The following is a 60,316-nucleotide window of genomic DNA, read 5'->3' as shown; positions in this document are numbered from 1 at the left end:
ACAAATTTTATGATAAAATGTCTGCCTTCTAAATTCCACACCACACCAACAGAAAGATATGCTAAAAAAAATTCACACCAGGCCAGTCGACTCAAAAATTACTTGTTATAATGAAGTTCAAACGGCAAGGAATTATAGTCTCACTTTTTTTTTCCATCTTATTGTTAAACTTATTGTTATAGCCTCATAAATATAACATTTTTATACTTATAGAAGCCTCATAAATTTAACATTTTTTAATAATGATCTTTAAAAAAAGATTAAAAAAAATTAATATAATGATCAAATTCAAATGTAAAAATAATTGATACATTCAAGTGCTTAATTAGATATAATATGAATTTTGAAACGGTTGTCAAAATGCTTTTGCTGTTCAAATATCAAATTATTTTGCTGTTCAGAATCAAACTGAACATTAACAATCTTATTATTAAAAATATTGGTTTTCATCAATGTATTATACAACAAAAATAAGACTTTACAATTTCCATTTCGAAAAATTTTCTAATGTTAGATACAAGATAGATAGCCATCAGTGACTGGACTTTTTACACAGAGTAGTAATGATTCATTTAATATAACCAGATGGAGTGATCTCTCTCGCATACTCTATAATGTGAGATGCTTATTTCTGACAAGGCGTTATTCCAGATGACGCTTTGCATAGCACTGGCGTACAATAGATACGAAATGTTAATCTTTGGGATGAATCCCTTTTACTGAATCTATCGTGTCACCCTTGGCTAGTTTTTTGGTGATTAATCTCTTGGGTGCGCTAAAAGTATCCGAAAATCGAATTTGTTTTTAGAAGCGTTTATCCCAGCCTATTGAACCTATTTCTAACTGTGACAGTATTACTGAATCAAAACAAGGACTTTTTTCCCTCATAGTATTTCCACTCAATATTCTAATAGGGATTGAGGTTATTCTATTCTATAGAATATGTCTATACATACCTTCATAAAACATTACTGTTGAGTCAGTCAAGCCTTAAGTCATTATTTTTTACTTTTCCTAAAAGGGTCTAAGCCATTAAATAACACTCCTCCTCTCTCAAACAAATATTAGAAAAGCGGGAGTAAACCCTCCCGATCATAGATGTGACTTTGACCCTCAAATCCCATGACTAAATACCCCTGTTAAGTTTTAATAATTTTTTTTTTTTTTTTTTTTTTTTTTTTTCATTTAAGGAACCGGGAAAGTTCGATTTTTATGAAATGATTCCTCTCTGCCTTAGTTTTAAAAGCCATAAAATTCAGCTGTAAACTAAATATGTCCTTTTACCATCTTTTATTTTACCACTACAATAATTCTACATCATCAAGGAGAATGTCACCCTCGCCTTCTCCCTGCTCAGAAAAATTAGTGCATTTTAAAAATTTTTTTTTAATTATTTGCAATGGAAAGCTTTAGGAAACTATTCGATGACAGCAGGATTGTAAGAATGATAAAATACTTTATGCCTTCATTTTTGGAATTCTAACTTGAAATAACTGAAATTAATAATAAGAATAATTTTCCAGAATATTTTCCTACAATTCATTATTACTAGGATAATTTTTTTTTTTAATTTGAGGAAAAAAATATCTAACTTTATTCCTTGGCAATCATGACACCCCTCCCCCCCCCCACCAGATTGGAATCCTTGTCTCCCCTCTTTTGCTACACTTCTGCTCGTAATATGATTTTGTGTAAATTTTAAACCCAAAGCCTTTAATCTTTCATTTAATTTTTTTAGTCTGTCTCCATGGAATACGAAATTTTTTTAATTATGTTTCAGGATGAAGATATCTTGGAACTACTTTTGATATTTTCATCAATTTCTGTTTCAAATAATATATTTGGAAAAAGATATTCAAAAACAAATAAGTTCTCCATAATTCATCATATTCATTTTTTCTATTAAATCACATTTCGCGAATTTTATAGAATAAAAGTTCAATATGTCATTCCTAAATTCAAAGAATGCATTTAGAAAGTTACATAAATTCAATCTTCGTCCCTTTTATTCCATCTACAAATTTGATAGTTTGATACTTCAAAATAGATTATAATGTCTTACGTTTTCATTAAGAGGTCCAGAATAATTTTTTTAAAAATACCAATATTTTTAATGTAATTGTTTTTTCATTATAGGTTTTGAGCTAAAAAAAAAAAAAAAGAAGCTCTACGGTGCTTTTTGAGAATGGTAATTAGGTAAAAGTTCCTTAACTTATTCAATAAGTAAAGAACATTTCATAAAGTAGGAATATTAATTTCATACAGAAAATATATAAAATTTTCATTTGTAAAAGATTAATAATATCTTTCTGCACCATTGCTCTACATTCAGTTATACTAAATGTCCATATAATTAAATCATAAGGATGATGATTTAAATAGTCAATATCTTTAAGAAATTTGGAGATTTCTATTGAAACATAATTTTTATTTTCATTATATGAAATTAGAATAAATGATTACTTTAAACAGGTGAGGATAATATGCTGTTTTGAGCCTATGATAAGTATATTGTAGTAACACCTAATTGAACAAATATTTTGGTACTTATTAATCAACGGTGGGAATTGGCGACTCGTTAAGGACATTTTTTTTTTTAAATAATTTTGCCATGTATCTGATGATTCTCATAAAACAAAAATTATATATATTAAATGACAATCTTTTTTGTTGTTGTTTTTGAAATGAAAACTACAATATTTGGGCTTACAAAGTAGATTAAAGTGTTTTATTGTTAGTCTAATCATAAAGTATCTCATATGGCAACTAATAGTTAATTTGAAACTTACATGGTAGAACTACGAGATTTAGATATTTTGTACATCAAGTTGAATTAAAAAAAAATGAATAAATCAGTATTTAATTAATGGTGAAAGAGCCAAATCTCGCCAAATGTAGCACTAAAACCAAATTGGCATTGCAACCCTATGAGCGCAACTCTAACTCACGAGATGAAAACAAGCATCTGTTTACACTGTTTAAACAAAGTTTACAGAAAGAAAATCGTACTTCGCCGTTAATAAGTACTATGCATTGTTTTTTTTTTTTTTGCGAGTTCGCAAATTGTACAGAATCGGTATCCTTCGTCGTATCCTTCGTATCGGTATCGTCGGTATCCTTTGCCAAAGTCTATGGCAAAGGATACCGACGTGCTCTGATTGGTTTAAGCCTTGGCATCTTTTTGGCAATGTTTTGCCAAAAAGATGCCAAACCGAAATATATTTTTATAGAAATAAATGAAATATGTGAATTTATCCCCCCCACCCCCTATTTTTTACTGTTTACATGTAATATTAATCTGGGACATATATATAGCAGAAAAGATCAAATCCTGAAACCTAAATTCAGGAAATATAAAAATTACAATTTATTAAAAATATTTATGTGTGTGTTTCTTCTTAATATTATTTTGATATAACTAAGAGAATTAGCTACGAAATAACATAATCCGTTAAACACATCCGCTTACACATTTATACGTTTTGGGCCTAAAGTAATCATCTCCCCATATGTAGTTGATGGGAAAGCAACAAACGTTTAGCAACAAGTTTCAATGGCTGCATAAATTATCTAATAAAAGCACGAAAATCATAAAAAAATAAGAATTATTTAATTGCTGCATCATATGTTGAGGAATTACTTTCATATAGTTATTATACTTCTGTGCATAAACAACATTAGTTATTTGTATTACTAGTATTATTAGTAATATTTGTTATTATTATTATTAATTAGTATTAGTAGTATTATTAGTAATATTTAGAGAAAACAATTATATTAATAAAAATTAGAACGTGTTGATATTCACTCGTATCTTCCATAAAACTAACGAAAGGTACAAAGTTTGAGCCAAATAAGCGAAAACTACACTATTATGAGTGCAAAGCATTGCCAAAAAAGATGCCAAGGCTTAAACCAATCAGAGCACGTCGGTATCCTTTGCCATAGACTTAGTCTGTACAATTTGCGAACTCGCTTTTATTTTTTTTATCTAATTACCACAAAAGTACTCATTTATTGCATGTGAACATCACTACCTATAAAATTCATATAATTCACATGGTCAAATTTATGTGAGCATTCAGCTTCCTTTGAAAATTTAAACAGGAAAGGATGGAGAAAAATAGAATAGTAGAACTGGATTCTATTCTTGGATTTTTTTAAACCCATAAACATATCTAAGATTTAGAATTCAGTCTTTAAAAGTACCAACTCAGAATCTTAATGTAATTATCACATTCATATGACAACAACAACAAAATTCAACAAAGAAACCTTACATTTCTGGAATATTTGTTAGAATATGTTCTTACACAATATACATTATAAAAACAAACTATTACTGCTTCACAAAAATTTAGAAATACCAGAATCTAAATTTATACAGCATTTCAGGAAATAATGCAATAATGCATAGTTAAAAACTTTATTTATGGTATATGAGCATCAACTTCTGATTTCAACTCAACAAAATGCTGACATACAGTGGCTCCCAAAAGTGTTCGTACACCAACAAGAATCAATTAAAAACCTCATTATTTACCATTATATATTCTTATTTTTACATGAAAATTTTTGCATAGCATATTTTTACAGTTCTTAATAAAGCAGTGAAGAATAAATTTTAATTACGATGCAAATTATTTTTTTAAAAATGACAATAAATAAAATTGCACAAAAATAGGACACAAAAGTGATCATACACTTTAAAAAAACATCACTAAATATGAAATTTTCAGTATTTAGTAGGATATCCTTTATTCTTTATAACAGCTTGTACGGGTTGAGGTTCGAACTCGCAACGTTAGGGTTCATAGCCGAGTAACAAAGCCACTAGAAAAAAGTGTACACTCTTCTCTGAAAGTTGTTATCTGGTTTATAATGTTACCACCACAATAGTCCCCCACCAGTGAGTCGGTAGAAATATCGCGCCAGTTATGGCGAGCGACGAACGTGATTATCGCGCCAAGTGTTATGGCGGGCGAAGGCGAGCGTGTGTGAGTGGTTGCTGCCGGTAGATGGAGCCACGACAGCTGAATGAAGGATGCGGTTGTTCAGAACCAGGGTCACCAATGTGCGGGTTGAGGTTCGAACTCGCAATGTTAGGGTTCATAGCCGAGTAACAAAGCCACTAGACAAAAGCGTACACTCTTCTCCGGAAGTTGTTATCTGGCTTATAATGTTACCACCACAAGCTTTTAAACGTTTGGGCATAGATTTAACTAAACGGTCGGTTACTTCTGCACCGATCTTGTTCCATTCTTCGATCATTACTGCTTTCAGTTGAATTTTCGATTTAATGTCGTAACTTCTTATTCGCACCTCTAATTCTTTCCAAATATGTTCTATAGGGTTTAAATCTGGTGATTGAGCTGGTGTTTTAAAGGTTTGAGGGCAATGATAGAGGCAAAAGAGACGAACATTCATGGCCGTGTGCTTAGGGTTGTTGTCTTGGTAATACACAAAGTTGTTTAAAATGCCCAATTTTTGTGCTGACACTTTTAAATTATTATTGAGAATATTCATATAAACTCTATGATCCATTATACCATCAATGAATACTAAATTTCCTACTCCAGCCTCTGACATACACCCCCAAACTATGACACCTCCACCGCCATGTTTTTCTGTTCCAACTAAATTCTTGAGATTAAGTTCTTCAGGTTTTTTTTTTTTTTTTTCCTCCATACAATGATTTTCCCATCCGACCCAAAGATGTTAAACTTACTTTCATCTGCAAATAAGAGACGATTCCAACAGCTCTCTGGCTGGTTTATCATAGATGTGGCAAATTTAAGCCTAGCAACTGAAGCAAAGAATTTTCTTCGTGCAGAGCGGCCATGTATACCAGCATTCCGAAGAATTCTACGAATAGTTTCACAGGAAATAGAAGTTCCATTTGATTCATTATATTGTGAAATAAACTTTATTGCACTCAGACTTGGATTTTTTAGAAATGCTGACAGAATTTGAGGGCGACAATTACGAGGCTAGTTTGCAATCCTTTTTCCCTCTCTGTAACGTTTTATTATGCTTTGCACCATTGAATGAGGTAGATTAGTTATAGTTGCAATGCCTCTAATTGATTTTCCAGCTTTAAAATGAAATATAATTAATTTTCGTACGTCTAAACTCGTTTCTTTACGAATGCGCGTCATATCTAAGAATAAAGTAAATAGAATAAATAATTGTGATATTAAATACTGAAATCAAACGATTTTAGTGTATTTTTCAATTAGAAGAAAAATAAGCCGCAAAAGATATTTTTATGATGAATTTAAATAAATAATGTTTGGATGTACGAAGACTTTTGTGTTCTAATTTTGTGACATTTTTTATTTATTTATTTTTTAGAACAATACTACTTGATTTTTTTAATAAAAATATTTGTTCAGTTTTATTAAAGACTATTTAAAGATGCTAATTAAAAAAAACAAGTAATAAAATGCTTTATTAAGAAGTATAGAACACAATTTCTGCAAATTTCTTTAGTGTACGAACACTTTTGGGAGCCACTGTATACACAGATAATCCAAGACTGTGCACTTCACACCACAATAAAAAAAATTCTTTTCGTTACATCACTTTTAAGGCTTTCAAAGAATTTAAAAAATACTGTTTTAAAACCTGGGCAAAATTTTAAAAAATAAACGATACAGATTGAAAATAAATGAAATTTTCAAAAAACGTTCCAAAAAAATTATTTTCATGCGGGAATGAAACATTTGTGAATAAAATAAAAATATGAAAAATAATATCGAAACTTTATACAAACAAAGCAGAAATGTTTCATTAGAAATATACATGGATGCATTGTTTCTTAAAACAATAAATTACTAGCATCAAAATTAGGTAACAAATTATTTTTGTACAGCAATAAAAATAAGTTTTTGTAATACAGTTAAAACGCAGCTTTTCCGAATTCTGACTCAAAGGTATAAAATACAGCAGACGAAATCAGAAAGTAAACATAGAACATTCCGCGTTTTAAAGCTGCACTATTCTGCTCCCTGATTGGTAGCACGCGATGTGATGTAATGATGGAGGAAGTAGTGGGCGTTTGAAATCAATTCATATAATTATATTGATATTATTCTCTTTCGGATTTTTTAAACCAAGAAAGATATCTTATGATTTAGGATTCATGTCGAATAAAAGCTTTGAAATTACTAAAAAAATTTTTTTAACTACTGAAATTTAGAATTTTTTAGTTTTATTCTTCAAGTTAGAACGGAGAAACATTTCTGCAATTAAATAAATTCAAATTAAAGAAATCAACAAATCATAGAAGTAATTATTTTTTTTCATTTCCTTTATTAAGTTTCATTATTAAAAATCATGATATAAAAATGTAATTAAAATTTCGTCCATAATTTTTTCATTCTTTTTATGTACTTTTTGAAAACGCACGACTGAAATCTTGTATCCTAAAATAGAAGATAAATAAAAGTGTTGTTCTTTCTTTTGTTTATTTCATCGAAATACGCAGCGAGCACGCACCCCCACTTACGTTGATCATTGTGCGCAGTCGCAGTGCTTAATGTAACTATGGCTGCTCAATGTGTCACGGTGTGATGGCATTTAAATGTATCTATCGCAACTTAGTTGTAGAGTGTTTGATGGATTACTTATGTGAATAAAAACGTTATTACAAACGTCCACTTAGTGAAACAATGGCAGCCGTCGCTACAACGAATGGAGAAACCGACGAAAAAGCCTTGTGGCCAGAATTTTGTGAGAAAAATGCCCGTGTCGCTGCTGTGGATTTCGCTCAAAGTTACCGTTTGTTTATCAATGACCATCCTAATTTAGGTAAAGTAGTGAGTAATCAAGAAATCAGTAAAAAGTTTATTGACTTTTTCTTAGAGTACTTTGAATTAGAAGTGAAAAAAAAGGTGGGAGAAAGCTCCATCTCCTCCAATGGTCACAGTGCTCAAGACATCGCTAGTGGTGGTGGTTCCGATGTAAACAGAACTAGACCTAAAAATCAAGAAACTTCCCAAGAAAATATTCGTAATTCAGCGACGGCGACAAATCATGAAGATTATAGTGATCTGTCGGACCCTGAAGGCGAATCTCCCAAGTCTCATCCCAGAGCTTTCTTTAGACGTTTGTCATTTAAAGGTTTGAAACGCGGCAAGGGTCTATTTCATAAACAGCATTCGGACGAAGTCGAACTGTCTTACCATGACAGGCGTGCCCGTGGTGACAAACACGAGAAAACGAAGTTAACAAAAATTATTGTGGAATGTATAAGGGAGGGAATGGTTAGCTATTTGACAGGTGATTATCTAGATGGTCGACAAAAGTGGGAAAAATGTAGACTTGTATTAGTTAAAACTACAGGAGGTTACATGTTAGAATTCTATTCACCACCAAAGGTAAGTTTGTGACATAAATGTATCTTATCATTCAAGACTTTAAGATTTTTTTAATCTTATATCATTAAATATGTTTATCTTCTTTTTGTATAGTAAATACCGCATTGAAAATGTTATTCATAATTCGATTTTCATTGAATAAATATGCAGCAGTATATTTGTATATGGCAGCATATTTGTCAGCAGTATATTTATTAGAAATTATTATGTATTTATATTTTATTACAATATTTGAATGCTGTTTTAATTTTTATCAAGGGAAATGTTTATTGCATGTCAGTGTTTGTATCTAATATTGTGTTATTTCAAAGTGAATAGTAATGTTTTATTACAGTGGAGGACCATTTGGGTCATGAGTCCTTCCACACCTTAGATAGTATTTTGTAGTCTGAAAGAAATGATGCCATAATGTTGATCGCATTGGAATTATTGTTCGGGCTACAAATGTTTGATAAAAAAAAAAAAAAACTGATCAAAACTGGTTAATTAAATGAATCAAATTAACTGGTTTATGTTTATAAGCTATTCTTTTTTGCACTTTACATATCTAATTTTATTTTTAAAAAAACTTTTGATGAGTAGTCAATTTGCTACTTGGAACTCTCGTTTAAAGTCGCTGTTATGAACATTTGTTATAATACATTTTTATACAGTTGAATCAAGATGTGTACCTGTTAAAGTATTGTATATTACCAAAGTACAAATAAACACAGACATTCTATCAAAAAACAATAATCCTAGCAGCGATTTTCAATAATAGAGTTTGGAATTTTGTGTTGACACAACTTGTCATACTGGATGTTAATAGATGATACAAGATATATTGTAACTGTGTCAATGAAAAAAACTAATATACAGTGGCTCCCAAAATTGATTATACACTATATTCTTTCTTCTTTAATTTTATTCTTTTTGATCTTAACATTCTTATTTATGGCTAATATTTATAAAAACGACAAAATATACATTAACAAAAGTATTAGGCTAAAAAACAAATTAATAATATTTAATCATTAATATTTTTATTGCAGTAATTTTTATATCTAAGTTACAAATTCCAAAGTCACAAAATTGAGTATACACCTTATAAAATATGAGACTTGACTACCATTATTTATTTTCAAATGAATAAGTAAAATAGTTTTGTTACTTTAATTGGCAATCATTGATTTCCAAGCACAAACAAACGTTTTTGGTTATCATAATGAGCTCCAGAAATGAAACAAATGTTGAAATTCGGAAGCTTATTCGATTGTCTGAAGATGGTAAATCTCTACAAGAAATTGCAAGGGAAATTCAATGCAGTTACGGGTGCGTTAAAAAAATTATTGAGAAGTATAAAATGTATGGATAAATTGCTAATAAACCTGGAAGAGAAAGAAAATAAATCCTCGGTGCCATGACCAAGAGAAGAATTATTTCGAGAGGTAACAAACAATCCTAAGGTGAGTGCTACAAAAATTGCTACATCTACTTCAAGAATAATTGGAAAGTGTGTTTCTGCAGAAACAATTCGAAGAGTAATCCGAAAAGCAAATTATAATGGTCGCATAGCCAAAACAAAACCGAACAAGACGATGACCCGAAACATTCAGCTAAAATAGTTAAGTTATGGTTGTTATATAATTGTAAAATGCAATTTCACTCCCCTCCTCAATCTCCAGATCTCAATGTGATTGAAAATGTGTGGGCACAATTAGGAAAATCAGTTCAAAAACATGATATTAAGGGCCAGGAACACTTAAAAAGAGTATTACAAGAAGAATGGTCGAAAATATCCAGCAAAACAACTCAAACTCTTGTCAACTCAATGCCACACCATTTACAAGTTGTTCTAAATGCAAAAGGATATGAAACAAAATATTAATTTATCTTTGTCTTTTTGTTGAAAGATTTTGTTAGATGTATACTCAATTTTGCGACTTTGAAATTTGTAACTTTGACATAAAAATTACTGTAATAAAAATATTATTGATTCCTCCATTTTGTGTTTAAGTCTAATACTTTTGTTAATGTATATTTTGTCGTTCTTATAAATGTTAGCCATAAATAGAAATGTTAAGATCAAAAAGAATAAAACTAAAGAAGAAAGAGTATAGTATATACTAATTTTGGGAGCCACTGTAGATAAATAGATAAGATGGAGGTTTGTTCTCTGGCATATTCTACACTAATACAGAGTGTTATAATAGATCTTGAAAATAAATATTGCTTTTTCACATTTATTTTATGTTGATTAAAAACTTATTGACTTTTAAATGGCTGATTTATAGCTATTTAGTGTTATACTAAATTATCAGTCAAGTAAGAGTGAGAGCAGTAGATAGAAAAAGGTTTGTTTCCTTTGTAAAGTTACATAGCCTATTTTTATTAATAATAAAGGAGAATGTGTAATTATCTTTTGGCATTATACAGGCCAGACTATTTGATTTAGAGCTGCCAAATTCGATATAAACTTTAAAAGATGTATGTACTTAGTATTTTTTTAATATTATTTTAACTAATCAAAAATTGAGGGCAGTATTTTTTCATAATGGCCTTCAAAAATATTATTGCATAAAAATAATCTTTTGCCAATTTGAAATTTAAAAAAAATGTGTAATGGTAACTATCTTAATTATCAGAGTTTTCTAATGTATGGTTGAGAGTAGTTTAATGAATTGAAAATTCTTCACTTTTATACATTATAATTGTTGGTGAGAAAATATCACTGCAGATACAGTTATTTGGAAATGCTGTATTCTTCTTAATATTTTATTGCATGAATTTTAGTTATATTTTAATAGCAGGTAAAAAAACATAAATAAAGAAGGCAATTTTAATATATTTTGTTTATTTTAACATTGGATTAGTAAATATCTTCAGATCTCCCCTACTTTGAAATCGTATTTGTATGGCATAGCATTGGGTTCTAGAAGCTAGTTGCTGATTAGTCTTCAAGGTTTTTTTTTTTTTTTTTTAATAAGATGTTTGACATTATAGATTTTGATTATCTTGAGAACATTGTCATTTGTGTCTAATTTGTTGAATAATCTTATTGAAAATTTTTGTAAAATGTGTGTATGCTCGAAGTTGGAATTTTTTCTGATTTTTTTTTTACAAAGTATGGCATGAGTGAAGAACTATGTTTAATCATCTAAAATAATTACGTAGGAGAAAATTGCATTGAAAAACGATTTAAGAGATGTTCATTTAAATGCTATCTTGAGCTATTTTGTTATTGGTACGAAATTTTTCTCTTTAATGCACTTGTATTCAGGATTGAATTAAAAAAATTAATTATGGTGAAATCTACTGTATCTGGCATTACCAAATATTGGAAATGGCTATTTGTTCATGAGTCAAATGATATATGCTGGTCCTAAATTCTAAAGTTCGTAGGTCATATTTTTTACTGAAGTTTAATTTTTGTGTTTAAAATATAAGTCAATCAGATAATCAGTTTGCAGCCATATTTCTTGCTTCACTGCTAGTTGTAAAAGCTATATAGAGGTCATTCGCATTTTTTTAAGGGAATTTCATTTACGAAAATTATAAATTAATTTTCAAATTACATTTATTGCATGAATATTGAGAAATATTTTTTATGCAATGAGAGAAATAGATTTAAATGCGTACTTGCCTGTGCAGTTTGTGCATAAAAACTATATATTTGTCATAATGTAAGAATATTCAATATTCTTATCTAGTGGAGCTGAATGTTGCAAGTTATATTTTGTAATATTTAGTTTATGACTTGGCAGAATGCAATGATAAAAAGGTTTTGAATGATATAAAGGTTAAAATGCTCAACTTAGATATTTTTAAGAATAAAAAAGGTTTTTCCCTTTTTGTTTAATATTTAGGACCAGTCGTGGGAGGGGTTCTTAATCTTAGTGTTCATTACTAGCAAGAAAGCTATATATCAAATATTTAATTGGATAAAGGAGAACAATATGATGATTCAATATTATGGATTCGTATTGAGGGAAGTGTTATTCTGATGGCATAGTAGCACAGCATGTTTACAACCCATTTGTAGAATTTTTTTTAAAGGAGGTTGATATTATATCTATTCTATGAATAAAATTAAACTTTTTTTTTTTTTTTTTTGCTTATGATATATTATTGAACTTTTGAATATAGATGTCTAAGAACATTTAATTATTTTTTAATTACTTTAAATTTGAGTTGAGATTAGTATGATTATAGATATTAAGTAAGTCAAATTCAAGTTAAAACTTGATTGAACCTTGAATGAAGAAAAGAACATGTATGATTTTCTCGCTTGGAATTTTTCAGTGATACAATACTACCTGTTTCATTTGTTATCTGAACATGATTAATATTAATGGATTATCATTAATTTGTATCATGATTTTTAATTCTAATATTAATCCTGCAAATTAAAATCTGTATTATACAATTCTGTAATTATCATATATTTGTTAAGTTTTGATCTGCATTTTATTTGTTAAATTTATTTTAATAACAGCTATGTTTTTATTTTCAGTCAGTTAAACCTCGAAGTGGCCTTTTTTGTTTCCTTATTACAGAAGCTCGAGAAACTACTGCTTTAGAGATGCCTGATCATGAAAATACATTTGTTTTAAAGGTAACTTTATTTTTAAATTACTGCATTATTAATTAAATTTATTTTTTAATAATTTAAAGGTCTACTTTAGTAATTTACAATTCCAACAATATAAGTGTGAAAAAGGATAAAGATAATGGTTGTAGAAAAATAAAACAGTTATAAATTTTAATATTTGGTATAGTTATAAATTTCATTTGCTTTTGAGATTAGAAGGATATATGTTGCCATTAAATGTCATTCTTCTTTGTGATATCTCTTATTCATGTACAAGTTATCAAATATACCAATCTTGTATCTTAAAGTTCACGAGAAATGTTTTACAAATAATTAAGCTCCAAGCTTTGGTATTTTATGCTAACTTCTTATGTACTTAGCTATTTAATTAAATTATTTGCAAGACATTTATTACTTCTTAAAAAAGGAATTAAACTAAACATTAAATATTAAACATACTTGTAACTGAATATTTTATATTCCACAATATTCTTATTATTATATATTGCTATTATACTTATATATTCCTCTCTTTAATAGTAATAAATATAAAACTATCCGGTTTTTGTCGGTTACAAATAAATTGTGATAGCACTTACAAATTTTTTAAAAAAATATTGTAATGTAAAAATTTTTTATATCCAACTAAAACATACAATTCAAGATAAATAAATCGTTGATTTTCTTAAGATAGTGAAGATTTGAAGAGATTGAGCCTTAATATATTTTATAAAAAAGAACCAAGGAAATATGTAATTGTAATTTTTCCTTGTATTTTTATATTTGATACATTGCATAAATACTAAATGTTTTAATATTTGCATGAACTGAAGATTATTGGTACATTTTTTTTTTTTTTTATATGGAATTTGCATGCTTGAGTAGCATCTGCAAATCTTTATTACCAATTTTCTTTTTCAACCGCCACTCCCAGATAAATGATTTAAATTCTTCTTATATTATTTGTTAAAATATTATTATTGATATTTCCTCTTAAAAATTTCCTGTCAATTATTTTAATTAACCTTTTTAATAAGTTTATCTTTCTACTTGTTTAAATTAAATATGTTGAGAATTTTTGGCAAATTTTATTTAACTCAAAAGCAATAAGCAGTTTCAAACAATTGTTTTTTCATTCATAGTAATAAGTATAGAACTGTTGGTAACTTGCCTCAAGATTTGCAGCTTTATTACATTTTGCACTTAAACTTTTTTTGTATAATTTCTCTGTTTATAATCAATAATATTATAAATTATTTTTTTAGACTGTGACTTTTATAATATTATCTCAAATTGCTGATAAAAGTATTCTGCTTTTTAAGATCAATTTTAAACTGCTGTTGTATGCATATCTTTTTTAGATATTCTCTTTGTAAATGCAGCAAATATTATATAATGTTATCTTTTTGTAATCCAAATTAAGGTTATTAAGCATATTAATCCGAATTAAGGATATTTTAACAATAGATTAAAAAAAATGGCTGTGTTCAATTATATTTTTAAGTTTCGTATGCTTATTAAAATGATTACCTGCTGTTCTTTGACTTTTTAAAGTTTTTTTAAAAAATATTTCAGAGTACCAAATCAAGCTATCACGCAGGTTCTGTGCTAATTACCAAAATCTGTTTATTTTTTTACCCAAATATTTAAGCATTCTTGAAGGCCAATGTATTTTGTATGCTGTAAAAGAATACAATTGCTTGAAATCATCACAAATTTAAATTGGTTTTCCACTAAGGAAGAGAATTAACAACTTTTATCACTTTGTAACACAATAATTAAAATATTAATGATCTTCTTTAGAATTTGTAAATATTTTTTAATATATAAATTTATATTTTAGACCGAAAATCATATGGAATATGTTATTGAAGCCCATGATTCCAATGACATGAAATCTTGGCTTACAACTATAAAATACTGCATGAGGCATCTAGGAGATCTGAATACAGATGGCTCGTAAGTAGCTAAGCTTCTTTTTTTTTTTTAATGCATTTGGTCTTTGCATATATTTTTTTTATTTATATTTTTCTTATTTGTTCATTTTTTTCCCCCTTTACAGTCGACCAAGATTACCAACAGCTCAATCTGATAGTTTAAGTAGGTTAAGAGACAGAGCTGCATCTAAAAGTAAGTAATTTATTTTCATATTGAGCCTATATTATCTGCAAGGTTAAATGATGATTTGTTAATGGTCAACAATCTTTTCAACTAAATTTCATTTATGGAAAGCAACTAAACCTGCTTAATTAGTCTATCTTAAAAAAATATACAATGTAGATGAGAGCACTATGTTCTCTCTTGAGTTATATATATATTTATTGTTTTGAAACTGCTTACATAATTTTTAAAGTTCATATTTTAAATTGAAATTCAGGTTTTGTTGTAGTAATCAGGAAAACTGAATTCGTGGATTTTTTTTTGTTAGATGTAGAATAATAAGGAGTAAAAAATAAATTAATACATTTAAAAAATAAAAATTAAAAAAAATTTAAAAAATGGCAGAAGGGGGTATTCATTTTTTGCTGAGTTTATATAATAATATTAATCTATTGAAGTACTTTTTTTATATTTTTGTGAGCATTTTATGAATAACAATATATATATATATATATATATATATATTTGCTAAATCTTGAATTTTTTACCATTTTATTATAATATTATTTTTATTTTTCTGCGAATAAAGATTTGAAACGTATCAAAATCCAGTTTTATTCTGTGTATAGTATTTTAAAATTTTATTGTTCTGTTCTTTTTAGCAAGAGTTCAATTACATATGAGTAATCCGGGAGTAATTAATTGATTGCATTGTTATGAATTCTACTAAATATTGTCTGTACTTGAAACTTTATTTCTGATATTATTTGCATTTGGCATTAGTTTTTTTTTCTATATTCTTTCCTTTTTTTTTATATACCATTGTACAGTTTGAAATTCTACTTTTCTTTTTATTACCTTCATGGAGCCTAATACGTTTCTACCTGCATGTATCAAATCAGTTTTGTTAATTCAAGTTCTCAGCTTATTGCTTAAATTTATAATTTCTTGAACAAGAAAAATATTCTTGGGGGAAAAATATTTCTACATAATCTGTATGCTCTTGAGCCAAGCTGCTTCATCAATTTAACAATGCTGTAAGTTTAGATCAAACTAACAATCAAAATTAAATATAATTTTGAAACAAAAATTGTTGTAGACTTTTGGTAGTGGTTTGAAACACTTATCGCTTCAAATCTTATCTGATGTAAAACAATTTTCTGATTTTACTTGCCTTTATTTTTATTTCTTTATAATGAAATTAATATGAAAACTAATTGGAAATAGTTAGAAGACAAAAAGTGAAGAATTTATTTAAATTTGATGAGGTTAGTTATTGAGGTTAATTTAAGGCTTTTCACTTTCTAATAACAATCTTATTTTATAACAAAATAAATATTTTTATTGAATTGAAATAAAAACCAATCCAATCTAGATAAATATAAGTTGAAATTCTTAAGCTGTTCTTTAATCTGATTATGCATTTGTTTTCAGATCCTTTCATTTTTGGGATTTTTCTAATTTATACAAAAATGCATAATCTTATTTTTTCACCTTCATTTGAAAATTTTTAATGCTATGCATTGAATTATTCAAAATGAATTCAAGAAATGTACATTAACTATCTTTTATTTATTGTTTTACAGAGAACGAGGAAGGAACGTCTGATGCTAGTCCGGATCCTCCACCTGATTTGCCACCACGTGGTGTAGCTGCATCTGGTTCAACACCTGTGCCACCTGCTTCTGCCAGTGAATCTACTGTTCTTAATGAACAAGGTATTCTATTATTAAAAAATTGTGAATATTTACTGTTTAATTTAAAAATTATCAATTAATATTTGATTCCATGGTATTTTTAAAAAAATATAAAGCAGTGCATCACAGCAGAGTAGATGAACGTGGAATTCAAGTTGACTAAATTGTCTTTCTTGTAGGTTCGCAAATATTGTTTTAAATTTACATAATCGGAATGTTACTAACGTTTTCTGTGATTTCAAATATCTTCATGGATCCCCCCCTCCAGAGGCCACATGAAAGATCTGAAATTGGATTAAAAATTTCATTCCTTTGCATAATTTTCAGGTTTTAGTGCAAAAACATAATAAAAATATCATCTTCTGAAAATAAAAAGTAATTGTTCAAGCAAATTTGTTTTCTTGTTGTACCCAATTCAAATAAACTGCAAGTTGTTTTTAAGAGCCAGTATAGAATTACAAATTTAATTTGAAATATCAATATAATTTTAATTTATATGTTCCTACAAATTATGAACAAATATGTTAAATTTTAATTAAAATTGAAGTAGCAATTAACTTTCTTTGTTTTCCAAATATTTGGAAATGAATCATATTTGATAATCATCTATAGATGAAATCTCTTCATGGAATTTTTTTTATTGAAGTCCATGTCTTTAAATCACTGTTGGTTTTTTCTGGCTTGTTGCTTAACTGTTGTCTGAATATTAACTTTCTGGATTGGCTAAGATTAGGGTATTGCATTTTGAAGTTATTTTTTTAAAGAAGTTTTTAATTGATTGTTTTAAAGAGTTTTTTAAAAAACTGTCAATTTTACTCTGGTACCCCCCCCTTCCACTCACATACATACACACAATTTATATATATATATATATAATATACTATAGCTTTTGAATTAATTCATTTTTATCTACAAAGAACTTTTATATGCATCAATGATGAAGATTAAAACCTGGGTTTTTAAATTGCATTCATATTCTAATCTATCTATAACTGATTCTTATCTCTGTCTTTTAGATGTTTTTGTATTTTATTTTCGGAACAATTTAATGAATATTTTGATTATTACATGTTTCAAATTAGACTCATTTAATTCTTATGAATGATAATGGAAATAAATGAGGTGAAATAATAAAATAACTTTCTTGAATTCTGAATTAAAAAGCAAAATGAAATTTCAGAATTATTTGATTTTGTAATGACTTGATTCCCCTATTTCCCAACTTTACAGATTCTGGACCAGACATATACAGCACCTTAAGAGAATATCCCTGGTTCCATGGTATGCTGTCCAGAAGCGATGCTGCACAGTTAGTTTTAAGGGATGGTCCTCTCTGGCATGGTGTTTTCCTTGTTCGCCAAAGTGAAACAAGAAAAGGAGAATATGTGTTAACTTTTAATTTTCAAGGCCGTGCAAAGGTGAATTGTGTTGCTATATTTATGATAGAAAATTTTTTGTTCCTTAGATAGTATTACAAAATAAAATTGAGCAGTGGTAATAAATATAAATTTTGATTATTATGATCTCAAAATTTGTTTTTGAACTCAAATAAAATTTCTATCTGTAATTATATCCTTATGTGCTATTATGTCCTTGCCAGAGAATTTTGGAAAATAAGAAATGTTTGAAAATATTTTAATATTATAATATTTGTTCTCATTTTTATAAATTTTACTATGCAATGAGGAAAAAGAAAAAAATTCTATATGGCTCAGAAATATGTTGAAAGTAAACATGAGTGAAACAAAAAAATTAGAGCAAATTTAAAGATTTGCCTTCTTGGAATTCTCTTAAGGCCCGTAGGGCAGTTTCAACTGGGATATTTAAGATTTTGGCTGAATGCTTTTCAGTAAACTTAACTGGAAAAAAAAAAGCTGCTAAGAATATTCAGGAAAATATATGAAATGAATATAATCATAACATAGGAAATTTTGATTTCTAACATATCGTTTACCCAATAGGAAATTAAAACCTCTTCCTTGGAAATTTTTCTGATATTAATAGGAAAAAGAAAATTGCATTTATATGGATGGATCAAAAATAGGAGGTAGTGTTGAGAATGAATACAAATTGGTTCAACGTGTGAATAATTTAATAGAATTTTGGGCGGAAAAATGACAAATATAGACCATGCTATTGAATTTATCAAAGAAAAAAATTGGGAAGAGTTAATATCGTGTTAGACCCCAGATCAGTATTGATGATATTAGACTTGATGAGAAAAGTTAGATTACCAATGAAATAAAGGAAAAAATTAAAATAGTGGATTTATATGTACTTGCATTGGATAAAGATTTACAGGGTCATTATGATTATGAATAAGCAGACTTTCATGCTTAACTGTCTTTTACAAGATTGTATAGATCTAGATTATAATAAATATGAACTACAAATAAGAGAAGTGAAAACACAAATTATCTAAATGCAGCAACAGAGATAAAAGGTAAGATTAAGTGGAAGAACAAAACAATTTTTCCAGAAAGGGGACAAAAATGTATCGCGAGAAACTTTATGACTTCATGTATATTGGCTATGGTGGTTTCAATAAACACTGAAAAGACAAAAGACTTTTTGGAAAAGACAACTATGCGCTATTGTAGTCAAAGTGTAGGTACAGTTAAGCATACAAGTCATGAATGCTTTCTAGGAAAAATGAAAGAAAAAAATGGCTTGTACGATGATAACTAAAATGCGTTCATCTGCTAATTCAAAATTTCTAGGTTGAAGACTCAAGAACATTATCACTAAGTTATTGTCCATGGAACCAACTCAATCTTTTATGTTTGATTTCTAAATTAATTAATTTATATTTTATATAATTTTAAATGTAAAAAAAAATGTTAAAATGTTGGTGAAGATATCAGTGAAGGAGAAAGTCTGAATGATTCTTGGTGTGGTGCATGTGATGGTTGATATCATAGGCTCAAGGTTATAATCTCGTAGGGGTTTCTGAGCCGAAAGATTTGATGATGATATCTCGTTTATCTAAGCATGGTCTGCCTGCCTGTGAAGGCATATAGCCTGCAGTTTGAATGGGGTTCAAAATCCTTTTATTAAGCATGAATAATGTCGATCATGTTGATATTGAAAAAGCAGTCAATGATAATGTCAACATCAGTATGGAGTTATATTTGTATAGAAAAATGAACATTTGAAATTGTGGTGGTGTGCTTTCAAAATTTCATGGGAGGAAGATACAAAAATACTAATCCTTGTCATGTTTTTTCCCCCCTTGTATTTAAAAATTCTAAATATTTTGAATATTGTAGTTAAGATTGTAATTATAATAATTGTAATTCCAAAATTAAATTGCTGAAATCCAATGAATCTTTTGGATTTAGTTATGCAGTTAGTTATCAGTTTGGATTATGCAGTTTTATTTTTTTCTTTCAACTTGTGTATATATATCTATTTCAACAGTATTTGTATGTACTGAATAAATACAAAATAACTGTGCTATTATAAATTGTAATTGAATATTTTTCAACAGCATCTACGCATGACAATCAACCCTGAAGGCCAGTGTCGTGTACAACATCTATGGTTTCAAACAATATTTGACATGCTGGAACATTTTCTTCAGCATCCCATACCTCTTGAATCTGGTGGTGCATCCGATGTGACCTTGACAGAATATGTAGTGAATTTAGACAGTACTCAATCTGCTGCTGCAAGATCACGTGCTTCTCCATCAGGTGGAGAAGGTGGTCGGAGTGGTCGTGTCCCAAGTATACCTGAATTGAGAGATATTGTTACTGTACCGGGATCGGTACGTGTAAGGAGTCAGTCACTTGAGAATGTGCATGCTCATGCGGGTCATCACCCACCTCAACAACCTCCCAGAGCTGTTGAGAATACATATTCCTTTGTCTGATGTATGGTTTGTGTTTATATATTTGGAGTAAGTTATTATCTGCAGTTCCGAATTTATAGAGCTATCAAAACTGCCAAAATATATTGAAACTGATCAAATGCTTTTTGTTTTCCTTCTGTATAAATTGTAATTGAATTAATATTGCATTAGTTTTTAAATATGCAATATTTTGAATATTCTAGTGATTTTTATTTATGAATTATTTTAAATTAGTGTATTGTACATATATATATATATATAAAGAAGTGTTTGGCTTTGCCGCTTTCTCTTGTTAACTGTGTTTTTATGTTGAAGATGTGCATGAGGTATATTGTTTTAAAAGTGGTTGTTTTTTTTGAAAATATTTCTTTTAACTTATAAAACAGGACAATCAAGAAAATTGTACCATTTTTAAAAATCTAAAATCCCAGCTAATTCACCTGTATTTTTATTTCAAATATTTTATTTGTTACTTATTAAATACTTTATTAGTTGTGCAGCTTTCAAAAACTGAAATTGTGAATATGTGTTAGTAAATGGCATTATTTACAATATTTAAGCAGCTGGCTGTAAATTTATATCTTAGTCAAGATAAATAATTTTTCTAGAAAATAGTGACAATTATAAAAACAAGAATAAAGGAAGTTGGTATTAAATATTCAAAGCTTGTTCTGCTTAAACAAGAGATACTATTGTTTTATAATCTAAATATGTAAATAAATATGTGCCAAACAAGTGCATGCATACATACATTCATTTCAGAAATGATACATTCTTTGGGGGGGGGGGAATAGAAACAAATTAATTCTAATGATGAAACTAATATCTTTGAATATATATTATACATTTAGAAAGCTTTTTGCATAAAAAATATTGCATTTTATTTTCATATAGTTTATGTATTTAAATAAATGTCATTTGAATGGTGAATTACTTGACTTTATATGTTAATGATAAATTTCATTTTTGCAGTTGCTAGGAAAAAAAGCTTGGTGAATTTCATTACTTATAAAATAATCAAGCTTTTTTTCTGAGGTGAAGGGGTAAAATATTATTAATTTTATTGATATTTGTAAATTTAAAATCTATATATAAATTTTATGAAAAATTCATAATACTATCTTTAAGCTGCAAATCTATCTAGATGTTTTTAATTATGTAAATAAAGTTGTTGAGTTTTTATATATGGAGTATTTTAACTTCAGTGATTTTTGTTCCTGTTAGTTTTTTACTGTGATTTTTCATTGTATTCTTCTGTTAGAAATATTTGAAAATTTTCATTGGAAATTAGTTTTATTTGTAGATTTATTTGCTTTAATGTTAAATAATGAGAAATAATTTTTGTATTTTTAAAACATATTTATGTTGCAATTGTTCACTAGTTTGAAAAAAATTTATTTAAATATTGCATAATTCATAATATTTTATGATAAATAAAATTAGTTATCTCAGAAATTGATAATTTCTTTCAGCAGTTGAATTTCAAAAATAAATCAAAATTTATAATGTTAAAAATTTGAATAACCTGTTTATATATTTTTAAGATTGGCAAATAATATGCTTTGTAACTTTTTATTTTATTTGGGAAGTATATGAAATCATTTTTGAATGTAGAATTTTTATCCAGTAAGCCAGCTTATCCATTTACAGCCAAAGTATTTTGTATTTGTATTTTCAAAGTTCACATTTCTTTCTTTTTATTCTAATTACCTAGTAAACATATTTTGCAAAACAGATCATTTATAATTGTAGCATGAGAACATCTTGCATCGTTGACGACTTTAAGGTTCTTTTTAACTCTTTGAAATGTGAATTTTTTGAAACTTCTTATTAAATGCCATATTTTTGTTTAGGGTAATTATTTCCTTCCAGAAAAGAGCATGTGGATAAAGGACTTCAGCATGCTCAAGTGATATTTATTAAAATTATTGCTATTTTAAATTAATTACTGATTTAAATATCAAATTCATTAATTTGATGCAGAAGTCTGATTCATCATTTCAGTACAAAGGATTAAAGAACTGTAAAAGTAAAACTTTCTTTTGAATATATAAGGCACCAATTATCATATATTAATGTTGAAAAAATTATGCAAAAAAAAAAAAAAAAAAAAAAAAACGTACATTCTGTAAAACAACGAATATAAATGAAATTAGCTTTTTAAAATTATTACTTCTTATTGAAAAAAATGCAGATTTTTAGCAAGTTTCTCTTTTTTTTATTTGCCACACTAATTATTAGTAAAATAATACTTATGCCTATATTTCACTATATTTAACTTGTGGAATAATTAATTGTTTTTTTCTGCAAACTTTCAGTAAATATATTTATAGGGATATATCTATGTAAAACTTCACAAACTTCTAATTGAAATTTCAAATGGGGGATGGGAAACAAGTATTTTTATGTTTACACAATTGAATGTTAATTCTAAAGATTGCTGTATTTCAAAATGCAATTCCATCATTATCTATTGTAAATTTTTTTTTGATGTTGAGAAATTTAATAAATTTACCTATCTCCAAACAAACAAATTAGCTTTTGGGTAGATGAAACATTTAATTCTATCTTAACTTCAACTTTTCTTATGAGGAAATAAAAGAGAAAACAGGACATTGTACTAATCATTTTAAGGAAATTTATTGCAGTTAAGAAAAATTATTTTAAATTTTGTTCAAATCTTTTGTTTTTTTCTAGCTATTATATGAATCTGACAATTTGATTTGTTAATTTACTTTATAATTAAGCTAATATCTGAGACTGTTGAAAATATTCTTTACAAAGATCAGTTGTATATTATTTTTTAAAAATTAAATTGCATTTTGCTTTAACAAAAATAAGCAGTGGTCACAAAAATCTATAAACACAAGTAATAACAATCTTGAAATTTATTAAGTGAGAAAATCGACTATTTCATATTAACATTTTTAACCTGCAAAGATTATATGTATAAAATTGTAAACTAAATATAGCAGTATTCTTTTAAGAGAAATTTTTAAAATATCTATCAGTCAAAACTAATATGTATTAATACTTTATTTTTAAATTAAACTTTAATAAAATATTTCATCATTGTGTTGCTGTACAAGGGTATTTAATTCTCTATGCCAAAGCAAGTGTTATGCTCCTATGCATAATGAGCAATACCACTGTATTATATTTCTGCACTGCTAATATATTCAAGTATTTTTATGCATCATATCATTTTACAATATATATTTTGGCTTGTTTATTTGTTAAATTTTTTTAGTATATTACAGTGAATATTTATTCTAGTAAATATTAATTCTGCTACTTCAAGAAATAGGTATTGATACTATATGAATAAAAATTATGTAATGCTTTGTATTTTTGTTTTTAATTCATTGCAGAAATATATCCCATAAAAAGCTAAAAAGAGATTGACAGACCATTCAATAAAATAAATACATGTTTATTAATTTGTACATTAATAATCCTAGATTTTTCAAAACATTATTTTTTCTTAAATTTCAACCTTTGTAAATTCTTGCTCATATGTATTGGCATTGGAGCCATTACAAAAAGATTCCTTCCATCTCTGTACTGAGGTATAAGTATGCTTCTAGCATATATATGCATTGGAATATGGCGTACTTTACTCTGTCTAACATGTAATTTCTGTAGAAGGTCAGACTGAAGCTTCTGTAACAAAAAAATAAAGAACAAATTTTCAGTAATTTTAATGAAAATTGCATCTATTTCAGAAAAGCTTGAATGTTATAAATCACAGGAAAATATAAAATTACTTAATATATTGAAATTTGTCAATTTCTTCCAGTTTATTGTAAATTTCAAAAAGAAAGATATTTATCCATTCTTGCAGTTTGCTTTATGGTTATGTAACAATGCAGAATGTATAATTATACAGGATATCCACTTTAATCATTGCCCAATAGCTAATTTCTAAGTTGTTATTAATAGGCATGTGCTTCCATTTATATGAAGAATCATGTTTTATGCTGTTTGAGTCAATTAATTTAGGAATTTTTTAAATCAGTCTTTGGCCTATTAATCAGATTGAATAAAATATTCTTGACACCAGCATTTTAAACATGCATAGAACTGCATTCCTGTGATTAAAGGGATTGAATTGTAAAGCTTTGTATTTAATCATTACAGAAGGTTGTCTTGAGAAAACATGTTAATTGGCAGCTCATCCTTGAGGTAGCCATTGAAATGATCTAAAGTAGGGATATTAATGGAAATATATGCTTTTCCCTACCAGATTATGACGTGATTAAAATAAGCATCCATTAGAAGCATTTATATATTCTTAGACCTTTGAAAAATTATCTTGAAATTTTTTTATCTAATTATGTATATAAGATACAATTTGAAAACACAATTTATATGCCCTGTATTTACCTGTGGTGCTAATTTATCTAAATGAGAATACTTATGGTCTCCTAGAATAGGACAAGAGAGCCCAAACCCAAAGTGCACTCTGATTTGATGCTTGATTCCTGTAAAAATAAATAAATAAGTAAACCAAATATTAAACATTTTTTTTTTTTTATAAAACTGAGTAGATAAATCAGAATAATATAAAAAATATTTATTTGGTTAATAATTTTCTTAATTTAATCACTGGTTTCAAATTTGAATTTTTATAAAGTTGAATTTTTCCTGTAACCAAAATATTTATGTTAAAAAGGATTGAGGAGAAGGGGCTGTGGTGGCTCCAAAGTAGCCTTGATTTTAAGAGTGCAAGAACGTAGTTTTGGCATGTTATTTAAACAATGAATTTCATGTATATGCCTTCTACATATTTAATCTATTAAGGCAAATGTCCTTTCACTGTTATGGGTCTAAAAGCTTAAGTGTTGCCGTAATCATCAGACCATAATTTAAAATTATGTGATACATCTGAAGATAGTATTTATATAGCTTTATTATAACCAATTTGAAAAGTATAAAGCTAAGCTTAAATGAATGACAGTCAAATAACCTTAATACATATACTGAGAGAAACAATGTTAAGCTTATTAAAAAAAATGCATTTGCAAATTTCTTTAAGCATTGCATAAAATAAAGATCATGATTTGAAAAGATTGCAAAACAAGCTGAATAATAATAACTCGGAATGATTTTTAATTTTTCCCAAGGGAAGATTTTTTTTTTTTTTTTTTTCATATTCAAGACTTTACCTTTTCCTTTTTACACCTTATGTTTATTGGTGCAGGTTTTTAGATAATTTTCTAAGGTGTTAATCATAAAATAATCACGAACCAATTGGAAAATTATTTGTTTAAATTAACTTTTTAAGTCTCGCTTCATAAAATTTATTTTTTGTTCTGGGTACAATGTAAACATCTTTATAGAATGATACAAGAGTTTATTTGATAAACATTACACAAGAATCAAAATTACTTATAGAATTATGCTTAATAAAGTGTTTTCATAATGAAAATACATATTGCAAAATCTCAATATCATCCACTCTAAATTCCAAGAAAAATTAGATATCTTGAATGAAGGTTTCATGTTTAGATGGCAAAATATATAATTTAAACTAGTTCTAATATTTTCGCCTCATAATTTGTGAGACAATGAATATTAAAGTTTTAAAGATACTTAATTTGAATATTTGTTACTTTTTGAAAAGAAAGGAAAAGCAAAAACACTTTATGCCTTATTTTTTTAATTGCAAAAGATAATACCTAATAGATTAATTATTGAGGAATGGACAAAAGTATCTTGTTTTTTCCTGGAGTCTATTGCATTGAAAATTTTATTTACTTATGCAAAATTTCTATATATCAGTCTAGCTTCAGGAAAATTCGTTTAGACATCTTTTGGACTTAAAGTTACACTTGTAGTGAAACAACTTTCCTCACCTCAACAAAGAACAAAATTCACATTCCATTCTGGAAAAGGCAACCAATATATAAGAGTGGTTGCTTCAAGAAGTTTAATCAAACAGAATTTTATACAAATATTTTTTGATGTACCAATTATTTATAATATTTAGGTAATGTTTCTTGTGTAATATTAAATTAAACTTCCGGCCATTTGATGCAAGGTTCAAACTTATACTACTTGCAGATAAAAAAAATAAATAAATGTTTAGTCAAAAACATTTTGGAAATTCGAAGGAATGAATCAAGTAATTACTGACAATACAAATTTAAAAATCAAGCTTGAGATTTAATGAAGAGGTAACTCAAACCTGTTTCTGGTTTTGCCTCCACAAGAGCAGCATTGCCAGATTCAGAAATAACTTTATAATGAGTCACAGCTCTTTTACCAGACTTAGAGTGATTTTGATAGGAAACATCTTTTGGCAAATCAGGGTGCAATACCATCTATTTCAAAATATTAAAAAAAATATAAACATATGTTATATTATTTAATGCTAGATTTTATTGACTATTAGTTTTTAAGAAAAGAAGAAAAAAAAAAAACTATTTCAGTTTTATTTTACTTGAATAAATAAGAATATTTTGATACTAGTCGGAAACTAATAAAAACATTATACTCTGTGATGTTTTCTTATCCAAAGCATAAATTGATCTCTTATTGAATTTACAATTGAAATTCTTTTTGATATGATAAAAAAAATTGTGTTAAAATATCTTTCAAATAACATTTGCCTAAATTCAATTATTATAAAAAAAACATTGAAAAAAAATGCTACGTATATTCAAAAAATGCAATTATTGTTAAATTTTTTATTAAATATATATTTATACTACTTTTTTCTGTCAATTTATTTCCTAATCAACACAATTTCCTTAAAAAAAAAAGCAAAGAATTATTCTTTATGAGTTTTAAAAATTTAATAAATATAAACATTATTTGTAATTTATAGTTTAAACGTGATTTTTTCCCCTTTCAGCTTGATACCCATTACAGATAAAATCAAAGCAGATATTCTGAAAGAGCAAGAAGCTGATTTATGATTTTCTTGTTGTTTATTAATCATTAGATTACAAAAAAATCATATACATGTTTTATAAAAATATTTCAAACATTAAATAAAAACTAGCTCTCAAAAATGGAAAAAGAATTATGATTTTTTTTATATAACTATTTCTTATTATGAAAACAAATGTATAACATTCATATAATAAAATACATCAAGAAGTAAAAATGTCAATTATTAGATAAGTTTAAAAAATGTTTCTGCTTTCTTCAACTATTTCAACATAATATTTATTATTAATAGATATTGCATAACATACATAACAGCTATCCATTAAAGATAATTATTAATATTGAATACACTTTGGATCTTAGCAATTAGATGTTCTTATTTGGGGGCTCTGTAGCATTCGAGTGTAATTAGACAATTCAACAGACAAAGTATGATAAAAGTATTTATTAAATAGTAAATTTTCTAATGAATAATATTTTAAATGGGATCTAACATTGAAATTGTATTGCACAATGCAAAATAATGTAACATTGTAATTGTATTGCACAATGCAAAATAATGTAACATTGAAATTGTATTACACAATGCAAAATAATGTAAGGCTGTATTATTAAAAAAAACTTCTTACAATTAAATCTTACAATCTTATTTTTGAAGTGTGAGATAAAAAAAATATCAAGCTTATCAAAAGGTTGAAAAAAGTTCAAGTATATTTGTAAAATCCTGCAATTAAATTTGAAGTCAGTTTATTCAATGTCTGTTAAGTTAAAGGTTAATTGTATTGAATTATTAATTTAATGAGAATTTGAAAAAAGAGCTCTTTTCAAAAATTGGATGTTTATTAAAGTTTAGTTTAAAAGTAATTTATTTCATAAATGTTTTATTATTGTTAAAATTTAGCATAAAATTACAGATTCAAACTTACTCTAGCTCTACCATTAATAGAACCTTCAGAAATTGGCATATCAATAACACCTAAAACAGGAAAATATATATAAAGATATTACCAATTTTTACCAATAAAACATATTGGTAAATATTGTTGATAAACCGAATTGATGTATAAAATATTTACATTAACATAGTTATACTGTGGGAAAAGGTGAGAAATCACACTATAAAAAAAGGCCTTAAAAGTCATAAAAGGAAATTTTAAAAAATCAACGGTTTTTTCATCAATTTTTAACATTTCATACAAATGTTTATTATAGTATTAGCTGTTAAGACTTGATTTATTGAGATTGAATCAATTAAAAATATCAATTTATAATCACAAGTTGTACAACTGTTCTAAAGTTGACAAAAAAAAAAGTGATATTATTCATATGAAGTTTTTAATTTCCAATCCTTCACATAATCTTTTATCGATGAATGAATCTCTTGTCAATGAAGATTATTTAGGTTTAGTAATATATCAACTCACTTCTCTCTTTTCTTTTTGTTTGTAGTAACATATTGTAAAATTAAAACTCCAAAACTAGGATGTTAGGCTAGTTAAAAATGAATAACAAGAATGCAGAAAGTAACAAAACAAACAGTTAAGAAAACATTAATATCTCTTAAAATATATCACATTTTTTTGATGGCATTTTGCAATTTTTTTTATTGTGAAAATTATCTATAAAATTTAATATAAGCAAATTAAAAATAAAAATTAATTACTTCGACATCTGAAATCAGAAAATAACAAATATATAAATATCTTACAACATCCTAATTTAGTATTTATTCTTAATACAAATAAGAAAAATTTACTGGTACTCATGTGTGTAGAAATGCAAATGCATGCAAATTGTTGAAAAATATTATTAAAATATTTTTAAAATTCATTAATAATAGAAACTTACTTCATAAATTAAGACATTAGTATAACTGAAATGCAATTTTTTGAGTTTTAAGATATTGTAAAAATCCTTTTTGTGCTATTATATTTTTGGATGTAATTGTGAGAAAATACTAAATGAGTGTCAACACATACACATCTATCACTACTAACCATAAAGATGATCATACTTTTATAAGACATTACAGTACACGTAAAATCTAACATTAATGGTACGTTGTGTTGCAATACGGGGAGATGGAATATACGTTGAATGCCATAGACACAATATTAGTGCATATATGTCAATTTTAAATATCAATTTGATGAAGGGGGGATAATATCACATCATAGATATTCATTTACCTATATGAAGCCAGTTTTAATGAATGCGCAGGAGACATAAATCTTTTTGTGCCCTACATCACTTGCCTTCTTCCTCCTGTTGTTTTTACAATAATACTAAAATTATATTGACCTACTTGTTGTGAATCAGGTAAGGATGAACCACTATTCCTGTCAAGTTAAATTTTTTTTAGACTGAACTACAGTTTGCAATTAACTCTAAATGTTAGGTGTAAATCAATGTTAAGTACGAATATCAAATTAATATTGTTAGAGACTTTTTTAAAATTTGAAAATGATATAAAATTCATTTTTGTACAGTAATATTTTAAGAAGTTTTTGTAAAAAAATGCTACTATTCAGCTTAATTTTGAACTAATTAAAATTCTGAGGGGGAAAATCGCTCCGAGGTGCGTATTTTTACCCTCCAAGGTATATATGTGACAATTTTGATATCTGAAAGTCAAACAATATCACCTGCAGAATCCCACTACATATATACACATCTGTAAATGCACATTCATCTTTATTATAAACCAGATAATAAACTCAAAACTGCCTAGAATTTGCATTTGTGCACAATATTATTAAAGTAAATTGTTGATGTTTATACATATTCTAAAAGCAAAGTAAAGGTAGTGAAACATATAAGAACTTGCTTAATCATATTTGATAAGATATTAATGTTACCTTAATATTTTACAATTCACAGAATTTGTACTTTTTAGCTACTTATTTATTTGGAAACAAGGAAGAAAAATTTTTTAACTGATCTGTTACAACCAACTTTAAGCACATTAATCCTAGAGAACTGCTTAGTCAAACCACTGATTATAATATTCAAATGAATAAAATAAATTTTAAGGGAGATAGTATATTTAAAGTATTGAGAAATATTTTTTGCAGCACTGATCAGTTTTGATTCAAAAGTCCATCAACATAAAGCAATTTTAATTATTCATTTGGATGTCAATGTTGTTTTGAAATAAGAAGTAAACAAACTTTTTATACAAAAATATTTCAAAATTTTCAAAGCAAATGTTGAAGACAAAATCTTACCTTCTAAGGGATTAGGCACTTTAATAGTTACAATCCAATATGTTTTAATTATTTTCCTTTGAGAAAAGAATGATAGTAATCTTTGAGCAGAAATTTCATTCCTCAAAAAAAAAAAAAAAAAAAAAATTAAGAATAAAATTTGACATTGAATATTTTTTAAATAGTCACCCACTATGATTAACATGCATTATCAGTCATATTAAGTATTATTTTTTTAGCTTCTTTTTTAACACTGCAAATATATTCATTTCTCTTTATTTGGCCTTTTTGTCTTCTGTTCTTAATTTTTATTCAGCTATTTAAATTCCCATCTTTCCTACATTTTCTTTAGAAAATAAATTATCTGATAATGTAACTTGCCAACTGATGCAAGATTTATTTATCCAGAAGCTTAATTAAAAAAGTTTTCAAACCCAAATTTAAAGTAATTATTGCACTTACATCGCTTAACAAATTCTGTTGAATTTATAGATATTATATACTTCTAATCATATAAATTTACTTTTTATATTAAAAAATGCAAACGTCAAATCATAATTTTCTCCTTCAAGTTCACGATTGTTTATACATAATAATAAGCACAGATTCTGCTATTTAAAAAATGGTTTACAAAATATAAGTAAACAATGAGATTAAATTATAAAAACAAATAAAAAAAGTTAAGTAACTACAAAAAAATATAATATGAAACTGATGAAATGAATTAAGAATAATTATCATTGATATTTAATATTAGAATATCTTACCTTGCAAGCAAAAGACAACCAGATGTTTCTTTGTCTAATCTATGGACAGTTATTAGTTTAGGTTTATATGTTTTTTTATCCAACTCTGCAGCTAAATCATCTAAATACTGAGATAAGCAAGGATCTTTAACAGTTTTTGATTCTGAAAAAATATATAAAATTTATAAGCACACCTATAAAAAAAAACAAAAAAACACTGATATTCAAACATAAGGCACTGCCTTTAGTTCAAAGAATCTGTAATATTAAAGAACAACATTTGTCTTACCATGCATCACTAAGTTGTATGGCTTATTCAAAACAACAAGATCATCTGTAAAAGCAGGAATTAATCATTAATAACATATTAAATATAGGCAAGAACAAAATAATTCTGAAAAATGAAAACAAAAGTAGAATATAGTACATATTTAGTATTAATTTCCTTTAACTTTTACCATTTCAACAAACAGTAAACATATTATAATAATAAACAGCACTAATATAATTTCCATATCAAATTATTTTAAATGATCATTTGACTGAATTCATATGATTTTTCTTTTACATGATAAAAGAGAGTAATTTACAACTGAAAAATTTATGCTATGTTGTTTACAATTAATTATATATCCTTACAATGAATAATTTCACATCAATTCAATTTGTACTAGACAGATTTGAAAAGGAAAAATAACATATTTTATTCATTTCATAAAAATTAAACAAATAAAGATATATACCATCAGAATAAAGAACATTTTTAATTAAAAGCTCCAAAATCTCATCTCTGGTATAGTATTTCAAGTCTGGAACCTGATTTTTCAAAATTCTAAATCCTTTGCTGTCATACTGCTCAGTTTTCTGTATAAACTTTCCTAGAAATCAAAAGAACAAAAATTAAAAACATTACAATAAATAAAAAAATTAAAAATAAATTAATCAATTTTGTGACAATGCACATTACATAGAACTTAGTATCACAGCATAAATTTTTGGGTAAATTTATTCATATATGAGAGGAAATATATATATATATATATATATATATATATATATATATATATATATATATATATATATATATATTATAATGAAAGCCCAAAGAAAGCTCCTCTACAGATTAGAGATCTTATAATTTTTCAACCTAAAATTCTGTCTGTTTCCAAACTGTCTAAAATTATTACTAAGTCAGTATTTACACAGTTACATTCAACAGTTTGGATGCTAGGCTGTCAGATTACAATGAAAGATTTTTACAAAGGAAATTTTTCATACAATACAACTATAAGAAAGAGCTGTTGGAGAACATAAGAAAGAATCTTTTCAGATAAGAACATTACAAGAGTGTGTCAATTATGATATGGATCTACAAACTATATTCTATATAGACGGCATGCTACCCCCAAATAAATATAACTTACAGCTTGTATATACAGAGTATTTAATAAAGCATAGGTGCCAGACCAAAATTTTCCTTTTCTTGAAGTCCAATAACATTAGATGCCAAATTCATTGTCAAGATGGCTAAAGTGACAGTATGTGTTTGTGACTTTTCTATCTGTCAAACATACCCAAAATCTATACAAAGAGGTTTCAAAGTCTGTATTATGATAAATAGAAGAAATTTGGAATAACTTTTATAACATAAACAAGATTTTTTTCCTTTTTCTATAACATGTGTCGTTGTATTTAACGAGTTGAAAGCACCCTGTTTTAACACTATAAGTTTCTTTCTTTGTATGTTAATCATGTTGTTACGTACCAAAGGTTACATCCCTCACATATAATCCAATATGGGAAAATATGTCCACCATGTCTAATGGATCAATATATGTAAGAATACAGTCCCATCAGTAGTCACATACATTAAGGTATCACATACATGGGAATTACAAACTGGAAGAAGAAGATAATGGGTTTTATTTTTGCTGTGCTCTTAACCAGTATTATTCAGAAACTGATAGATCAATGTGCATTTTAGTAGTGAATTCTTCATTAAGATTATACTGGCAGTTAAAAATTTTCCCTCCAAATGTGGATAAGTTTCCACAAATGTGGATAAGTTTCCACAAATGTGGATAAGTTTCCACAAATGTAGATAAGTTTCAGGAAGGTAACTTTACCCAGACAGAAAACCAAGTCTTTGTCCTCATATGATACCTAAGTGCTTCATGTCTCTTTGACTAGCAGACGCTCTCATATATTTCTTTTATTGTGAATCTCTGTCTTATAGACTTGGATGAATCAAGTTTAGATAGGTTCTAACCATTTTTCTTTAGAAGTATGTCGTTAATCTTTCAGCAGAAAAGGCATAAGTTTGAACACTAACAGGTGGCTAATTAGTCTTTCTTGATATTATTTGCAAATAATTGAATATTTTGATAGTTTAGAAATATCTGTTTTGAAAGCTATCTTTTTCATAAGAAAGAGAACCTCAAAAATCATTTTAATATGAACAACCTATTCCTCAGCATTTTTATATCTTAAGAATATAAGATAATTTTAACTTTTTGAATTCATTTTACATTGGAGGTGAAAAAGAAGGAAACAGAATATATCAAACCACAAACAGAATGAAGATATGAAACAAAATACTTATAAGTAGGGCCATCATGAAAATAATAATTTCTAATAAAAATAGAAGGGCACTTCAACCATCTATCTGCAGAGAAGAGAATACTATCCACTTCTTAAGAGATATTTGAACTGAGCAAAATGAGACACATCCATGATTGGCATGTTCCCTTTTATAAATTAGAATGCCAAATACATCACAATATATTACATGTTTTTAAAAATTATAGACACACTAATCTTCACTTTAATCATTATGTATATGTATTAAAGTAAACACTTTTCCTAAGTAATTTTTTAAAAAATAATTGCTAAATAATCAATTTTTATAAATGGTAATATAAGGCAAAGCATATCAAGAAAAGAAATCTTGAGGAAATATGTAATGCATAAAAGAAGTAATTGTAAAATTAAAATAAAAATGATGATAAAATTTAAAATAAATACAACAAATACACATGTATTTAATTCTCTCTTTATATATATATACATTACACTCCCGAATATCCGGCCTAATGTGGCCGTAGGAAAGGTCGGTAAACATAAAAGTTGGATGGGTAGAGTTCTATGAACTTGTTTATTTACCCACTAATACCAGAAGACAAAGTTTTTATTATAAAAAAAACAGTTATAAAACATATTTTCTTATTAAATACTAAGCCCTCCATTTATCACAAGCCATGTATAATGTGAATGCAGCCCATTGAATCATAGAAGCAGTTGCTGGTAACATGTTGAGTCAAACTAGAAGGTTTTGTGCTGGTACTTTATATACCCCACAGCATGTCTCAAGAATTTGTTAGAGAAAAAGTAAGTTAAAGGATATAAACTGTTCACATTTTAAGATAAATTCTGAAATCTTCACTGTGGTATACTTAAAAAATGCATTTCCCAAAAACAATTTACGAATACTATATGTATTGTGTAGTTATAATCAGGAACAGCAACAACAACTGAAGTCCCATTACACATTGACAAAACAATGAATAACAAGCAGAATGCTGCTCTTTTCCTGTCACCACTTGTAATTTACACATAACACGTAGGAGGATCATAGCAGATGCCCACTTCTGTGCCTTCCTCATTTAATTATGATAAAAGAAAATTAGGCTTGATAGTATGGGGTGTATTGCAAATATATATATATATATAAATACAGTAGACTCCCGATTATCCGTGGGCGGGTTATCCGCGCCTGCCGCACTAAGTTTTTTTTTTTGCTTCCAAGCAAAGAGAAAATGCTTCCAAAGTAAGAAGCAAACACAAATGACTGATTTCTTCAAAAAATGCTTCAAAAGGTGTAGTTTTACAGTTATGCTTTTGTAATTACATAATACATTACAGTATTAAAACAGTACATATGTATCAATTTTTCTGTGTATCCTTGACGCCTCTCGTAAGTACAAAGCACTTTTCGGTTTTCATTAACAAAATGCATTTCAGGTTAGTTTTGAGTGATATACTAAAATATTAAGCGTTAGTTAAACATTTCCTGCTGTTTATTTTACGTTTTATTGTACATAAAACGATTTTTCAAAGTTGGAATGACTGTTTTCTCTTTTGCTATACCCGGTTTTAGATTTTTTCGGATTATCCGCGGATAATCGGGAGTGTACTGTATATAGATAGACAGAGACGCAGACAGATAGATAGATAGAGAGATTTATATCTTAGATAGTTAAACTATTTTTAAAAACAAACCATTAATTAATTCAGGAACTAACTTCTTTTTTGCACTTCTTAATTTTTTCACAAAATGATAAGCTGATTCAGGCTGGTCATTTGCATTTAAATTTTCAAAACATGCTTCTTTCTTAACTTTTATATCATGCATTTCTTGTGAACTTTCGAGCTGCTCTTCCTTATGATGAGTTTCTTCAATTGAGTCAGTTTCATCTAATTTTCTTTGAAATGATCTCAACTTCTTTTCACTAGAATAACTTTTTGAATTTATTAATCTGCTTTTTTTAAGAAATTCTTTACTTTGAAAAGAAAAATTATTTTTCATTTTAGATAAATGTGTTGTCCTTGATATAAATTTATTGTAATCCTCTAATTCTTCTAAATTTGGATTAATAAATTCAGAAGATAATTTTACACTATTTTCATTAGTATAAAGATTTTCAATATTTTTATCTAGATTATATAAAGTTTTCATATTTGTTTCAGTTTCCTGGGAATTAAATATACCTTTAGTGCTAAATTTTACCTCTTTGGAAGTAACCTGGGAATCTGTCATACCAACTTCAGATTCATTAATTAATAAATTTTTCTTAAGTACCTTATTTTGAGCATCCGATGCCATTGAATTTTCTTTATTAGATTTTTCTTCTACTGTATCAACAACTTTTGTTACAGACTGAAACTTCTTGTGAACATTTTTAAAGTTACCATCACAAATACTATTGAAATAAGAATCATCAATATAACTTGATTGTTTATCATCTGAAATACACTTATTATGAATAAGAATGGAGTGATTTTCATCAGTGTTCATATTTTCTCTCATATCACTATTTTTAATAACAGTTTCATCAGTGATCTTATCATTAAAATAACATTCTTCAATAAAATTAGATTTATTATCAAAAGACAAAAATGGTGAACTCTCAACTTCTGATGTGGCTTGTTTTACATTACATTCTGTTGACTTAATAGCTTCAGAAGTAATATCAGTATTTTGAAAAATAGTATCAGAGTTCATTTTATGAGTAAAATATGATTCTTCAATAAAATTAGATTTTTCTTCTTTAGAACAAGAAGATGAATTTTCTAATCCAACAGTAGTATTATTCTCATTAACAGTATACGATTCAGGAAAATATAATTCATCTACATGGCTACTGCTAGGCAATTCAGATTTCAAATTTCTATCCAGAACATCAGTAGTTCTTTTGGAACTTTCCTGTGTATTTGATAAAAAACTACAGTTTTGTACAGAATTTTTACTAAGTAGGGTTTGATTGAGGTCATGAATTTTATCTTTTTCTACAGCAGAACTGATCAATATTTTTTCTTTTTCTAATTGACCATGGTATTTAGGCTTATTCTCGGAATCATAACGAACAGTACCAAATGTTGTGGAAATGAATTTTTCTTGTTCTACATTTTTGAATAATTGTCTAGATACATTATTATTTAATGAAGGTTTATCATTAATTTCAATTACACCTTCGTCGCTTTCAATTCCAAAAAAATTATTATTTATTTTTTTAGGTTGTTCGCTGACAGAAAATTCCCCAGCTACAGATGAGCTATTTTCAAATTCGCATACATCGGCTGTTTTTCTCCGGTTGGATGAAACTTTTCGAAGATATGCGCACTGTGTTGAATGAAAGTTTTTACTGTTCGAAAATCCTATGCATCTCCTCATAGAATATATAGAAAGACGCAAAGATTCTTTCGGTCGAAGAAACATAATCATATATTTCACTTTTAAAATCAAAAGAATATAATCTTTAAACGTACATCTTAAAATATTCACTAAATCTTGGACCGGAAAAAGAATATTTTAAGTTATAGAAACATATTTCACTGAACACTTAAATAAGAATCTTAAGTACAGAACTGGCGAAATTTCAAAAACTCTTAAAATAATTTGAAAATTAATTTCATAATTAGTTTATGAAATATGATCTGCACACTCCATCCGAAAATTAAAAATACGCATGTCCCTTCACATGTAAACAATAATGAAACACCGTCACAGTGGCAGATAATTTAAAATCTTTTTTTTGATTAAAATAATTTCATTGAAAAATTACATTTTTGAAATTTTTATGTTTAAATTTCGTTACTAAAGTTTATTCAAGTTTGTAAATAATTTTTCTAAACGTTTTCATAGTGCAACAAATTTCGAAACCAAATAGTTAATTTTTTATATATTTTTTTTGCATCTATTGTCTAATAACTGCATCCGTAAAATTCGTTGTTTTGGTTTGTTGTAAGTCGTGAGTTCGTAAACAAATAGAAAAATTTTAAATTTTAAAAGGCGTTTCATAATTATAGCGGCTGTTACACTTTTCAAACTGCGAACTTACATTGAGGAACAGCTTTATTTTCTAATTCAATAATTATGACGATGAAATCGTACTGAACGGAATGTATATTTTAATATGGCTCTAGAATGGTGGAAAAAGAGTGTTATTTATCACATTTATTTACCTTCTTTCAAAGACAGTAATGAAGATGGCATTGGTGATTTTCAAGGTTATTTCATGTTTTCCTTTTTAAATAACATCTGTGTCTTAACATCTGTCTGTCTGTTATCTGTCTGTAACATCTTCTTTCTTTCAATTTTTAAATATAATATTAGTTATTATTCGTATTATTAGAATAGTAACTGCTTTGCTTGTGTTTTTTCATTTATTATTATTATTATTATTTAATATAAACTAATTGTTATAGGAATTTCGTCAGCACATCTATTTTTAATACATTCCAAAACAATTATGTAATATTTAATTCAATGATTGTCTAAATGTTTTTTTTTAAAGTATGCTTGTTTCAGAAACTGTAATATTTTTAATTTAAAACATAAGAATAAAATAAAGAAATATAATTAAAATGATACAAATTCCAAACATCACAAATCTAATTTTTCTCATTTATAAAGCATGGATAATTTATATATTAATTATTATACTTTATAATTACTATTTTTTTCCTCTTTGAAGATAATTTTTGAAAACTCATTTTTTTCTCTTCTGATTTGTATCTTGAAATTCAATGATATCCAAGGGGTGCATCCTTTTTGAAGGTTGATGCCTACTTGCAAACTTTGAAAAACACCATATTGCATGCAAATCATTTCTGTAAAAAGCCATGCATAAAGTTGAAAAAAATAATTAATTAAAGTTTGTAGAGAGATGAGAGTCTTTATGACTTCATTATGAGTTAGATGAAAATAATAGACGAGTTTTAGGAACAGTTATTTAAATATTTTCTAAATACCACATTTCACAACACAAAACAAACACGGAAACACATAACACTCACTTAGAATATAATATACCTTGGAAAAACCTTTCTTTTAATAAAAAAACTTCTTGGAAAAACATAATTTTTAATACAACAGAAGTAATGCCTTCTATTGTATTAAAAAAGAAGGTAATAAAGTTATGTAACCACTATAAGATGTATTTTATGAATGCAAATTATGATATTACAAAAGAAATGACTGTTTAACTTGAATTGTGTTTAATGTGAATTTAATTAAATGAATAAAAACTGTTTGTTCTTCAAATTCCTTATAGAATATTTATATAATAAAAAAAGCATATTTATGTATTTAATGATTGCTTTGAAACAGAAGAATCAAGTATCAGTCTCTCTGCTAGACAGAAAAATTTTAGCCTATCAAAACTCACCAAACTAACTAATATAATAAGAAAAAAAGATCAACACACTTGATGACTTAATTATCTGTAAAAAGTTACAATTTTGCACCATGTACCCAATTTTCTTATTCTGCCAAAATTACTCTTTAATTCAAATTGTTGTACAAGCCAGCTACTAAAACCATACCCCTAGAAGTTGACAAGTAATTTGATATTTTGCTATTTCAGTTTGTCATAATATTTATTATTTGAAAACTGCCTGTGTAGATATTAAATTAAAATCGATAAAAAGTATCTATTTTAAATAGGCAAAGGGAGATAGGGGTGGGAAGCTGAAATTTGTATTGCTTAGAAGCTTATATAAAGAAAAATTCAATCCTGATACTCACTATGTCACTTATTGTAAACAGTTTTTCCCTTTAGTTACCTCTTAAATTATGAGTTTTATTCATGAAATAAAGGTATTGGTTAAATTAACACATTGCTATAAACAACAGTTATACTTTTTTAATTTTTGGTGATATGGAGGAAAATAACAACTATAGTTATATAGCATATTAGAAATGGGAAAAAAACTGCATTTCAGGGTGGAGTTTTACAATTAAAAGTGAGAGGAAACAAATTAAAATTAAATAGAAAATTATTTAATCTTTTGGAATTATATTTCATTTACATAGTTTAAATATATTATTATTAGCAATATCTTGATTCTAATTTATTGTTTTCTTGCATTGAATTTTAACTGAATTGTTCCAATCTATTAAACTGTTGGTTTTTACATTAGGTTTAGTAAAGTTTGTTTTATTGAATGATCTGATGAAATGCATATGTCTACATTTCTCATTTAGTATTGCATTTTTATGTTTACATGATATAAATTTTGTATTGCATATTTTTAAGAGTGAAACTGATAATGTTATATGTTACAAATCTGGCCAAACTATTTATTAATAAAAATTCTAATGATATTTAATGAAAGACATGAGCATATAAAATAGCTCATAGATTTCTGTCTCTAGTTTACTGACAAAATTAAAATATTCTGAAGCTCCTACATTTAATAGTTATATTAGATATGGACTATTGTTTAATTTGATAGCAATTAGTACAGATTATGTTGATCAGCTAATTAAATAGTCATTTACTTATATCCTAGCTGATATACCAAACTTTGTTCTGTCTTGGACATTTTAATCTATCTATTCTGTTTTGCTGTTCATGTGAATCTTGAAAATACTATATTAATTTAACTTGGGGATTCTGAAAACTTTTTCACTTAAGACTCTTTTACAAGAGAGAAACATTTTACAATCCTATTTTCAAACATTTTTTTTTTTTATCACAATCTGATAAATGAGTAATAATTTGCTTAAAATAATGTGTAAAGCAAGCATAAATTCAAAAATTTGAATTTAAAATGGTTATTTTGATTAATAATGTGCATAATTTTCTGAACTATTTTTGCTTACAAATATTAATGAATCAGAAAGAAGTAAATACTATAAAAGTATTCAGAATTCTAAAATTACTCTTTATGATCCTTAGTTTAAGATATCTGAACTTGTTCTTCAATAGTACTAATATGAAATTTTTCAACATAAATGGTATTAAAGTATATCTAAAATAAAATTTTTTTATCTTCCTAGGTCTGATTCAAGAGCTTCGTTATTTCAAGGATCTTAGAATTTCAAACTTAATGTTGAGCCCTTTCTATCCGTCTGCTATGAAAGATAATGGATATGACATTACATGTTTTATAGATATTGATCCTGTGTTTGGAACAATGAATGATTTCCATTTATTTATGTTAGAAGCGAAAGAACAAGGTATAAAATCTAATTAGAGTACATGGTATTATTCTTTTAGCTGTGTTCTAGCATTAGATAAGCTTGAATGTTGGCACTATTCTGTTCACACCATTGTAACAACAACATCCAGTTTAATTTCGTATATAATTAAAAAAAAATCTTTATTAATCTTTTCATTTTATGAAACCAAAATTTTCACTGATATTTTCTGTTAGTATATAATTTATTAATGTTTTTGGATATAATTATAATGAACCATTTCACTACTGATACGACCCAAACAGCTGTGCAAATTCTATACTTGGAGGCTGGGATTCAGTTTTGTAAAATGGGTTATCACTAAGACTATCATCACTTTAAATCCTGCAACCCTCATTTGAAACAGAAATTGGCATGCCAGTGTAGAATTTTTATAATGGTTGGTCCAGGTTTGTAGCGAAAGGGTTAAAGAATTCATAGCATAATGCCAACACAGGTTCATTGGATTTTCATCCAGTTGTAAATTTCTTATTCCCATATTTCTTATAATCATGAAGCTGATTAAATTAAATTTAAAATAAAATTCTGGAGTAATTTATTTTAGATTCTAATATTTTTTATTTAAAGATTCAATATTTAGGTATTGATTCTTATTTTTATTATGCTGAAACATTGCACCCCATACAATTAATGAAGTAATTTCTTTTTATTTGCATTGGTAATTTCTCTCTATAAATCTTTTATGTTCATTAATTGTTAATATCTTCAATTTTCTTACTATCTTTACATACAGGAGAAATGTTACTTTTTTTCTATTTTTAGGTTTTGTATTATTAGGCAATGTTGTCACAGTTAAAAATTATATGAGACCAAATGAATTTTAGTATTGTTATAATAGCATCTATAAAAGGCAGTTCCTTTGATTACTGTTCTAAAATGCAGTGTTCTTAAATTATATACTTTTTTAATTGGATAAACTGAAACTTCAAAGAACCTGATTGTGGTTGTCAATCTTATCTTGTATTTATATTGCAATGAAGTATGATGTTCATATTATTTAATATGAAAATCCTAAATGCAGAATTTTGAGAAATAATACTAACTGTTTGCAATAATCTTATGTATAAAATGTTGCTTCTCATTTCTTTACTTTTCTGCATACTATTTTTTCCTTTTATTACCTATTATTTATCTTATTAGGAAAACATATGATGAAAGAATATATACCATTTCTATTACATTAAAAACTCATAAAAATGACATTAATTTTTTCTTTATCAACATTTTTCTATATTGTATGGTTTTAAATACCTTTTAATTTGTTTTCCTTATAATTTGGTAGATGATTTCTTTGTGATTTATATGTACCATTTCTCTAATAATATATATACCATTAGAAATCATAAAGTGTTTAAAAATGAGGAAAATATTCTAAAAATTGTAAAATTTGTCTTAAAATATAAAAGCTTTGATATTTTTTATAACTATATTTTAAAACAGCATTGACTTGCTTTTGGTGCAACTATTACTATCAGTTAAGTAAGGTTAAGGCTATGGAATATCATTGATATATTTTGTAAGAAAATCCCTTCTGTTAAATTTTAAGTAAATTTTAAAGTATTAAATTTATGTTATACCAGCTGATAAACTTGGCATTGCTGAAAATTTAAATATTTGTATATATAATATTTTAAATGTAAAAACTAGTTTTGTCTAAATTATTTTTATACACACAATCCTTTCATGACACTAGAACATTTGATTGAATTAACTTAGACCTTCGTATCTTGAAATCATTTGAGTTGAAAGGTGTATAAAATTTTCATTGTAGCTTTTTAAGGTATCAATAAGTAACTGCTTTAAAACAATAAAAAATGTCCAAAATCTATGAAACTTAAATTTCAAAAAATTGTGGTTGAGTATAACCATATTTTAAAGTCAGCTGAGTTAATTAAAAAAAAAAAAAACAATAACAATTAAAGATAAAATTGTACAGGAAGCAATTAAATATTACCAAAAAGGTAAAATTTTGAATTTCAAGATAATATTAAAATATTTCGTGTAGAATAATTTCCTCAAAGTTATTTCAGAAAAATAACAAAATTTCAGATAATTTCTAATTAATTGAATTCTTAGGTAATTTTTGCAATTTGAAAAGTTGATGACATTATTTCTCTTGTTCAAAAGAATAAGCTTGCAAAGTTTGATTGAGAAGGTGTGGATGCTCATTTGTGTAGAAGAAGCTGTGGAACATGAATATATATATAATCACAATGATTTTTATTTATATTGAGATTTTTTCTTGATATGATTTAAAGCGTAATGTAATTGTTCTATTTTAGCCTCTGGAATAATTAAATTTCCATTTCTTTTTAGATCTAAATATAATCATTGATTTTGTTGCAAACCATACCAGTGATCAACATCCATGGTTTATAAAAAGTATTAATAAAGTGGAACCTTTTACTGATTTTTACATTTGGGTTGATGCAAAGCCAGAATCTACTGAAGAACCTTTACCACCAAATAATTGGGTATGTAATATATATATATACTCTAGAAATTAATTAAATCAATAGAGATAGTATAATTCATGGTATTTAAAATACTAACCATAAATTCATGTAGATTTTCTTTCCTGTCTGACTATAACATTAAAATTCTCTTATGATCTTCACTCTAAATATGTAATTATTCTAATTAAAAATTGTTTTTTAAATTTTTAATTCCAGAATTAGTTTTTAAGGTATTCAGTTTGGTCTATATATATAACTAATTGGTTAAAGTTATTGGTCTTATTGATAAATATTTGATTATTCATATATTATATATTTATAAAAAATAATGGTATTAAATTTTAGTTTTTTCTTATGGAAAAAAAAAGAGCTTAAGTGTGTGGTGCATGTTGCACAGTTAAACCTTCTAAAACTTATAGCTTTGTATTTTATTATATTTTATATAATTTACCTAATAGCTCAGATCTAGATAAGACCGAAGAATTTGAATCAAGAAAGTTTAATTTCTAATCTAGTGATGCTCTTAACTTGCATTATTTGAAAATTGTTAGATTTATGTCCATTTTGTCAATAAATTGCTTGTTGTTGAAAAACACATACAGGGCCTAACTATTGGAACTTTCCATTCAAACAAAACACAAATATAATCCAACAGTACCTGAATGTTCCCAAGAAAGGCAGAATATCCTCATGCATAAGCATTAAGCTAGATTTCTAACCTATGGAATTGCCTGGGTGTCTTTGTCACTTTGACCAATGAAAGCTGTTCATATTTAATTTTTGTCATGAATCTTTGAATCATGGATTTAGCTAATTGTTAGGTGAAATGATCAAAACAGTATTCTATTATTAAATTATTTGTAGTTTTTATGTTATACTACTGTATTATTAATGTTGATCTGTGAAAATTTTTATAAAAAATATGGTATTGATACATTTTATACTTTTCTAATGTTTAATAGCTTAGTGTATTTGGAGGATCTGCTTGGGCTTGGAATGATCAAAGAAAGCAATTTTATTATCATCAGTTTTTGCCAGAACAACCTGATTTGAATTATCGTAATCCAGCAGTTAAAAGTGAAATGGAGGTAACTATCTTGCCTTAATAATTGTTTGTCATATCTTTAAAGAAGTTTATTTACTTTTAATAGATTGAGACCCTAAGTTAGATAAATATTTGAAATGTATTGTCATTATAGATTTTTTTAAATAAGGCTGGCCGGCTAAAATTTTACAAACTTTGTTTGTAGTCAAAACTCTACAATGTTGCTTTTAGCATTTCAAATGTTTATAGTATTTTTAACATTTTTCTTTTATTTAATTAATAGCATCATTTGTAATAATGTCTCTAGTTATAGATTTTGTTCCCATTTCAATAAAAGAGACTAAATAACAATTTTATAATTTTAAAATGTAATTTAATGAAATTATAATGATTAAAAGTATGTCACATTAATGAAAATAAAGATTATTAGTTTTTCAAAATAGATTAAAAAAAATTTTTGAAAAAAAAAAACATTTTTATTTTTTTACATATTCCTTGGAAATCAAGAAAAAGAACGTTACTGATTCCCAGTGCAGACATGTGAATGCTTGTTATGCTGAAAAAAAAATTATAATTGAACTTAAGTTTTTCTTTTCTTTTTTTTTTTTTCTTCATATTTTCTCCTATTTTTTTTACACAACCTATTACGTAAATCGATTGGCTAAAAGTGCCCAATATGATTCAAAATTTAATGTTCTTGAGAACTCTTGATATTAATATCTAAAACAGGAATTATGATTTCTTTTTTTTTTTTTTCATTCAGAATCAATTAGTGGGAAAAGAATTATGTTCAATTCTTTTTTATGCAGCTGTGTTTATTTATTTATTTATTTTTTTTTCATTCTGATATTATCTCTACTGAAGAATTATTCCGAACTAAATTTCGCATTTGATAATTTTTTTACTATCCTTTTAAAAATTATATCTGTTTCTAGATATATGTCTTTACTTTGAACTTGAATGTAAACAATGTGGGATATAGCAACAAAGGCTGCTATCCCCTAGGGCTGTTTATATTTTCCTGTTGATCCTTTCAGTTTCAATGATGCCATTTGGAATAATCATATTTAGTATTATTATTGTTCAGCATTTAAACCTACCTCTGATACCAAATGAACATCATTACCAATTTTGTCTATTAAAAATTTGTCTTTTTGAGATTTATTTCATCAAACAAAAGATGTTAAAGTAAATATATATATATCTTTTTAATATAATGCAAATGAAATTATAGGTCTATTTCATTCTTATTATTTTTAAATATGTTAAAATATAGCTTAATAACTGTCAGAAGTGTAAAAATTTCCCCTAATGTATTTACTACATTATTCTAATTATCATGCACCATTAATTATGAAGCATATAAGAACCTTGATCTATTACTTCTTTACAACATCTTCATTCACTAGGTCTGTATGCATATTAAAGCATTCTGACACAATAAATAACAGAGTATAGTTTAATTACAATCAGAGGTGTGGAAAAATTTCCTCTGAGGTATTCACTAATTTTCTCCGGTATTATATGTCATTACTTTTATTTTTTATTTTATTCTTTAATTTAAAAATAAATTTAATTTATTTAGGGAAATCATCTTTCTTGATTTTACTAGCTTATAAATTAATTTCAAATGCAACACACTTTAATATTATGCATAAATTTTAAATAATAGATTTGAGAAAAAAAACTTAAAAAACTCAAAATATTTTTAATAACAAAATGAAAAGATTATTTGTAACTATATTGAAATTGAAAAATGCAATTTCAAATAAAAATTATTTTTTCTTAACGCTGATTACTTTTTGAAGAATCACAAAAGGCAATTTTGAGCACTGGACTGAGCAAAGGCAGGAGATCATTATATTGTGATGGTAATATAAAACAAAAGTGATATTTTGGAAAAAAGGAGCTTCAACTTCTTGAAGATATGATAAGGAGCACAAACACAAGGACAAGCAGGAATGTTAGATGAGGTCTCAAGTTACGGAAGGTATCATCGGCGATGTGGCAACAGGTACGGAATGTAGCAGATATCGCATTGGCCAGCAGAATGGCATGGCCAGAGGAGGAAGGCAGGCCAACACTGAAGCAAGTGGCCGAGCCAGTACGGAACTATTTTCTGAGCTTGTCGAGCTGCAGAGGTACAATGCAACATGAAGCCCGACCTGCGGATTTAATTTCAATTCTTTTAATTAATTTGACAATTTTGGCACAGATACATCCTGTCAACTCTCAAAAATGTAAGCATATAATTTTTGAAGCAGAAGACAGTTTCGAAAACAGTGAAGAGACTTTCGATTTTTGAACTTTGTTTTATTTCTGTCCCAGGTACCATGGTTTTTTTTTTTTTTTTTGCACAAGCAGAAGCGCAGAGCACTACACAGAACAACACAACACAAAAAGAGGAAAAGCTCATGAAAAATTTAGCTCTTTGAATATATACTGTGAGGTTTTAATAGGGATTTCCGTCACATATCAATCACAGGCAAAGGAATCGTAGAGATCTTTTAGAAGAATTTGTGCAAGTCAGCAATATTTTATCCCTTCATTCGGAGTGTGGGAATTTGTCAGATTTTAGCGATTCAGCAATTTTAGAACTTGTGTTGAATAAATTAAATAGAAAAAGTAGAATGGGATCAGGAAGTAAGAGAATATTTTAGAATGAAATTTTGCTGAATTGAGCTAAAAATTTAGAAATTAATTAGAATTGAAATTAGTGTTTAAGATATCATTACATATATATGTAAAAATATTTAATTAATCTATATTTTAAAAATAATTTCTTAATTATTCAAATTCTGTGTTCACCATAACTTCTTTATTACCAAGGGTATTCTTTTTCTCATTGCACCAAAATACTGTGTTGCTAGTTCTTTTCTAAGATTATCTTATCTCAGAATATGTTCTCACACTCTCTCTTTTCTGCCTTTTTTTATTCAGTATCCTATATTAGAATTGCCTTTGATTTGATAAAAAAAATTCTTGACAAAAGATAAAAATTGGAATAATTCATTAAATTATGAAGAATAAATATCACTTTACAAATTCCATGACTATTTCATTACAACTTGTTTCATACATATTTATAAATTTTTTTTTTTATTAAAGGAAGTAGGTTATAAATTCGTTAAATTCATCGTTCATTCTTTTGTTGTTTACATAATATTGTAGAAACTCCCCATTTTTAGGTTCTTTGTTAAATCCATGATCAGTGCAATGCACACTCCAAATAGAAATGTGAAAAACAAAATAGCTATTGAGAATACATTCAGAATCTTGTGCATTGAGAAGGAAATTAGCTGAGATACCATTTTCATTTCTGCACATATAGGCTCTGAGCATAGAAAAAAATAAAAACTGGTGTAATTCTGATGTTAAAATGAAGTTTGAATTCAGGTGATTAGAGAATAATTAATTCTAAGAATGAGAATAAATTAAAATTATTGCAATTATATATATATATTTATCAGCATTTTTCCATGCATCACATTAATTAATTTTTTAGTTCAAAATATTTTAAGTAGAACAATATCATGCTTTTAACAATAATTTATTACATAAAAGCAGATTGGATTTTAATCATTGGGTATTTTTGTTGAATTTCAAATTATTCATAAACATGAATATATCATTTTTTAGATATAATTATATCTTACACTCTCTCCATATTAAGCTAATGGGATTATGTATTTGCAGTGGCATTTAATTTTAAAGTTTCAAATATGTATAGGGACATATTTATATGCTTTTTCGTGAATTATTTCCATCATGTTTGATAAAAAAGTAAAATTCACATATATTAACTTATTGTAAACCATTTTTTGTTGTTTTCATAACTATTTAGCATTTAAAAAATTAGATTAAACTTTTATGGCTTTTTTTAAATTTTTATCGTCAATAACTTTATAGAAGCCTGTGTTTCTTTTAGAAAGTTTTACAATTTTGGTTGGATAAGGGAGTTGATGGTTTTCGGATTGATGCTGCTAGTCATATATTTGAAGATGAAAGGTTATTAGATGAACCTAGAGCTAAGCAAACCAAGGCAACTATGGTAATATGTAGTATATTTAATATTATTAGTTTTATTTACATCATCTATTTTGCTAAACTAAAACATTTTAAAAACACCTTGAATTTTTTATGTGCTTTATATCAAATGAGTTAACTATATGTTACACTTTAGAGATAAATAAAATTTATTTTAGAAAAGAATTGTTTTTTCTCAAATGTTAAAAAAAAACACATTGTATTAATAGACATTTAAAACTAAAAAGTAATTAACTGCAATAAAGTGAGTAAAGACTTATATTGCATTCATTTTGAACTCTGATAATAATAATCATTAGTTAATTAGTCAAATCGTCATTAGTTTTAAGCATTGTGAAATAGTTAATATTATGACAACTGTCCTAATTATCAGCTCAACCTTTCTGTTTATTATTTGCAAAATTATATGCAGATTCTCTAATAAAAGATGAAATAAAATCTCCCTAAAGAAATATATTCCTTTGAATATTCCCCTTTAAGGGGGGACATCAAAGAATATAATCATTGAAACATTTTTATTATATTAAGTATGATTATTATTTTCTATAAAATAGGAATATAATATCAAATCAATTTCTTAGAAGAAATAGATGTAAATAGGCATTATATTCTAAAAAAGATGGTAAAAATGTATTAAAGGAATAAATCCGAATGTTTTTATATGAACTGGTACTGATAATTTGTGTGAATACATTCCAAATACTTGTAGTATTATCATTTTTTTTTTTTTTTTTTGCTTAATTTGTGGATTCTCTAAAATACTAAAATATATTTTTACTAAAACAAAAACATTTGAGACCATCCATTTCTAAATATAATTGTGGAACTTTATTTATATTTTGATGATTAATATTAATGATAAGGATTTAACACTAATATAAAACTTTTTATTGTGCTTGTATTATGTGTTTAAAAATATATGCTTTATTTAATTAGAAATTTTATTTTTATGAATTATGGAATAGTGTATGAAGAAGTTACAAAATATCCAAAGTAAATTGCGTAATGCCTTTTTTTTTTTTTTTTTTTTTGGTATTTCAATTACCAACATATCTTGAATTAAGTAAAGTTTTGTAAATTATTACAACATCAAAAATAGAATTTGTAAATTATTATTATTTGTTTGTTTATTACATATAATTCCTGTATGTTACATGTTGCTTTTTTTATTATGCTAATATCTTTTATTATATTAAAGAAATTTTTAATAATAATTTTGTAGAGTTTTATATTCTACAGATAAATGCTTGTCATTAGTTTCAATTATCCTCAGTTTAATTTTTTTAAAAGCTGAATGATTTACACAAAAAAAGTAGTATGTAGTTATCATAGAATTTCAAATGTATTTGATGGCTAGTAGAAAATTTTTAAAATTATGAACAGTTTACTCACAAACAATCTAGTACTTAACATATAATTGAAATATTTACATAATTCAGGTATTAATAAATTATTAAAATTGTGCGGAATTGTTAAATAAATTTTGCTCTTTTTTTATATATTTAGGATGAATATGGATACTTGAATCATATATATACAAAAGGTATGCCTGAAACTTATGAGCTTTTGAAAGAGTGGAGATGTATTTTAGATGCTTATTCAAAACGTCTTAACAAACCAAAGTATGATAATTTTTTTTAATACTGAAGATTTTTTTGAAAGATAAAGCTACCTTGTTTTGTTTACAACTTCCTTTCTATTCAGGATAATGATAATTGAAGGAATGGAGGATATAGAAGATGTTATTCTTTATTATGGTACAATACATGAAAAAATTGCTGAAATTCCTATGAACTTTCAGTTCTACAAAGTGACACCTTCCTCAACTGGATTAGATATTCAAGAAATAATTGATGCATGGTTGAAGAAAATGCCAAAGGGAAAATTTCCAAACTATGTGGTAATTTTCCCTTTATTCTCTTACAAATCTTTATTTATATCCTCAAATAAATTTGGAATCTTGAGATGCATTTTATTATATATATATATATAATCACTGTATTTTTTTGTTCTAACTTAATTTTACTGTTATCAGAAATAATTTTAATGACTATTAATATTTGTGGTTAATGTTTGCGATTGTATTTAAATATGCAAAATTAACAAAATGATTTTGTCTCCTTTGTTTGTTTTGAAATTTATTAAATGTTCCTTCATTCTTTTTGCTTCTAAGTATTGTTGATTTGTGCACAATTTATTTTTGGCAAATTGACTAATTTTTATAACTAATTTTCTTCTGAGATAATTTTTTTTCCTTTCAGTGTTAATTAAAAAATAATTTTTGATCTAATGTTTTCTAAGAGACTAAACAGTTTTTTTTTTTTGCATACATCAAAATTTATCTTTATTTTATTTTTGAAAATTCATTTTAATTGTAGATTTTAGCATTTTTTGCAAAAACATGTTTATGTATGCTTTTTCTGTCGAATTATCAGCCTATGCTGATTTTTTTAGTTGATTTCTACATTTAATATTTTATTTGTTTATTGTGATATTAACTATCTTTAGAGACCAGCTAGCTCATCAGAATAATCTCAATTGTTTGAGTATAATTGTCTTTTCAACATAGTATTTTTAAATTTCACTATTTTGATAGATATGTGGCTTGTCGTATTTAAAAAGTCTTATACTTGTTCTATTCATTATATTATGTATTTGGTAATTCTTTATATCTCACCAAAAATTTGAATTTTAATCTGAAATGGGAAATAATTAAACTTTAACTGGGCTATGAACTTACTGAATTTAAACATAATTATAAAATATATAAGCAAAATCATTCAACTGTGAAGATTCTTTTTTGAGTACTGAAAATATTTCATGATTTTTATATTAACAGAAAGAATTTTTAATTACTGATGCAATTAAAAATATAGTGCAGCACAATGGAAATCGAAATTTCAAATTCAAAAGATGATGCTATATTCATCCAGTTATTTACAGGAAAGACCATAGTGTTGTGAATTATTCAAAATATAAAAAATATCATTTGTCTATTAGTGACATAAGAAAAACTAAAGATAAAATAATTGCAGTAAAAATTATTTTTATTTCATTACAGTGTTTAAAAGTATGGTGCTAAAATGCAATTAAATGTAATTTTTTTTTTTCAATTGCTAAAATAAAGAATGAAAGAAAGAAAAATTTAAGTAAATTAATTTGTATCTTAAAAAATAATTATTGAATTTTTAGATGATATATAAATTATTTCTGCCTCTTTCTATATTTTTTATATTATCAAAGAAAAGCACCAACATTTTGCTTAATTTGTATTACTTAAAAATTTTTTAAAAAGATTCCTAAGTGATCATTCCTTTTTACCATATTTGATCGCTTTAGACCAGTGGTCTGTCTGCTGAGGATCATAATCTTTTATTATTAGTTGAGATTTATGTCTCACTTACAAGTTTCTAAAATGAATGTTATTTTTCAGTTTATAAAGCCTATCAAAATTGTTTTTAATAATTGTGAAAGATGAAAGTCTATTAAAGTAGCATAATTGTGAAAGAATTTAATATATGAAATCAGTGTGTGCTTAAATTTTTTTCAGTAGAGATTAAATGAACCAGCTTTTTAATTAAATGAATTTGAATGAATTGAGTTTCTCCATTCTTGTAGATAAGCTCCCATGATTTTCCACGAGTAGCATCACGTGTGGGCAGCATATTGGCCAGTTCTCTTCAAATGATAGTGCTATTGTTACCTGGCATTCCTATTTGTTACTATGGTGATGAGATTGGAATGGAGAATGGTATTATCAGTCCTGAAGAAATGAAAGATAGTTTTGCTCTCAGAACAAAACCGGTATGTTTATTTTTAAAAATCATTTTATAATTTTTTGTAATTTTTGCTATAATTATTTTAGATTTTGAAGTGCATATATTTAAAACATCTTAACGTTCTTTTTTTTATTTGAAACTCTTAAACCGTAGCTTATTCTTTGCTTATAATCTTTTTCAAAATTTTCTTTTAGTACCAATTTTGGTAAAAGTTCTTTACAAAATATATCATAAAAATTGTGGAACTTCCTAGTCTTATGAGCACTGTTGAGCTGTTTGAAAATTAGTTTTGTGACATTTATCTGTTTTCATGATAATAATATTTATAAATTAATAGTATAATGTGTATTGAATTCAGGTTTAGAAAGTAATAAATTAATGGATGTTGTAATAAACCTGCTAATAATAATAATAAAAAATTTAGAAATTAAATAATAGATTAGAAGAAAAATAAGCATGTGGAAAAATATATTTGCATGAAATATTTTGGAGGAAAAATCCAAGTTGTCTTATTTGAAAAAATATAGTATTCTTATCTTTTGTAAAATAAATAGATATTATTTGGTAGGTTATAAAACTTAGTTATTTTTATATAAGAAGAAAATCACATTTAATCTCCCCCTCCCCTCCGGAATATGATAGTGGCATGAAAGTACTTTTAAAATCTTTATTAAATGTATTTCAGTAATGTGATTAAGATAATCAATCTGAAATATTTCAAATTTCATTAGTTAATGTCATCAAATTTTGAAAACAAATTTTATTTTGATATAGTCATTTCAAGTAGACATTTTTTACACATCATTTGCAATGCTTATTACATTTTTTTTTAAACGATTTCTTTGGATGATTCAAATTACAATTAAATAATAATTTAAAAAAAGAGAGAAACAAATTAGAGATTACAAAAAGTGCAAGTAGTATTTGGAAATGATTAAATCCCAATGTGTCCAATTTCTTAAGTAAAAGAGGTAGAAAATTAAAATGCAATGAAATTTTGATATATCATTAATACACAACTAAAAGTGGCCAAAAGGAAAAAAGATAAATGATGGAATAGATTATTTTAAAATGTTGTCTTTGTTAGAAAAATCTTGCATATCAATATATCATCAGTATGCAGTATATAAACATAATTATTTGTGTTACAGCAATGATTTTTTTAAAACAATTATATAGCGTTAAAATATCTGCCACTTTTAACTATCTTCGGCAGCTGAAAATTTAAACGTAATACTGAATACAGATTTTTTATTTGTATTTATTTATAGCCAGTAAATATGCATAACAACAATAGCTATAGGTTCTTGAAAAGCGCTCAAATTCTAAAAATGTTGTATAATGTTTATAATACTATAATCTTTAGTAACTTAAAAATTGTGTTCTGAAATTAGTTTTCAGCAATGTTTGTTTTCCTACAAATGTGTTTGGAAACCATAATATGTCTTTTATGTAGGCTATAAGCAGTTTAGTCAACTGCACTGCACTTTGATTTCACCATTGATATTTATTCTTTATTGTTAGGTTTTCTGAATTCTATTTTATGCACATTGTGTAAGTGCAGTTTGTGTTATTGCTCACATTTATTGCACTAAATTAAGATTTTTGATATAAATTCATCTCTTTTAGCATAGTGATTGGATATTGATATCATTTTTGAATATCACTTTAATTATACATAACAAATTCCATGTACATTATACCTCCTTTTTACTATTCATTTAATTTTTTTATATTAAGTATTTTATTAGTACTAATTTTATCCTTGTTAGAAAGATAAAATAAGTTTTAATATATTTTTTATTTAATATTTTAATGAAGTCTGTTCTTGCTATAAGTTCTCATTAAAACATTAATTCATTTATGATACCTATAATTTACTAACAGATATTTTAGGAAAAATGATATATTCTATGACCAGAATCAATGAACTTTTGATGCTTCAACATATTTTCTTTAATTAATAAAAATTATGAAATGATTATAACTGATTATATAAAATATTTCTGATATTTTTACTTAGACAAGTTAATGGCTCCATTTTTATTGTATTTTAGAATTCCGAAAATGCTTATATTTTCCAAATTCAAAGTTTGTAGCTTCTCAGAATTTAATTCTTGTTTTGCAGTCAAATTCTCGTGATCCAATGCGAACCCCTATGCAGTGGAATTCTGGCATTAATGCTGGATTTACAAACTGTGATAAACCTTGGTTGCCTATTAATACAAATTATAGATTTCAAAACATAGAGGTAAGAAAGAAAACTTCAATAATATAATCCTGCTCTAAAAAATCTTTCCTTGTGTCTATCTATTTGTAGTTACTGTCCTGTTTTTTTTTTGGGGGGGGGGGTTATATTTATTTCTTAATAAGTATTCGTTTATTTTTACCATTCCTATGATAAATTGCCAAAAAAGTAAACCAGTGCCAACCATCTTGGTAACTCCTTAAGTGTAATAAAGTTTGGAGAAAATCATCAAATAAATTCGTTGATCCTAAAAATAAACAATCACTTAGTGTTTTTAAAATGTGCTTATATGATGTTTAAAATATATTTGGAAGATTTTAAGAATTGACTTGGCTGTGCAGAGTTTGATACCACAGTATATTCCCTTACTTGAAATTATGACATGACTTTTCACCAAGTGTCTACAAAGATTGCTATTATTGTTGGATTTAGATTTGATGAAGATCTAAGCTATTCAAGATATTAGGTCTTTTATAAATCCATATAAGTAGTACATTAAGTATATATGATAACTTAAACCTAAGAAATTGGACGCCTTGAGCAATTGGTTGTTTAGTTCTATATAAATCCAACCTTAGTTGCTGTATTCTTGAAAAAAGTTTTTATCTCAAATAATGAATTATTGTGATTGAATAGGAAGTAAAAAAGGTACGTTCCTAATTGGATATGCTTGTACTGTTTTACTATAAATTTACAAAGAAAAGCATTACTGCTGAAACATTCTTTATGAGTATTATAAATCACTATAATATCAATTCATTGAATGTCTTTGTTATAAATTAAGTAGCAATCTTAGATTGTATTATGATGCAATGCTATAAGCAACAACTACAAAATATGCTACAATATTATTTAATAGTGCCATTTTTAACTTGTATCTCATGAGAACAAATGGATACCATTTAACTTTAGAAGTTGAGAATTGAAAGAAAACATTAATTTTTTGTGCACTAACAGCAAATTTCATTCCAATCACAGTTCAGTATTTTTTTATCATTATATCATACTGAGATGAAATAGGTATTAAATACTTTAATAAATTAATATTGTTATCTGTTAAAATTTCATGCATATTGAAGAATATCAGGTAATTAGTAAAAATATTTAGCAAAATTGTGAATTTCTTTGTATGTAAATAAGATTTTAAATTGATTAATTGAGTGTTTTTATTAATAATAAGTGAATGAATAGCAAAAACATGTGTTAAATCAAATTGGATTTTTAGTCTGTCCAGGGATTAAATATTTGATGTAAAAAAATCAATTTAATTTTGCGTTTGATTGCTTTTTAAATTTAAAATTGGCACTGATTTAACAACTGGACAAATAGCACTCATTCTTTAAAGTTTTATTTAATAAATTTAATGTTTTATCAGAGGAAACCAATTTAGAGGCAAGTGTATATATTTGCAACACTAAACTGTGTTGTCTCTTAAATACTAAATACCTAAATTGTTATCAGTATTGCATTATACCTAAATTGAGAATTTTGGATTTTCTTCACTGTGTCTGTTTTTAACTAGCTTTCCTTAGTATGTTATTGAGGAAAAATGATATAATTAGTCTGCTGCTGTATAAAATAGTATTTTTAATGAGTTAATTTTTTTATATATATTTCTGAATCTTTTAACTCTTGGAGTTTTGTTTAAGACTTTAAAGACTCAATAAAAATGTATTTTAAAAAATATTCTCAAGTGTTTCAAATAATTGCATTTATGAAATTGTGTAGAAATTCTTTGAATTAATAATAGATCTAACAAGCATTTAAAAATTGGTAACTTTATACATGACTGTCATTTTATTTTAGATACTGATAAATTTTATCTTAAAGATAAAAATATTTTAGTATGTATAAAAGTTGGGCTGCTAAACTTTCTTATTGTTTCATGAATTTCTCAATTTTTTTAAAATAGAGATTATTTTTGCAATTAAACATTATATAAAAATTAATGTTCGGTTCTAATTCAAATTTTAAAAAATTATTTTTCAGGTTGAAAATCAAGATGTTTTCTCTTTCCTACATAATTTTAAAAGGCTTGTGAAGCTTCGAAGAGAACCCTCAGTGCTGTTAGGAACATGTGAATATGCATTGGTGGATATGGACATTTTTTCTTTCACCCGCTCTATAGTTGGGGCAAATTGTTATTTAATAATAGTTAATATGAATGAGAATGCTATATTAGTTAATTTAGCTTCTAAAGTACCATCACTACCCGAAACTGCTCGTTTGATACTTACAAACCCACATTATTATGAAAAAGTTTTATCAAATAGAAGTGAATTAAGTAATTATGCTGAAAGTAGTACTTCTAGTAATGCCCGGAATTCAAATCATCCTGCAGAAAACCAAATATTTATTGCTTTAAATAATTTAAAATTAGAGTCTCATCAATGTATGGTTCTTTCTTATGAAATATAAAAAATATGTAGAGCTTTTTGCCTTGCATTGCTTTTTAAACTTACCAAAGTTTTCCAAAGATCAAAATATTTTAAAGCATTTAATTAAAATGTGTGTGACATATAAAATTTGTAGGATGTTTCCTTTCTTAATCACTGCACTCCACCCTTTGTTTCTGGAATATGCTAAGTGCCAATTATATCAAAGGGTTTGCTGTGTACCAGAAAGATCACTGCTATGTTTTATATATTCATTCACAAAGGTGAAAGCTGCATCTGAGCTAGTGTTTGTATTTGAGTATTATGAGAAATAAGGAAATTGATTCAAGCTTATATTGCTTTTCACTTCCCATCCCATTCCATAAAGGTTGCATTTCTAATATCCCAATACATTGATTAAATAATTCTGTTTTTTGGTTATCAATATATATGTGTATACATACATGGTTTTCAGGATCATTGTGGCCCAATAACTTATTAATAAACCACTATAAATATAGTTCTAATTAGAAAAATATTTAAAAAAATATATTTTATGTTTTTTAAGTAAATAAATCTTTTTTTGAATTAATTACAAATTCTAATTTTTTTATGCAGTCTTCCTGTCCTATCAGTCATATTTAGTAAAAAAATAATTATTGCTATTAAGTTAAATAAAATTCATTTACAAATTTATTTTGTGGAACAATTAGAAAAGATAATAAATTGACACATAATTTCAATTTATAAACGATACATTAAGGTCTCTTTTGAGGATCTCTTAAGAGATCTTGAATTTATCTGTAAAATTAATCTAAAACAGTGATGCTCATTGTTTTATAAATTGGCAGAAAAACTTTTGGATAAAATGCTACCATGTCAATATTTTACTAAATATGATTGATAGGATTAAGAGATTACAAAAAATTTAGATTTCCTAAATTTTTGAGAAATATATTTACTGACACAAATAATAAAAAATCTAATTTTTCCTGTCAAGAATTTTTCCAATTGAAGATATATGTCTAACTGTTGTGGTTTAGAAATTAGATATTGGCCCATGAATAGAATGGACACCTGAATATATATTTTTAAAATGTTCATTGGAAATAATATCTAATATGTTTGTTTAATTTTATAGCAATTGAACTTGCTTAGTTTAAAATGCAATGATAATAATCTTTTTTTATTTACTTCTCCACTTTAATCATTGCTCAGTAGCTAATTTTTAACTATTAGAGAAAAGTAATTTTCTACTAAATGGGTAAAAGGTCTAAATGACAGAAAAACAAAATACTTCACGTTGTTTAAATTAATAAATACACTTTTTAAAAAATTATGATGTCTAGATTTTTAAATATAATTCCTATAAGTCATACAGAGTAATTTTTTTTTTTTTTTTAACTCACTAACATTTTTAACAAGAAGAAGTTCAGCACTTCCATGACTAAAACTGAATGTGTTTAAATTTCTTAATTTTTGACAATTTAAATGGCTGCTTTGATGAAAATTTAACAATCAATGACCATTTGACTTTGATTAGTTTAAAGTAATGAAATTTGGTTGCAAAATTATGGACTTATTTTTATTTAAAATGTTAGTGTATCAAAAATATTTAACTAAATATATATATAAAAAAAAACTATATATAAATTTAAGTTATTTAATTTGTTCAGCAGTACTCAAACAGCATCTTTAAAGATTTCATCAGAGTTTTTTTTTTTTTTCCCCGCTTCTTTCTGATTGAAAGTATTTGTCTGCGTCTAAAGATTTGGAAATTAGTTATTGAGTGGATTTTCTTTTTATATATATTTTTAAATTTGAATAAAAATTAATTTCTTTGTTTAATTTATTTTCATATATCCAACTAATAATCCAAATGAAGTTCATTTTTTCTCATGTATTCCATTTAGTAGAAATAATAAAAGTTTTATTATCTGAGTTAGAAAACTCAAATAATAAATAAGGGTTAATCAGTAATAGATATACCAGTTATTTCCTTATCATTAACTTAGAGTGGAGCTTTATTAAAAAATGAACACTAAGTATTTAGAATATATTTAAATAATTATAAATGTTTAAATAACTATTTTGTTACTGTTCAAAAATTGAAATTTTACATACAGGAAATAAATTTCATAAGCTTCTGAAATTTAAAGAATAATGATATATTTTTATTCTGGAGATACCAATAAAAGTTATGTAATAAGCTTGTGAAGATACATATTTATTTTTACACAAATGAGTGATTGTTCACTTTTATTACATACTTAGAAAAGATGTTTTTATACAACTTCCGTTTTTTAATACATGTATGAATTTGTCTCTAAAAATATCCATATTTATCACTTCTCTTCGTAAGTATATTGTTTGATTTATTGCTGTTGTTTATAGTTTGCATGGAAACATTTTTTTTAAAGGAAAAGAATTTAAAAACTCGGCAGGAATTCCTTATTTCTATATAATTGCTATTTGGAACACATTGCAAGGTATTATGAATTGATATTATTTCTCAGGGAGTGTTTTTATGAAATTGTGTGATTTCAATAAACTCATTTAGTATTTTGTATTTCAAAGTATTTCTAGTTTATAAGCAGCATGATAGCGCTTTGCTAGCTATATTTAATTGATTTGTGAATTTTTATGTGATATGTTAGGCCTATTTTTTTAAAATATGAAAAGCTATTTAATGCATTCCCTTCTTTTAGAGGAATTGGAATTTTTATTCCTATTATTTATTAATATTTATAAGTATTTGTATAGATAAATAAAGAGTATTTTTCTATAGATAAATTTCTTGTTTTGTGAATTACAAATTTTATTATTTAAAATTGTATTTAAAATGCTTTTATATATATTTATAAAAAGTGTTTTTCCTGAGAAAACATATTAACAAATTAAAAATTTTATTTCAATTCATATTTTTAATTTAACCCTATGAGTCCTGACCTCCCAATATCGACCCATTCGACAGGAACCTGACTTACTTAGGCACTTTGGGGCTATTAGATAAGTTGAAGGGGTGAAAAGTATTTCTCAACGAGTGCACCATGCGCTACATGCTCGCTATGAGGGGGGTTGGCGATCACTGACAGTGATTTATTCGCTTCTTTTCAAGTCATATCTGTGATTGCGAAGGAAAAGGACACATCA

General features: G+C 26.3%; 3 protein-coding genes across 3 annotated transcripts; 2 read left to right on the top strand and 1 right to left on the bottom strand.

Moving 5' to 3' along the window:
* Nucleotides 1-7,502: 7,502 nt before the first annotated feature.
* Nucleotides 7,503-23,949, top strand: LOC129969063 (SH2B adapter protein 1-like). The gene is made up of 7 exons (XM_056083471.1): nucleotides 7,503-8,381; nucleotides 12,874-12,975; nucleotides 14,795-14,910; nucleotides 15,014-15,081; nucleotides 16,638-16,769; nucleotides 17,979-18,166; nucleotides 20,239-23,949. Exons 1-7 carry the CDS (start codon nucleotides 7,674-7,676, stop codon nucleotides 20,620-20,622), a joined length of 1,698 nt encoding a protein of 565 aa, XP_055939446.1. The 5' UTR covers nucleotides 7,503-7,673; the 3' UTR covers nucleotides 20,623-23,949.
* Nucleotides 23,950-24,018: 69 nt separating this feature from the next.
* Nucleotides 24,019-37,715, bottom strand: LOC129969384 (uncharacterized). The gene is made up of 9 exons (XM_056083943.1): nucleotides 35,729-37,715; nucleotides 32,194-32,328; nucleotides 31,740-31,784; nucleotides 31,472-31,613; nucleotides 30,726-30,826; nucleotides 28,425-28,474; nucleotides 26,792-26,927; nucleotides 24,988-25,085; nucleotides 24,019-24,264 (listed from the first exon to the last, which is right to left on the bottom strand). Exons 1-9 carry the CDS (start codon nucleotides 37,449-37,451, stop codon nucleotides 24,076-24,078), a joined length of 2,619 nt encoding a protein of 872 aa, XP_055939918.1. The 5' UTR covers nucleotides 37,452-37,715; the 3' UTR covers nucleotides 24,019-24,075.
* A 258-nt stretch (nucleotides 37,716-37,973) lies between these two features.
* Nucleotides 37,974-59,873, top strand: LOC129968848 (maltase A3-like). Its single transcript, XM_056083136.1, has 10 exons — nucleotides 37,974-38,236; nucleotides 41,013-41,192; nucleotides 43,530-43,687; nucleotides 44,632-44,757; nucleotides 48,643-48,765; nucleotides 50,268-50,383; nucleotides 50,466-50,661; nucleotides 52,380-52,565; nucleotides 54,669-54,791; nucleotides 56,778-59,873. Exons 1-10 carry the CDS (start codon nucleotides 38,143-38,145, stop codon nucleotides 57,204-57,206), a joined length of 1,731 nt encoding a protein of 576 aa, XP_055939111.1. The 5' UTR covers nucleotides 37,974-38,142; the 3' UTR covers nucleotides 57,207-59,873.
* Nucleotides 59,874-60,316: the final 443 nt, after the last annotated feature.

Source organism: Argiope bruennichi, chromosome 5 (genome assembly GCF_947563725.1).
Source record: "Argiope bruennichi chromosome 5, qqArgBrue1.1, whole genome shotgun sequence".
In the NCBI taxonomy this organism is placed as follows: domain Eukaryota; kingdom Metazoa; phylum Arthropoda; class Arachnida; order Araneae; family Araneidae; genus Argiope; species Argiope bruennichi.
Note: the sequence above shows the minus strand (reverse complement) of the source record. Positions and strands in the feature narration are given on the sequence as shown.

Coding starts and splice junctions, on each gene's coding strand:
- LOC129969063 (XM_056083471.1), top strand. CDS start 7,674: ATGGCAGCCGTCGCTACAACGAATGGAGAAACCGACGAAAAAGCCTTG. Junction 8,382..12,873: donor AATTCTATTCACCACCAAAG/GTAAGTTTGTGA, acceptor TTTTATTTTCAG/TCAGTTAAACCTCGAAGTGG. Junction 14,911..15,013: donor GATCTGAATACAGATGGCTC/GTAAGTAGCTAA, acceptor CCCCCTTTACAG/TCGACCAAGATTACCAACAG.
- LOC129969384 (XM_056083943.1), bottom strand. CDS start 37,451: ATGATTATGTTTCTTCGACCGAAAGAATCTTTGCGTCTTTCTATATAT. Junction 32,329..35,728: donor AGTTCCTGAATTAATTAATG/GTTTGTTTTTAA, acceptor TTTGATTTCTAG/GAAAGTTTATACAGAAAACT. Junction 24,265..24,987: donor TAGATAAATTAGCACCACAG/GTAAATACAGGG, acceptor TTTTTGTTACAG/AAGCTTCAGTCTGACCTTCT.
- LOC129968848 (XM_056083136.1), top strand. CDS start 38,143: ATGGCTCTAGAATGGTGGAAAAAGAGTGTTATTTATCACATTTATTTA. Junction 43,688..44,631: donor CTTTACCACCAAATAATTGG/GTATGTAATATA, acceptor AATGTTTAATAG/CTTAGTGTATTTGGAGGATC. Junction 52,566..54,668: donor TTGCTCTCAGAACAAAACCG/GTATGTTTATTT, acceptor CTTGTTTTGCAG/TCAAATTCTCGTGATCCAAT.